This window comes from Perca flavescens, chromosome 5, assembly GCF_004354835.1.
Source record: "Perca flavescens isolate YP-PL-M2 chromosome 5, PFLA_1.0, whole genome shotgun sequence".
In the NCBI taxonomy this organism is placed as follows: domain Eukaryota; kingdom Metazoa; phylum Chordata; class Actinopteri; order Perciformes; family Percidae; genus Perca; species Perca flavescens.
The window spans coordinates 20277626-20343668 of record NC_041335.1 but is presented as its reverse complement, the minus strand read 5'-3'; the positions used below and the strand labels follow the sequence as shown (position 1 = coordinate 20343668).

The 66043-nt window shown below is 41.5% G+C and overlaps 2 protein-coding genes across 4 annotated transcripts in view; one reads left to right on the top strand and one right to left on the bottom strand.

Moving 5' to 3' along the window:
- The first annotated feature begins 10379 nt into the window (after positions 1-10379).
- LOC114555307 (transducin-like enhancer protein 1) lies at positions 10380-36681 on the top strand. Of its 3 annotated transcripts, none has more exons than XM_028577613.1 (20): positions 10380-11190; positions 11599-11699; positions 12701-12764; positions 13631-13675; positions 19878-19940; positions 21092-21133; positions 25593-25809; positions 26223-26239; positions 28347-28460; positions 28747-28800; positions 29054-29203; positions 29799-29937; positions 30269-30468; positions 32772-32848; positions 33047-33296; positions 33517-33764; positions 34124-34271; positions 34363-34513; positions 34862-34938; positions 35414-36681. In XM_028577613.1, the coding sequence occupies exons 1-20, from the start codon at positions 11167-11169 to the stop codon at positions 35519-35521; spliced, it is 2289 nt and encodes a 762-aa protein (XP_028433414.1). In that variant the 5' UTR covers positions 10380-11166; the 3' UTR covers positions 35522-36681. The 3 variants fall into 3 exon arrangements, with proteins under 3 accessions (XP_028433414.1, XP_028433413.1, XP_028433412.1); XM_028577612.1 differs by having other exon boundaries at positions 10381-11190; positions 11611-11699; positions 21092-21196; XM_028577611.1 differs by having other exon boundaries at positions 10381-11190; positions 21092-21196.
- A 28741-nt stretch (positions 36682-65422) lies between these two features.
- Positions 65423-66043, bottom strand: part of rasef (RAS and EF-hand domain containing) — an 18237-nt gene continuing 17616 nt past the window's right edge. The window contains exon 17 of the mRNA XM_028578637.1: positions 65423-66043. This exon is cut by the window's right edge and continues 692 nt beyond it. The gene's annotated coding sequence lies outside the window, so the exon portion shown is untranslated.

The window sequence follows — 66043 nt, the reverse complement described above, 5'->3', positions numbered from 1 at the left end:
AACTGGTAGCCCTTCGTATGACTCAATACCCATAAAGTAGCTCTCAGTTTCAAAAAGGTTGGTGACCCCTGGTCTAGAGTCTACTTCCTTTCTTTAGAATCAAGCACTATGAATGTGACCAGATGTGGTTTGTGCTTATCGCTACATGTTGGCTACATAGTTGCATGATGTCTTCATTTGAATTATTTTTTTTCAGCATTTAAAGTGATTTGTTATGTTTTATCCACTGTGATATATACCATAAGCCATGCTCTGCCCACACAGCTCTTTGAACTTGTGTATGTCTGTGTCTTGATTAGCCTGCCTTTAGCTCAACCATGTGCTGTAGATCATGGCTCTGACTGCCACTACACGTTAGAACACACAGATTAACCACCAAAACCTCCACACGACCCACACACACTTTTATTCTCTCCTGACAATATCTAGCTTGGCTTTTGTGATGATCAGAGATGCAGACGGACGTCCTGGTGGCTCTGAGCCAAGGTACACAACACACATTGTGGTTTGCAACCGGCGTATCCCTTTTGTTGCATGTCACCTCTGCTGTTCCTATTTGACATCACTAAAACAGGAAAGCTATAAGATAAAACAAAGGAACAGAGCAGAAGAGAAAAGATCAGTGGCTACGAAGCAGGGTGAAGCAGAGCAGAGCAGGTCTGTCTGACAGACTTTTACCCATCTGGACCTGATCTCTTCTGCAGCACCACAGCTCTGCTCCACATGTTGTCTTTGATACGATTCCACTCACAGCTGGACTTGATAAAACTGGAGGTTTTGTGGTACGCAGGTTTATGTGTGTGTGTGTGTGTGTGTGTGCATGCTTGTCTGTATGTGTGCGGTTATATGTGTTTGCAAGTTTTTAAGCTTTTATGTGTGCGTTTTCGCCTCACACTGTGTCACTTCCACATCGTCTAGTTGCAACACCCCCACACATACCCCCCAACACACACACACACACACACACACACACAGTCGCACATGTTTTCCATTTGGGTTTTAATTTCCCTCCTTCTCCCCTTTTCCTTTCGTCTGTTTAAACAGCCGGCAAGCTGCCTGTAAAAGCCCTGATCTGTTTACATGATGGGCTGCCTGGTGCTAGGCTGTTTAATGCACAGTCATAAATTATACAAGAACTTGGCAAACTGGGAATGAACACCATACTGCGGCTTCAACAAATACCAAAAACCTGTTTCACATAGCTTGGATCAAATTAGAACCTACAGTGCAAAGATAAAGTGGCTAATAATGAGGAAAAAACACTCACTTTGAATAAAGTAAAGCACAATATTTGTGCTTTACTTGAATTAATGTTTTGTTTTGACCTATATGACCTATATGAAGGTGAAAACGTAAAAGATGTCATTAAAATATCCCCCTGACCGTCAGCAGAAGCAGTTTCTATCTGCTTCAACCCAATTTGCATGAAAGACAAGTTACGCGTGAAAAGGTATAGTGTTCGCATGAATAAACTATTAACTGTGATGATTGAAATTCAGCCTTAGTGCACATATGTTATCGTCATCGTCTGTGATGCTTCGGTTTTGCTTAGTGATCACAGCATCACTCTCTAAAGGCGTGAAACCAGAGACTATGGGGATGATGTCAGACCAACACTGAGCATGTTGAGATGCTGTGGACATATGACAGCAGTGATTTACTAAAGGTATGTGGGAGATTTAGTGGAAAAGGCTCATACCTGTAGGTAGTGCAGTAAAATCCATCAAGGTTGCAGTGAGTTCACAGCCACTGAAGTTGCATTTCATGAACACTTTCATGAGGTGAACAATTTATTGTATGTCAAAACTCACAATGGCTACATAGATGTGACAATGTTAAAGGTAGACTAGAAAAATGTTGGCTGTGATGCACATCAGCTCATTGAACATTAGCCCCAAACTTTGAATGACGTGATTTGGTAAACCTGTGGCAAAAAAGAGTTAGCTTTATAGTCATGGGTACTGTCATATTCAAATAACTTATAAAGATCATGAGCTCACTAAATGATTCAATTTTAAAGATCCCCTCAAGACATGCTACAAAACATAGAAACATATTCTGCTTTGAATAATAATTTGTGTCTATGTTTTTTTTCCATAAAAAAAGTGTAATTATCTTATTAAAAAATCTTAAAATTACATACGTACTCCTTCTCACTCATTGAATTCCAGAATCTATGAATATGCAAATATTGTTCATTGCAAAAGTTTAATTTTCTGACACAAAAGGTCTCTAATTCAGCAACTGCTAAAAGTGAGTCAAGGTTTAGTCGAGTTGAGTCATTGGTTTGTTTGCATCATCGGCCCTCACCGGCAACAGTTGGTGTTGACATGGCAAATGAATGCCTTTATCCTCCTGCATGGGTTTGATCTATGGGTGATCCTGCTTTATACTGAAATGTGAAGTGCACTCCTTTATGAATAGTTAACAGATTCAGACTACATGTGCCCAAAGAAAGCACCTTCCTGCTTAAATATAAATGATATCCTTTGCTCCTCTTCTCCTCCTCTCATACAGAACCTCAGTCCAAATGGGGCACAATAAGACTGAATTTGGCACAAAGTGACTCAAATCCTTCCAAAGAGGAAACCAACCAGCCCCCAACTCCCTCAACCAAAATACAGTGAAAGTGGCAGACAGGCTGGGTTGATGGTATTCAAATGATGTCCTTGGTTGTCCATTAAAAGCACAAGAGTCAAAACAAAACAAAAGGGCTCCATGGGATGGCTTGGCCAGAACCCTCACGCAAATCATCTGCTGTTGACACACATACACACACACACACACACACACACACACACACACACACACACACACACACCACCTCATCACTATGAATACTCTTTAACACCCTCTCCTGACCCACACACACACACACACACACACACACACACACACACACACACATTGACACTAACCAAACTAACCAAATATGCATATATACACACACACACACACACACACACACACATTTCAAATAGCCCACAGCCCAACAAAACACGTTTGCATATAAGCTCACACACACACACACACGCACACACACACACACACACACACACACACACACACACACATATGCACACACACACACACCAAAACAACACACACACATCACACTAACGCTCTTCTTGTAGTAAGTGGTACGAGAGAGTGGGATCACTCCATTTGTCGTCCCACACAAAGCTGCTTGTTCAGTCATTATCTGGGAGAGCCTCTTCTCTCCTCTACAAGCAAGATGACCAGGTCACAGCTAAAATAGCCACTTCTCCCTCATGTCACTTCTCTCTCTCCCTCTCTTCGCCACTTTCTCTCCCTCCTCTTTTATAAACAAAGCTCAGCCATTTGTTTTAGCCACTAAAATCAGAAAGAAATGGGACATTTGCAAACCAAATGAGGCTTATATGGCAGGTTCTTGTACCCCATCCAAAGCAGAGGCTAATTGTGTGCTTCTCCACTCTAAACAAATGACTCAGGGAGAGGGAAAGACCTCCGAAGTGAATGAGGGGATGGACTATTTGTTAAGGAAATCAGGAGGCCATTGAGCTCATGTGCAATTTCCTATTTGACTGGTGACTGTTGCTGTCTGATCACTAAAGCAGAACACAAAGTATCACTCAGAACGTTTGGACGTTACAAGTTGCATCTCTCTGATCAGATTTGAGACGTGTGTGAGACATGAGACACTGTGTGGCAACACACACGGTAACAATGTGACTGTCAAACAGTTTGCAATGTCTTATTTCTATAAGCTTCAAAAGTAAGTCTTAAAACTCTATGAGCAGAGAGCATTTTGTAACTTCTGTGTAATGTCATTTCAATGGTCATGCAGATGTTTAGCAGGGATGCATTACAAATGGTTAAACAAAACTGTTAAATTTTTTGCCGATTGCTTACGCATCAACATTAAAAGTATATAAGATAAGTAAGATGACACAATTATCAAAACCTTACACTCAAGGAGCAAAACATTTTCCCAGATGTGCACCACTTTAAGCACAATGTCGGCCTCACACTTTTTGTAAAACAATACACAGTGATTTGCAAAACACTAAACACAGTTGCTCTTTATCGAGATGATCTGTAGATGAGGATTTGTTTGTATATGCAGTGTGTGTGTGTGTGTGTGTGTGTGTGTGTGTGTGTGTGGTGTGAAAAAGTGTTTTGCCCCTTCCTCATTTCCTGTTCCTTTGCATGTTTGTCACACTTAAGTGTTTGGAACATCAAACCAATTTAAACAATAGTCAAGGACAACACAAGTAAACACAAAATGCAATTTGTAAATGAAGGTGTTTATCATTAAAGGAGAAAAAAAAATCCAAACCATCATGGCCCTGTGTGAAAAAGTGATTGCCCCTAAACCTAATAACTGGTTGGGCCACCCTTAGCAGCAACAACTGCAACCAAGCGTTTGCGATAACGTGCAATGAGGCTTTTACAGCGTCCTGGAGGAATTTTGGCCCACTCATCTTTGCAGAATTGTCCTAATTCAGTTACATTAGAGGGTTTTCGAGCATGAACGGCCTTTTTAAGGTCATACCACAACATCTCAATAGGATTCAGGTCAGGACTTTGGCTAGGCCACTCCAAAGTCTTCATTTTGTTTTTTCTTCAGCCATTCGGTGGTGGACTTGCTGGTGTGTTTAGGATCATTGTCCTGCTGCAGAACCCAAGTTCGTTTCAGCTTGAGTACACGAACAGATGGTCGGACATTCTCCTTCAGGATCTCTTGGTAGACAGCAGAATTCATAGTTCCTTTTATCACGGCAAGTCTTCCAGGTCCTGAAGCAGCAAAACAGCCCAGACCATCACACTGCCACCACCATATTTTACAGTTGGTATAATGTTCTTTTTATGAAATGCAGTGTTCCTTCACGCCAGATATACTTGGACACACACCTTCCAAAGAGTTCCACTTTTGTCTCATCGGTCCACAGAATGTTGTCCCAAAAGTCTTGGGGATCATCAAGATGTGTTCTGGAGAAATTGAGACGAGCTTTGATGTTCTTTTTGCTCAGCAGTGGTTTTCTCCTTGGAACTCTGCCATGCAGGCCATTTTTGCCAGTCTTTTCCTGATGGTGGAGGCATGAACGCTGACCTTAACTGAGGCAAGTGAGGCCTGCAGTTCTTTGGACGTTGTTGTGGGGTCTTTTGTGACCTCTTGGATGAGTCGTCGCTGCGCTCTTGGGGTAATTTTGGGCGGCCGGCCACTCCTGGGAAGGTTCACCACTGTTCCATGTCTTCGCCATTTGTGGATAATGGCTCTCACTGTGGTTCGCTGGATTCCCAAAGCTTTGGAAATGGCTTTATAACCCTTTCCAGACTGATAGATCTCAATTACTTTCTTTCTCAATTGTTCCTGAATTTCTTTGGGTCTCGGCATGATGTGTAGCTTTTAAGGATCTTCTGGTGGACCTTACTGTGTCAAGCAGCTCCTATTTAAGTGATGCCTTGATTGTGAACAGGTGTGGCAATAATCAGGCCTGGGTGTGGCTAGAGAAATTGAACTCAGGTGTGGACAACCACAGTTATAGTATGTTTTAACAAGGGGGGCAATCACTTTTTCACACAGGGCCATGATGGTTTGGATTTTTTTTCTCCTTTAATGATAAACACCTTCATTTACAAATTGCATTTTGTGTTTACTTGTGTTGTCCTTGACTATTGTTTAAATTGGTTTGATGTTCCGAAACACTTAAGTGTGACAAACATGCAAAGGAACAGGAAATGAGGAAGGGGGCAAACACTTTTTCACACCACTGTAAATATGCGTATGTATACATGTGTATGTATATATTTGTATTCCTGTATTTCTCCGAATGATTTGTACATGCGACCGGAAGATGTTTGCTAAATAACTTTGTGGTATCTTGTAATCCCATGTGGGATGGGTCAAATGTTTGGCATGACAGAAATAAAATTTAATTGAACTAAACTGTATACATTAGACTCAGAAGTATATCATGATGTCCCTTCCTTGCAATTCCAAAGCAGTGACTGTCAAATGACCACACCTATGAGCCAATCTGTGAAACACAGCCGTCAGGTGCGTAAACACATGATTGCTTAATTGTACACACACCAATCAGGGACTATAAAAATGCAGCAGGTAAGTCTAGTATTTTCTGTACTGTATTTTCATTTTTTTTCAGATCTTTATTATTGTTTGTTGTTGTTTTTTTTTACTGTAATCGTAACCTGTACCGGATACAGTATTTTATGTTTGTCTGTTGTTTGCTGAGCTAACAGTGTTATCCACACTACTGTAGTACTGTAGCATGAAAACTGGGACATGTTGTTATGATTCTCCACGTTGACTGATTTGGGTATATGAAGAGAAATAAATTATATTTTCCTCAGTCTGCAGCATCGGTCTTGTGTAGTGTTTGGTGAATTGATTGTATATTTGCAGTTTCTCTGTGTACTTCATTTACAGTACTCTAATCACTGAGAAGTAAAATTGCTAAAAGTGTTTTAGCAACAGCAGTGTGTAACTGGTTCAAACAGAATTAAGTCATATGAAACGTGTGTTTCATATGGTAACAAAATATGTTTTTTTTTTATAAATTAGTGTATAGTTTTTGCAAGTGTTTTATTTTGCAAAGGGTCTGAGGTGTTCTGGTAATCGGGTGTGTGGTTGTGCTAATTGTGTGTAGTGTTCTGAAAAACCGATCCCTGTTTTCAAAATAGTGCTTAAGCACTCGAAAAAAAACTGTAATCATAAAAAACAAATGGTTAAACAAATCACTGAACAGGAAACCATAATCTTTTGCTTTGCTCATAAATGTAGTTTAAATAGCTTTCACTCTTTTATTTACATACCGTGCTGTTCTTTGGGATGAGGAACTGTGATGTTACACCATGTTGCATTCTTGGGCAGTGCCATTTCTAAAAGGATTACCTTTCAGTGCTGTGTGGTTGGTCCACAGCTAACTTACTGCACCTTCATGTGTGACAGACGGCTGTCTGGTGATGTGGTATCAGAAGATCTTTATCTTTATAGGAAGTTTTTAGGTGAGTTGAGTGACTGATGGTGAGGAACAGATGTTACCAGGTGCATGCAGATGATGTGTAGTAAATATGACTGAACACCTAATATCTAGATATGATACTGCCCAGCAGATGCTCTTCTGTGTGGGTGAGAGAGAACTGAGAAAGCATTGAACCAAAATTATTAATCATTACCTCTTTTTTATCGGAAGCCATTGTCTCAGGTTCTGCTTTTATTTCCATTTCCACACTCTCACAGAGAAGTTCATTGACTAAATTTGGCCCAAGCTCATGTTTAAGTTTCAGGTACATTCAGGTGGTGCTGTGCCAGCAGTGCACTGGATCCTGAGCAATAAAAACATAACTTTAAAACAATATTTTACTTCTGCATCTGTATTTGGAAACATGGGAGTTGAGGTAACTGGATATGGAATCAGCTGGGAGAGATGAATAGGTGCAACGGAGGATATTGCAGCTTTTTGCAGATAGCTTTTTGTTCAGTTTAGGCTGTCATTGTAGCAAATAGCTAAACATTCTGATTGCCTTAGGGATGCGCCAAATCCACATTTTTGGGGTTCGGCCGAATACCAAATCCACTAGTTATTCTGCTGAATCCCAAACCGAATACCGAATCCTACTCCCATCCTCAGTCCATTAACACAGTAAACACATTAAAGGTCCCATGGCATAAAAAATTTACTTTATGAGGTTTTTCAACATTAATATGAGTTCCCCCAGCCTGTCTATGGTCCCCCAGTGGCTAGAAATGGCGATAGGTATAAACCGAGCCCTGGGTATCCTGCTCTGCCTTTGAGAAAATGAAAGCTCAGATGGGCCGATCTGAAATCTGGCTCCTTATGAGGTCATAAGGAGCAATGTTACCTCCCCCTTTCTTTGATTTGCCCGCCCAGAGCATTTGGCCCCCATGAGAAAGAGAGAGACATCATGGCTTGCAAACAAGCGAAGCATGGCAGTTGGTCAAGGCCACACCCCCACCCTCCACCTTGCCCCCCCTCTCTCCTCCTCAATAGCATTTAAAGCTACAGACACAGAAATGGCATATCCTAAGGAAAGCTCATTGTGGGACTGGCTTTAGTGGCTGTAATTCTGCACCAAGGCTGAATTTTGGGAAAGAGACTTCAGATACAGTATTAGGGGACCACTAAGGCCTATATAAAAACATCCAAAGAGCAGCATGTCATGGGACCTTTAATGAAGTAAACAACGTTCACAGCCTCTAAACTAGTCAAATGTAACAACTTAATGTTGAATTCACACGCTCTTTTCACATCGTAGGAAAGCACATCACTATCGCCAGATGACTGACAATTTTGTTTGGCAAATTACACCTTCTCATAATCAACGGCCGCGTCATTACGTCGACCAGCGTAGCGCGTGTAGTGCAAGCGCAGGGTTCAGTTCGGTGGAAAAAAAATTCTAAGGTTCGACAGAAACCGAACCCTGTCAAAAAGCCCAAAATTCGGCCGAATCCAAAGCCGAATCCTGGATTCGGTGCATCCCTAGATTGCATTATATTTCAAGACAATCTGATTGGTTCAGATTATGTAGGAAGGATAACAGAGGGGGAGGTCAAGACAGTGTTAACAAACAGAGAAATAAAAAAAAGGATCAAACATGCACACACATGCATGCACACACAAGCACACGCACACACGTGTAGTTGTACTAAACCCACTAAAAAGCATATGTGTGTGTGTGTGTGTGTTCATGAGAGCTGGGATAAAGGTTACGGCTGGTCACAGTCCGGAGTCTCTCATAGGACTGGATCAGCCGCTGCAAAGGTCAAAGGTCAGGGGTCAGGGGTTGAGCTCTCTAAGCCAATCACAGGTCAGCGTGGAGCTGAGGGGCTTTCCATGTGAAATGAGTGGTGCTTAGACGTGATAAGAGGAGGAGTACAGTAAACCCTGAGCCTGTTTTACGACCCAGTTTCAACCATCTCACCAATCATGATGTCACTTTATCACATCTGTTATTAGTCAGTCCCTTAGTATTTCATCAGTTAATTAGCTGCTCAGGTTAGTCAGATCTTAATACTGCTGGTTATACATAAAACATGACAATGTCCAGGACGGGTGGTGCAAGTTACATATTTGTCATTATTCTGGCTGTAGCTGTGACTCGCACATGCTTGTTAGCTTAAGTTGTGGTGGTGACCAGTAAAGCTGTAGGTAAATCAAAGGAGATTAATAATCGGGAACATCTTTTATCTTGGTTTGGGTCTCCGGTTCAAGTCCCTGCATGGACCAAGTACGGAGTGTGGAGTGGTAGCTGGAGAGGTGCCAGTTTACCTCCTGGGTAGTGCTGAATTGGCCTTGAGCAAGGCACTGAACTTTGAATGTCTTCTTACATAATGTAGGTATATAGATCCTGTTGTGCATGTGTGTATTTGGGCCTGTGTATATGTGTGTGTGTGTGTGTGTGTGTGTGTGTGTGTGTGTGAATATATATAACAACAGATGGAAATAATCTAATTTACCCTTGTGGGATTAATAAAGTATAAATTCCTGCTTTAACTGACTCTACCCTACTAAAACATAAACAACGTTGAAACAGATTGTGTCAGTCATTGCTTGTATCAACAACCAATGTACCATCAAAATGTATAATATTCTCAGCACAAGGAAGACACTGGCACAGATAATAACATCACAGATAATAACATAACAGATAATAACATCAGTGCTGGGTGACATGTACTATATTATTATTACTACTCTATATGTATTATATTGTTATACAGTTCTGTGTACACAGTGTGTATTGTGTACTGCCACCTAGTTCATGGTGGACTTTTCTCCCTTGATATCTGATTAGCAGTTAACCATTAGTCCTCATAAATCGACAGGGGTTTAAAATTCCAACACTATTATTATTATTATTATTATTATTATTATTATTATTATTATTATTATTACATAGAGAGGGTGAAGAGGAAGAGAGAGAGAGGTTTGAGTTGATTTGCCATGACACTTGTTAGGAAGGTTCACAGCAGCTACTATATAATATTAACAGTCTATGGCAGCTACTAAGAAAGAAAGTATTTGTTTCTGTGTGTGGGCTGATTCGTTTGTCTATCAGCGTGCGTGCGTGTCCACGTGTATGTGCACGCGCGCATCTTCAACCCCACGCCTGCTGAGCCCACGTTACTTTGATTGACAGGTGAGATTTGCCTTCACACACTGCACTGCCCGCCCTGCGCGCCTCCGGAATAGCTCCTTACTACGCCCTGATTGCCCAGAATCCGCATAGCTCAACCAGGTCAACAGACTCGGGGCAGTTTACAGAGCGGCTATTGGTCAGCTGTGTGATCTACATCACCATCCCCACGTGGAGCAGCGGCCCTGATTGGTCCGGGGCCGTTTTGTGGGCCGACCTACAGTTTCGGTTAGCTTGGGAGCGTGAAACCGCGTGAGAAAGTTACCATTGAGGTAAAGCCGAGCTAGACAGTGGACTGTTACCGCCGCGGTGGAAGTTGTTGTTATTAAAACTAACATATTTCCTTTTTGTTTCTTGAAATCTGTTTTGGACGCATCCAAACTCAGCGGGGACGTAAATGTTTCTGTTTTGTTGACTTTTCAACCGCCAACGAGCGACCGCGGCGAGTCAAGTGGGAACTCTTCACTGCAATTAACTTGTATGGATTTGTTTCTGATGCTTTGACTGAGAGCCAGTGTGCGGCTGTCGTTTGATGGTCTACTGGCTTGACTTTTTCCTTGTTTGTATGTCTCTCTGTACTCGGAATACATCGGATCCTACACAAAACAAACGCTAGAGTGATTGAGGTGGCTCCAGCATTTTCATTTCTCACCTGGTTCATACCCTCCTCCCCCTTCTTTAGCTGCCTTCAGCTAATGAGCCGTTTCCCGTGTTTTTCCGGTTGATTAACAGCCGTGCTGCCGGTGGAGCGGAGGAGAGACAACGACCGAAACACAGCGAGAGACCGCGAGGAGCAGGGATTCACATTAAACGGTCCGTGAATTCGGACGGAGCGGCGGGGCGTTCGGTTTTGTTTGAAATTAACGACAGTCGGTCCTGCTTATAACGGCGGATGGATTCGTCTCCGTGATCTGGGGCACCCCGCATCCTCACTGTGCTCTAATTTGATCCATCGAAGCGTGTTTTTGAGAAAGAAACTGTTCCATCCTCCCGGAGACAACAATGTTTCCCCAGGGGCGACACCCGGTAAGACTCTTCCCTTCCTGCTTTAACAGTTGTTCAGAGATAACATTAGCTACCTCTTTGTCTGACCCGCGCTTCTTGTTGTTTTACTTTTAACAACAGCCTTCAAGCAAAGCACATGTTTAATCATTCAAGTTCTTCTTGTTAATTGGGCTCTGCATCTGCCCTAAGGATTCGTAGCGTAGGATTGATAACATTGTTTGTTTAATAACGGCTAATAATTTAAAGTTGTTGACATTACATGTGAGCCTGGAGAGGATCAGATGCAAATTGTAGGTCACATAATGAGGCATGATGTTATTAATCCCCTGACTGTGTCTGTGTGTGTCTCTGTGTGTGTGTGTGTGTGTGTGTGTGTGTGTGTGTGTCTGTGTGTGTGTGTGTGTGTGTGTGTGTGTGTGTGTGTGTCAGACGCCCCACCAGGCTCAAGGCCAGCCCTTCAAGTTCACCATCCCAGAGTCACTGGACCGCATCAAGGAGGAGTTCCAGTTTCTTCAGGCACAGTACCACAGGTGAATAACACAAACGCACGCATTCACGGGGAAGGCTGCTGTCTTTATGGGCGGCACAATGACCAATTTTTTCATTGTCATCTACCCTATAACACTAAACATCACCCTAACCACAGTCATCCCCCCCTGCCATAATGAACAAAACCCCAGCTCTGGCCTCATACTAACTCATAAACCTGGATTACACACATTTACACAAAACCCCACACACATGCAGAAGACCCAGTCATCAGTGTTAGCGCTTACACTGCGGTAGGTCTAAGTCTTGGTGATGGGTGAGAGCCAGAGGGTGGCGTGTGGGCTCAGGGTTTCATAAATCACTCCTTATTTTCGTGTGTGTGTGTAAGGAAAAGACCGCTGAGTATGTGTGCAGGTTTTCTTTGTTTTGTGTATACTTTTACTTAGTTGTTTTGTTGGGGAGGGTTGGCCGCAGCAGATGAACGCTACTGACCTACAAACAGGCTGTTTTGTTTTCTCACATCCTTATTCACACATACAAAGAGCAGGGTTAAACCAAACATCCCACAGCCAACAGAGCCTGGTTATCATAACTAGACAGGAAGAACCATCTTCTCCATTTCACTTTCTGCTCTGTGCCCTGCACTGTTTAGAGATCATAACCTGTCTACAAAGTTGTATGCTTTACCATTCTTATTTATCTTTCAGGAAAACGGTTTATTCTTAGTTTAAGTAGATGTTTTAGACAAAAGAGAGGCAGTCGTACATCTGTTTATGTGCCGATATTCATTTATCAGCTATAAAACTTGTTTGTATTGTAAAATCAAGGTTGAGAAAAACTAAATCTTCCACAAGGGCTGGCTTGTTTTGTTTTTTTCTTCTTCATATATAGGTATAATATATGTATATATACATTCTCAATCTGTGGAAAACTGAGGTGCTAGTTTACACCAACAGACTTGGATTGAATGAGATCAAAGTTGCTTAACTTGAGAAGTTTTCAGTTTCTATTTAAGTAAATGGTGTATTGTTTTATTTTTCAGTCTCAAGATGGAGTGTGAGAAGCTGGCCAGTGAAAAGACGGAGATGCAGAGACACTATGTCATGGTGAGATCCATGTGACACTCAATTAATTTACCCCACACAGCATCACACATGACATAGTGAGGCTGCTGACGTGTCCTTGAGGAGGATACTGTGTCCCAACAAACTCCACGTGTTCTGGAGGTGAACTTTCATCTTTCCAAAGGCTGATAAGTGAAAATTCTTAAGTAAATACTCACTGTATTATTATCTGAACGAACGGAAGAGGCATTATAAAAAAATATGCACAGCAACTTTTTCTTTTCCGTTTCCTTACTAATGAAGATGATTAGAGTGTTAGATTAGACTGTGCTACAATTTTGCAATCTATGAGTAGGCAGACTTTTCATTTTGATTACACTGAGCTCCAGCAGATTCTGTATTTATCTCTTCTTTCTATAATTTTACTTTGATAGCCATTTAACCTGAAACAAAGTGTGTGTGTGTGTGTGTGTGTGTGTGTGTGTGTGTGTGTGTGTGTGTGTGTGTGTGTGTGTGTGTGTGTGTGTGTGTGTGTGTGTGTGTGTGTGTGTGTGTGTGTGTGTGTGTGTGTGTGTGTGTGTGTGTGTGTGTGTGTGTGTGTGTGTGTGTGTGTGTGTGTGTGTGTGTGTGTGAAGCCTTTAGTCCGACACAGAAACAAAAGCAAACATATATCTCTACATAGCCTCTATGGTGACACTCTTACACAGGTAAAAGGCATTTCATTGGATGCTAGGTCTTTCAAAAGCAGTTTGAATGCTCTGTGAGAATTACCTGGTGCGACACACAAGATCTGCAAGCCTGGTTGTTCCAATAAAACACCTGTAAGGTCACGCATATTTTCTTAGTTTTTTTTCTCTCTCCAAAAGTTCAGAATACCTTTCACTAATCTGACTCTCTGTCTTCCTCAGTACTATGAGATGTCTTATGGCCTCAACATCGAAATGCACAAACAGGTATGGATGCTCATGTCTGCCTCGGTCTACCTTCTGCGTCTTCCTGTTTGTCTGTCTTCCCCTCTCTTTCCCTCTGTCTCATGGCAGGGTTTTGATGTATTTGGTGTGTGTGCCTGTTGACGTGTCCTTTTGTGTGCACAAATGCATTTGTGCGTTCATTCATTTGTGTGTGTTGTACTGTGTGTGTGTGTGTGTGTGTGTGTGTGGTTGTGTGTTTATTCGTGATCGATGGGGCTCTGTCTCATTTCCCCAGTTAGGGCCGGCCGGCTGAGCCCAGAGGCAGGATGAATGGCTCTGTAGATTGATTGGTGCTGTCTAGGGGAGCGGCCTGCTTTATTACATTAGAGGGGCAGGGCTGGGGAGGGCAGAGGAATCGATCACAGTGAGGCCAGCAGAGGAGAGACAGTGGAGCTCCCCCTTTTAGTAGGAGGGAGCAAACAAGAAATACAGAAAGGACATTTACCTGTTGTAATGCAAGGCAAGGACATGTATGTAATGTATGCAAACATGCGATGACAAGGAGCAATTGAAGACATACACTGTAAAATACACAGTCAAACGTGTAGGCATAAGTACAGACACATTAAAAGACAAACATCTCTCATTGTTAAGTACGTTTGTATGTAAACACATAGATGAGGAGGGAAAACTCTCACTCTCTTTCTTATGCACACAAGCACACAGTTCCCCACAGGAGTGGTGCAGGGCTCAGAGCGTTTACCAGTAATTACCACAGCTATCGACCAGACAGACCAGAGGAAATTGGAGGTGGATTGGCTTGGCTGCTTCACTGAGGATTGGGGATGCTTCTCTGACTTTCTCACACTCCCTCCCATTAGTTTTTTTTCCCCCCTTCTTCTCTTGTGTTATTTTCCCATTTTTATAACCCAAGTTCTCTCCCGTTCTTTCTGCCTTCCTCACTCTCCATTCAAAATTATGGGATCTCTTCTTCCTTGGGCTACACCCCCACCCTCGTTTTTTTTCCTGGCTCCTTTTTTGTTTTATGTCCATGCGAAGCTACTGTTCTTTCATTGTGAGGGAGATGCATCTCCTTCTATTGTCCACACACATAAACACACACACACTAAAGCTCCAGGGGAGGTCATTAGCTTGGGGCCGCAGTTGTCAGAGCAACAAGCTTGTGTGTGTGTGTGTGGTGCGGGTGTGGGGGGGTACAGAACAACTCTGTGGGTGTGTGTGGCTCCAATTATGTGTAATGGGAAGTCGGTTCTCTGTTAACACATGGTGTGTGTACATTTTCTCGCTGTATCCTCAACTTTTGTTTACCTACTCTCAATTATATGAATATTATAGTATGAATAATACACCATAGCAATTCTCCAATGTTGTTATTCAGGAGCTGATATGAAAAATGTGTTGGACACATGAATTGTAAGTTTTTGTTACCATAATTTCATTTTCCATGTGTCTCCAAAAGTCCCGATGTGTAAAGATGCCTCATTTGGGGATTGCAGCTTTGTGTATTTGTTACCTCGTTTGTTTGATTCTTGTTAGTTTTGCCAGTTAGCTTAGTTAGATTAGCTGAGCTGACCTGACCTGATAGTAGTTGGTCAGACTATTCTCAGACGAGCCGTTATACAAGGCTAATCCGTGAGCCATTATACAAGGCTAATTATAGGCTTACAACCCAGGATTCTGAGAATGGATGTGTAGGTATAGTCTGCCTGAAATAGCTCTTTAGTTAAGGCTTTCTATGCATGGAATAAGTTGGGACATTATGAGATTGAGTTACAGTGTGCGGAAGTCAGCAACTCATGAGCTGGCCAGTGTGCAGGGATCTACTGTGCTGGAAGTATGCTGTTAAGGTCACTTTCTAATTCATTGTAGAAAGGCTGTAGTAACGGGTACATTAAGTGCACACACACCGCCTAGACAGCACTGACATTTACACCGAGAACAATGGCAAGATGCATCACATAGATGTTGCACAGATTGGTAGGTCAAAACCGCTAAATGCAAAGATCAGACTTACCAACTGTCTTTCACCTACTGTACAGCCTGTTGTGTGGCTCAATATAGAAATGTAGCTCTTCGTAATGAGCACCGTAAAACAGATGTGCGATTGCCCATAGATAGCTAGCACACACACACACACACACACACACACACACACACACACTCACTACTGGTCAAAAGTTTTAGAACACCCCAATTTTTTTTTTTTTTATTTAAATTTTAGCTGTTCAAGTCCAATGAATAGCTTGAAATTGTACAAAGGTAAGTGGTGAACTGCCTGAGGTTAAAAAAAAAAAAAGTAAGGTTACCCAAAACTGAAAAATAATGTACATTTCAGAATTTTACAAAAAGGCCTTTTTCAGGGAACAAGAAATGGGTTAACAACGTAAAGCTGTTCTGCAGCAATGGAGGTTGATCAAGCTTTGAAAGTTGGTGCTACCAATTCCCACAGGTGTTCCAACTTGTCTGGATTACTTACAACCCCCTCTGTTTGTATAAAAGAATAGTTGGAACACACTGTGGTACCATACCCTCGTGAGCATTATTTGAACAGTATTGTACTGCAGAAAGTAGTGTGTTGCTATAAAAATGGCGGAAAAAAGGCAATTAACAATGGAAGAGAGACAGACCATCATAACACTTAAGAATGGTCGTCATAGCGACTGCCGTGGGCGTGGCTTAGTAGCTTGCTTTTCCCATTGACATATCCCCGACGCATTTCTTGGTTCTCCGTCTCCGTAAACAACATGATATCAAAGAGATAGTTAACGTTTACTGCTCCAGATTTCCCACCGTGGTCACATATACTGTATATGACTCTAGAGTCGCTACTCGCTGCGGAGATAATCGCCGTCACTCTCTCACTTCTCCCTCGCTCACTAGCTCCCCACACACACACATACGGCGACTCGACACACACACCTCACACATGCACACACCAGCGCACCAGTATAACCATCAGGCCACTTGTATGCTACGGAGAAAGCTCTGCGTGGAGCCTCCGGCAGCAAAAAAACACCGCTGGCTAAACTATTTAAAAATGCCGTCTCTCGCTAGCAATGCAGTGATCAGTGACGCTTCTTTCCGACCAATCAGCAGCCTGCAGGGTTTCACGTCACCTTCTCGGCTCGCCTCAGCTCGACTTGGAACCTCGACTGAGCAAAAAAAGTACCTGTTAGCAGGTACCAGGTACTTTTTTTCGTAATGGAAAACCAAAAAAGGCGAGTAGAGTCGAGGCGAATAGGTACCATGTAATGGAAAAGCGCCATTAGAAACTGGGGGAAACTCTGACAGGAAGAGGTCTGGCAGACCCAAAGCCACAACAGAATCAAAAGACAAGTTTCTGAGAGTCAACACCTTGCGTGATAGGCGGCTCACAGGAAATCAGATTCAAGCACAGCTTAATAGTGGTCGTAATAAGCAAGTCTCAGTTTCAACTGTAAAGAGAAGACTTTGAGTTGCAGGTTTGATAGGTCGAGTTGCAGCAAGAAAGACGTCAGAATAAGAAAAAAAGGCTTGCCTGGGTCAAGAAACATCGTCAATGGACTACTGAAGACTGGATATAGGTGTTATGGACTGATGAATCAAAATTTTAAATCTTCGTCACGCAGGATCTTTGTACGTCGTTGAGTAGGCGAAAGGATGGTTCCTCGGTGTGTGACATCAACTGTCAAACATGGAGGAGGAAGTGTGATGGTCTGGGGCTGTTTTGCTGGATCCAGTGTCGGTGATTTGTACAGAGTGAAAGGCACCCTGAACCAAAATGGCTACCACAGCATTTTGCAGTGCCATGCAGTACCCTCTGGTATGCGCCTAGTTGGTCAGGGGTTCATCCTACAGCAAGATAATGACCCAAAACATAAGTCCAAGCTATGCCAGAAATACCTTAGGAAAAAAGAACAAGATGGTAAGCTTAAAAACATGGAGTGGCCAGCACAGTCACCAGACTTAAACCCCATTGAGCTGGTTTGGGATGAACTGGTGAAAGCAAAGCAACCTACAAGTGCCACACATTTATGGGAACTTCTGCAATAGAGTTGGGAAGAACTTTCTGAAGAATATTTAATTTCCATTGTAGAAACAATGCCACGAGTGGGTTCAGCTGTTATATCTGCCAAAGGGGGCTATTTTGATGAGTCAAAAATTTAGACTACATTTTGGTTTATAAATTCATTCCATGATTTCTTTTTTAATTTAAATTGTTCATTTGTTCTATTCTTTCATTTCAGAGTACAATAAGCCATTGAACTGCATGAATTTCAATAAAAACCTGGAAAAATCCATATTCTCTTTGATTCTGGATAAAGTCAATTATTTATAGTGTTTAGTGTTCACAGGGTGAAGCATATTTACCTACGTCTATTTATTTCTCCTATCTTTACTTTTACTTAGCATATCTACATAACTACCTTATTTACATTCTTCTAGGCAGTGTCAATTGTAATTAACATTTTTTTTGTTTGTTTCTGTTATATTCCCTAGTTCTGTTATAGGTGAAGCAGTTACTTGTTTAGTTCAAGACTCATTCTGAATAGGCTAGTACTTTATTTAGCTTATCTAAGTACATAATTGGCTGAACTGTGGCAGGGTCAGTGTGAGACAGAGAGACCCAATGAGAGCAAGCATGCAATGGGCTTTCCCAGAATTCAGCTTTTCAGGAATTATGAAACTCATTATATAATATATTGTGCTCGCGGCATGGCTTTAGGGATTGCAATGTCCGTCGGTCCCTCGCTTTGTCTAGTTTGAAATATCTCAGCAACTATTGGATGGACCGAGATGACGTTTTGTACAGATATTCAACTGTTGGATGGCTTGCCATGAAATTTGTGCAGACAATTATGTCCCCTTCAAGATGAATTTAAAAAAAAAAAAAAAAAAAAAAAAAAAAAAAAAAGGTAAACTTTGATCCCCTGCCTTTTCACAGAGCCTCATCATCAGGTCAACAGTTTACTTTTATATTCCAAAATACCTATATTCCCATCACACTCGGCTGTAATTCATGTGTAATGATCATTAGCAAATGTTAGTATGCTAACATGTTAAACGAAAAGCACCGTTGTGCCTAAGTCCAGCCTCACATAGCTGCTAGTATGGCTGTTGACTCTTAATAACAAAGGGATTGCAGGAAGGATAGAAAATTGACATGATGTCCTTAAAATTTTCAATATTAAGACCAAGTTATGTAGGTAGGAAACTAGAGCAATGTATGCCTCGAAAGTCTCTTTGAAAGTGGAAGTACTGTATATTATTACTGTAAAGGGAGAAACTTGCTATAGTAACCAGTTATTAACCAGTTATTTCTACACCAGGTGAAGTAATTGTTGGGCCAGTTAAACCCCCAAAGATGGTTGCTTTACGCTGTGGGATACCAAATGTCTTTTTAGCTTGATGGCTGTATTTTCACTGAGTTTTGAAAAGTTTCCATAAACCCAAGTGTCTTAGTCGTTTTCGACAAAAATCATGCAACTTTTCGTAGGTTTTCACATAACAACAACACAGTCCTTGAAGCTTTTACATCCAGTGTGTGTATGTGCTTATGTATCTATTTATGTGGGATGTGTGTGTCCGATGAGCCATTACTACGTTTCATGGCTCCTCTAATTCCCTCTTCACCCTGGTCTCCTTGGTATCAATTTGATTGGATGATATGTAATATGAGTCACCTTATCTGATTTGATGCCACTGTGGGGGTATCTGGTTTCAGCCAATTGTTGCCACCTCCGGGGGTTTGGGGGGCAGGCGGATGTGTTGGCATGGATACTGGGGGAAAGCAAATGAAGTTAGTCGCTGATGAGATTATGTTGAAGTGCTGATGGGAAGAGGGACAAGAGCACAGAGGATAGAGCGAGAGCAAAAGAAATACAACAGGCAAGAGAGAAACTTGAGCTCATGCTGATGATTAGAAAGGAAATGTGTGTGTGTGTGTGTGTGTGTGTGTGTGTGTGTGTGTGTGTGTGTGTGTGTGTGTGTGTGTGTGTGTGTGTGTGTGTGTGTGTGTGTGTGTGTGTGTGTGTGTGTGTGTGTGTGTGTGTGTTGTATCACAGACTGGTAGGGGCTTCTGCGTGTGTGTTGACTTGCTGTGGAGGCGGCAGTCTCCAGTGTGTTTGTGTGTGTGCTTCTATTACTTTATTGATGTAACTGAACAGCTGTCTTTTGTAAATGAATGTAATTATTTTATTAACAATTAAGTTGCTTTCTGTCTCTGTATCTCTTCCTCAATCAGACCGAGATTGCCAAGAGACTAAACACCATCTGTGCACAAGTCATTCCCTTTCTCTCGCAGGAGGTAAGTATGTGTGACTTGGAGCTACAGACTAGGCTTGTGCCAATTGGCGATCAGATCATTTATCATGGATTGAAGCGATGATCTGTTTTTCTCACACCGTATTAGGGGGATTTAAGCTATTTAACCTACTATCAGAACTAAATAAAAATAATCGTTCTGCACCCTACTGTTCATTTACAGACGTTTCTGGCGGAGCGGCATGTCCGCCCGTTGAGCTCAGTTAATCAGCAGCAGTGACGAGTGCATTTTAAATCCTCAATTACAAACAAGTTTGCCTATTTTTCCCCATGAATCTGACACCTGATGGGCTATGTTTACTTTGGACAGTCATCCAGCCTCCCTGGCTTCCCGGCTGCTGCCAGGGGACTGCTAACAGGAAATACATTAGGTCAGCCCCACCGACTACTGGGGGCTAAGTTACAGCAGCCAACGTTAACGATTGAGTTTCCCTGGTATGGAGCTGTGCTTCCAATAATAAATAATAAACTATATGTATTACATGTTCAATTATAAGTAAGGCAGAGGAATAGCTAAACATTTGACACGCTGATCAACACATAGCAGGAGAGGGAGAAACCATTGCTAACGGCTAAGCTACAGTAAAGTAGCTAACAAATCTTAATAGTGTGTAAACTCTTGGCTAGTGGGAAAGCCGCTGAAAGAAGAAGAGCCCTAAGAGCGCTTGACTGTACTAATGTCAGTTTAAATGTGAAGCGGATAATAAGCTAAGAATATGACTAAATTAACTGGGTTGAGCTACCGACGCAAGACGCTATCAGCAACACAGAGCGTCGTCAACTGGTAATGAGACAATACGCTTACCACTGCGTGTCAGCTGAGCTGGATGCAGGACAGTCAAGCTGGTGTAGCCAGTTTCATTGATTATAGTGAAATTGTAGTGTCCATTGTAGCCTGCCTGTCAGACTGGTGATCATATTGCCTATCGGCACTGTCGAGTGACTACCATTGGACAATACCAAAATAGAAGGGATTGCCCAAGCCTACTATAGACTTTTTTTTTATACCATTTATACACTCTGATTGATTGATTGATTGATTGAAAAATATCATACATCTTTTGATGTCTAGTTGTTAATCAACCTTTTACTCTTGGTCTTTAGCAACATTGTGTTTATCTGTGTGTTTTGCAGCATCAACAGCAGGTGGTCCAAGCTGTAGAGCGAGCCAAACAGGTGACTATGGCAGAGCTAAATGCTGTCATCGGGGTACGTGGACTGCCAGGCCTTCCACCTACAGTGTGTATTTCTTTTACTTACTCTTTACCTAAATCAGCTGTCTCCACATTTCTGTGTGTACTCTTCTTCGGCCTTTTTAATAATCTAATTCTTTCCATAAGAAATACATTTCCATTTCCACACATTAAAGGCAGAGATGGAAAACCTTTCCTACTTTGATCTGTCAATAGTTTAATTTTAACCTCTCCAATGCTGCTTGCCTGCCACAAAAAAATCGCTCCCAGAGCTTGACTGTGGTACTGGTGTTACAACTTATAGACTTGCACATATAAGTTTACATTGTAGGCATATGACTGACTTTTAAAGAGATTATTGCAATTATTTAACCACTTAACTAAGCTCAATGTTGCAGGCTATAGGACATATGAAAGAGTTGACAAGACAAAGAAATAAAACTAAAACCCAGGATGCAGATAGTTTCGTTTTTCATGGACTGTGGGTCTAGAAATAAAACTGATTGATAGAACGGATCTTTTTCACGGTGGAGTAGAGAGCATATGAATCAGCGGGGAAGTGTGATGAGAGGTGTTTATTGAAAAGATGTCGTCAGCTATTCAGACCTGTGCTGTAAAGGGATTGGCACGGTGAGTGTGAAAAGAAGAAAAACTAACTTTTTGCTTTAAGTTTTGCTGTGGTGTCTAGGTAAAAAGAGAGACAGAGTTGAGCTGTTAGTGGTGACTGTTTGGGTGGGATGCGAGGTAGTTGAGAATACTCTACTGCTTTATAGCAGCCATGGGGGCTTGACTGGCGGGAGGTGAGGCCAGGGGGTTGAATTGAAGAGAAAAGGGATTTGGGGTGGGGGTCTTCATAGCTTTAGCGTGTGTGTGTGTGTGTGTGTGTGTGTGTGTGTGTGTGTGTGTGTGTGTGTGTGTGTGTGTGTGTGTGTGTGTGTGTGTGTGTGTGTGTGTGTGTGTGTGTGTGTGTGTGTGTGTGAGAGATGGGGGAGAGGTGGGTGTATTTGGCAGTTGCTGTTTGAGTCTTAATTGCAGGATTTCAGTGTTTGTAAAAGGGGGGGTCCGCGGTGGTGCCCTTACACTCCCCTCTTCACCCACTCCTCCCATCTCCCACGCCAGCCTGTCATTCACCCCGTTTGTGAGTTAAATGAGTGTAATGAAGCATGTTGCCCCTACCTCTACACATATACACATAAATGCTCACACACCAGCTCACACTAACATCCCATGACAAACCGGGCTCCCCTTGCCTCCACCAATACTTCCCCTCCATTTACTCCCATCGGGGGTCCTGTTTGTGTATCCATGTGTGTGTGTTTTTTTACATTTGTGTGTTCATTTGGGTGTACCAGAGCGTGCATTTCTGTTATCCCCAGGAAACAACAGGCAAGGGTAGGATGGTTGAGCTAGAGTGTTTGTGCCTGCCTTGTTTATCTAAACTCTGTGTATGCATGTTAGTGTGATCAAGTGCGACATGTGGGTGTGTTTCTGTTTGATTGTTTGGCAGGCAAGCCAACTCTGGAAAGTGTGTGTGTGTGTGTGGTTGTGTACAGGCAGGGGGTTGAGGCTAAAAGACTGTTAAGTTGTCTTGCTTTCATTCATTGGGGCAGGACGCAGAGAGTGAAGGATGGATGGAAAGGAAAAGAGAAGGCGGGGGCTCAGGAGAGGAGGAGTGGGTTAGTCAATTAGGTGAGATAAAAGTCGGTTTGACCTTCAGCACTCCTTCCACCCCTGCCGAGTCGCCTCCTGTGCCCCCCTTCTCCTCTCCTCTCCCTCCTTCCTCCTCCCCTCCCCGTGGCGAATCAGTGAGCTTGGATTCCCGCGGCTACTGTCTGAGGAGGCAATAATGATGTTTTGGAACACAAAGGCATTTCACGCTCAGACGAGCGCCTGATTTGGTGTGAAAGAGAGAGCAGGGCTGCCAGCCAAACTCTCTCTCTGACCCTCTTCTCTCCTTCTCTCCTCAGCCGCTTCACTCCCTCACAAGACCTGACAGTGCAGGCAGCAGCTGGGGCTCTCAGCTCTCTCCCCCCCCCCCTCCACTTCTCCGTCATTCCTCCTTTTCCTCCCTGTCTCCCTCCCCCCTGCTTCTCCCACCACATCCTCGGGCTCTGGGCTGTGATCCCAGCTGTCAGTATTGTTCAGTGTTTGACCCCAGAGGGAGGAGGGTGTGTTTGTGTGAGCCCTTGTGTAGTGGGAGAGGTGGTGTTCACCGCCTTGTAGACTGCAGCAGCTTGTTGAGGTGGTGTAAACCGAGACACTGAAGAAACCGTCCCATCTGTTGAAGACTCCAATAGGGCCAGAAATCTCTATTGATTAGGTCACCGAGTGCTATTGATTTTTACCTATTGATGGCTCAGTTTCATTCACTGACACTTGAGTTTTTGGTGTCAGGCATCAATGCTTTGACTAGGGCTGCTCGATCGCGATTATTTAACACGATTGCTCATTAACCTTTTGGGGGGGTGGGGGGGATTATTTGCAATAGTTTCTAAAAGCATCATGCATCTTACAATTACCAGGGCTCCACACTAACTTTTTGCCTTGGTTGCACTGGTGCGCCTAACTTTTTTTATTTAGGTGCACCAGCACAAAATTTAGGTGCACCCAAATTTTTCCTCGCATCGCCGTAACGCTGAATGGCGATACACGATATATAGCTCTGTATTTTTTTTTTACAAAGTGGGCTAAATGTTCAGTTTTAAGTCAAAGCTACTTTTCACAAGCTCTTTTATTAAAACAGATTGTGATTAAAATAAAATGCAAAGACAGGGTTTCCTTTACCAGTTTGAAAATATACAGCTGCAACACATAAAATAAATAGCCTAGGATATTTATATATATATATATATATATATATATATATTTATATTATTTATATATATATTTTCAACAACAATAACAGACTGATTAAAAGAGAAAGAGGACGCCCGGATAGCTCAGTTGGTAAATATAGAGGTTTGACTCCGACCTGCGGCCCTTTCCTACGTGTCATCCCCCTCTCTCTTTCATGTCTTCAGCTTTCCTATCAAAATAAAGGCCGAAATCTTTAGAAAACAAAAAAAAGAACGACCGAAAGTCCAGGGGAGTGCGATGGACTGAAGCATATGCTAGGCTACTCAGAGAGTGACGGCTGACTCATTAGCGGCGTTACACCCGTCTTGTGTAGGCTATGAAATGTCTGTATCGTCACTGCGTTGCATTTTTATGAACTATGATCCAGCAGGCTCCGTCTTACATGCTATTACTCAACGAACTGAAGTTAGTTGCATTTAATAACTTCTAATGTGTTTTTTCACCTGGCGGCCGCAGTAACAGAGAGTTACCGGTACCAACACAGGTTTCCCTCTCATACTTAACAATATACAGCTGTGTTAATAACAATTAAAACTGTAGACAAATGTTGGGAGTTTGGACGGGCAGCGCTGTGTCTCTCCATGTTGCCGTGTGTGAGTGAATGGGGGCGGGGCTGCGCGGAGGAGAGATCCAAACACAGGCACGGCTTTCCAGAAGGAACGGGTCATGTAACGCAACATTAAACCATATCGATAAACGACATTGCTTCGTTAGTGGAGAGGCAGTGGATGCAAGGACGTTAGGTGCACCGGTGCGGCCCAGGAAAAATCATCCTTACAAATTTTGGTCGCATTTGCGACCAAATAGGTCGCACTCTCGAGCCCTGATTACATTGCAGGATATGGTGTCCTTTTGGATCAGAATTTTTACTCCACTCAGCAAAGTGCATCTCGCATCATATTTTCACTCACTATAACCACTACTATTGCCATTACTAAACATTGTGCCAAAATATGAACAATAACGTTACGTGAAACAGGTGATTTAACATCACCGCTCATTTTACATACAGTTTAGCAACAAAACAAAATGCCGTAGGAACATTACTACGTTTTTGTTTTGTTTATTTGGTTGTCATGACTTAGAATTGCGAGTGATGACGTCCTGTCACTGTTCCAGTTGCTCGCGCTCAAAGGGGAGAGAGAGCGGATGACTGTCCTCACAGTTCAGTGGAGCAGACAGCTCTGCAGAGTTGTGTAACTACAACTTCACGACATGTTTTAAAATACGCGGTGGACCGAATGTATATAGCGGAAACACTGCGTAATGTGCAAAATAATTGTTTTCCTCGATTATTCTGTTTTTATGATCGTTAGGAACCAAAATCGTAATCATGATTATTAAAACAATGTATGAATTGCACAGCCCTATTTTTGACTACGTCAAGTTAGTTCAGCATCTCATCTTTTTAGTCCTAAATCAAAAATGCACTGCTCTGTTTTTGTATTTTTTTTGTCTGGGATATATTGCCAGCTTTAGGCCTACAACACCTCAAGAAGGCTAAACTGTGTGTTGTAGCATTACTGAAACATTTTTTTTCAACTAACCACCCCTTTCTTTCTTGTATTTTCTCCTTGTCTAAGCAGCAGCACCTATCCCATAACCATGGTGGTGCCCCTGTGCCCCTCACCCCTCACCCTGCCGGCCTCCCCCCCTCTCAGCTAGGTGGTTCAGCTGGTCTCCTGGCACTATCAGGAGCACTTGGTGCTATTCCTCCCCACATGTTGGGAAAAGATGGTGGAGATAAAAAGGCCCACATGTCCGGACCAGACTCACACCCTTCAGGACCTGAGCACATGAGAGGTGAACAAACACACTCGCCACAACAGAAATACCACTTGAAGTAGAAAGTGGTGGCTGGCCCAGAAGTTTGTGAATAACAAAATTATCAAATACAATTCACTTTAAAGCCAACATCCATGTCATTCAAATTGTAGTTTTAACATGATATTTCTGAAAGATACTGATATTTATTTTCACTATATTCATCATCATTATTTTTCCTTTTTCTAAATGGTGGGCTAATTGTTTGGCCTGCTTCCCGAGTCAGTTTTTCTGTGTGAACTTTAGGTTCTTATTTATCAATGTAATCAAATGTAGATATTTCTCATTTGTAACTCATTCGGCTTCCTTTCTTATTTTTCTGCTCTTTTCTGCTCTGCTGAACACCCAACCCTATGACCTCAACCACATGTACACATTTCCAATGGCAATAGAGCGAGAGCCCGGCACAGTAAGTACTTCCTCTTTCTACAGCAATGTTTACTGTTCTGAAAAACCACTCTGTTTATTTTTTTAAAGGGGTATTTTGGTTTTGGGAAGTTTTACTTTGTTCTTGGATGCAGTTTACATTGCTTGCTGTGAAATGTTGGGCCAACCATTGAATTATCTCACATGTAATAGTATTTTATTGAAAATACAGTATCCAAAGAGTCACAGCACATTTATCCACCTTAAAACTAAGACCTGCAACTTACTTATATATCAGGTATATATACCCTTGCTGTTATTTATTTTTTTTACCTCTGTTTCACACCCAAATAGCTTCCATCCATAAGGTGTGTGTGTGTGTGTGTGTGTGTGTGTGTGTGTGTGTGTGTGTGTGTGTGTGTGTGTGTGTGTGTGTGTGTGTGTGTGTGTGTGTGTGTGTGTGTGTGTGTGTGTGTGTGTGTGTGTGTGTGTGTGTGTGTGTGTGTGTGTGTGTGTGTCTCTCTCTCTCTGGCCTGCCTGTTTAGTTCTGCCCTATATCTGCTCTGGACTGTTAGGTTTCTTTTCTCCTCCAAATGAGCTTTTTAGCATGGACACACACACTCACACACTCCTCCAGCCTAGCCTGCATTGTTGTGCCTATTTAACACCTCAGTGAGCAGATTACCCCCTCCTCCCACTGCCCCTGATCCCGCGCTTAAAGACTCTCATTGTGTTTAATATCACCACCACTGAGAGGGGAGGGCTTGGGAAAAGGAGGGAAGAGAGGGGGGCAGCAGTCATATGACTGTGTGTGTGTGTGTGTGTGTGTGTGTGTGTGTGTGTGTGTGTGTGTGTGTGTGTGTGTGTGTGTGTGTGTGTGTGTGTGTGTGTGTGTGTGTGTGTGTGTGTGTGTGTGTGTGTGTGTGTGTGTGTGTGTGTGTGAGAGAAAGACCATGCTAAAAGCGAGCAGGGGAGAGACGGAGGGGGGAAATTGCTTATGTTTTGCGGGTCAGTGCTCCTGTGCTCAGCTCACTAAAACCTTTCAATAAAGGGGGGAGGAGGTGGGAGGGACGGAGGAAGAGGGGAGGGCGTGAAGGAAGGGGCCTTTGGCAGAATACAGATTTTCACCCCCGCATGTCTCTTGTCACCCTTTCTTATCCTCCACACTCTCCCTCCATCCTCTCTGTCCTCTAATCTCATCCCCTCCCGTTCCCCTTTTTTTTCTCACCATCCTCTCTTAGCTATTCCTCCTTCATTTACCCTTTCTCCCCTCAAAGCTCAAGCGCTTGCTCGCTAGATGTGTGCACGCGCATGTGTGTTTGTGTATGTTAGATGCACATTTCATTGACAGGCTGAGACTATAATGGACTCAACATGAAGCTTTAATCCATTAACAATAGGATCCGTTGGTCAGGAGGCCAGAGGGGGGCAGCTGTGTGTGTGTGTGTGTGTGTGTGTGTGTGTGTGTGTGTGTGTGTGTGTGTGTGTGTGTGTGTGTGTGTGTGTGTGTGTGTGTGTGTGTGTGTGTGTGTGTGTGTGTGTGTGTGTGTGTGTGTGTGTGTGTGTGTGTGTGTGTGTGTGTGTGTGTGTGTGTGTGTGTAGGTTTGGGACACAGAGGGACACAAGCAACACACACTCACACAGACAGCCGGTACAGTTTGTCAGAGCCAGGAGAGCGAGCACTGATAGATTTTAAGAGTCTCTTAATGTAATCATCAACTTCAGATGCGTGCGTTTGTGTGTGGCTGTGTGTCTCTTTGGTCAAGTGAAAAAAGAGGTTGCTGTTAAAGTGTTAGTGCTGCTTAATTCATGCTTCTGTGAACTTTTAACCTATTTGCAAGTAAGAGTCTGTTTTTCTAACCTGGTCTACACATAGCTGAAAAGCTGTTGTAATTAGTGGTAGATGGATCTGACGGTTTAGTGATCTCATGCAGAATGCACACATAACAAAGCACAATCTGAACTATGAATGGCAAAATTGTCTCACATCTGTAAATCCCTTTTTTCTTGGTTTTTTTTCTAATTTTTTTCTGTCTCTGTCCTCCAAACTGTCCTTTTTCTTTTCCTATTTTCTTCCTACACTACCTATCTGTTTCTTTCATCTCTCTTCCCTCTGCTCTCCTTTTACTCCTTTCTGCTTTCATCTGCAGAGTAACTCATTGCTGCCAGAAAGTCTAAGGAACTCAGATAAGCGACGCAACGGACCTGAGTTTTCAAATGACACCAAGAAACGCAAGGTGGATGACAAGGACTCTAGCCACTATGTAAGAAATGGTTCTGCTGACTGTTAGTTTGTTTGTGCAAATGCTTATGTGAGGAAAACTCATTTATAATTTGTCTGTTCATGTGCACATGCATTTTAGTGTTTGTACATCTACATGTATCATAGTCACACATTGAATGTTAAGAGTGATGTTGCAGTTTGGTATTCATTTCCACTTGAATATTTACATTTTTCAAAAAAAACAAAGTAAATGACATATGAGCCAATTTTATGTTGACCAGACGGAAGTGCAGTGCGGTGTGTTAACTAATTGTCTTGGTTTGCAGGAAAGCGACGGGGAGAAAAGCGATGATAATTTAGTGGTGGATGTCTCAAATGAGGTCAGTATGTTTTGATATTTTTTATTGTTTGTTAATAGTTGTGATGATTGTTGTTGTTTTCCTGTGGGATGAATTTATAAATTAACAGGTGTCACAGTAGTGTGTGTGGGGGATGGTTCCTTTTTAAATGAACCACATTATATTCATAGTTGTCCATGGGACTGCAATCCTCTATTCAGGAAAATACCAACATTATTATTTGTGCAGTGCTTTTGTTCTCAGGTAGTTAACTGAATCCTTGTCCCTCCACCAGGATCCAGCCTCCCCTCGTGGCACGCCTCTCCCCTCCCCTAGAGAAAATGGCCTGGATAAAGCCCGTCTTCTCAAGAAAGACCCCTGTAGTCCAGCTTCTACTGCATCATCAGCCAGCTCTTCTTCCCTCAAGTCCAAAGAGATGACAATGGTAGGGATGGATAACACACAATTGTTTCAGTTGTTTCAGCATATGGTTGGATAGAGCAGGTATACAGATTAGTGCTGTCAAACAATTAAAATATTTAATCGCATTAATGTCATAGTTAACTCACAATTAATCACACATTTTTATCTATTCTAAATGTCCCTTGATTTCTTTTTGTCCCATTATTTTTTAATTATTTAATTTTTTTAATGCTCTTATCAACATGGTAAAGTGGATCGGCTTGCTTTGTGCTTTTGTTGCCTGGCTTTGACGAGGGGGTGGAGAATTCGCATCAGCTGTGTGCTTGGCCGTCAAGTGGTATTTCAGACTGGACGTGCTGCGATGATAGCTCAGTTCACAACGACAAAACCCACAGATCACTTTGGTCTTGTCAGTTTGCTAGGCCAAAAAGAACGTTAATCTCGTGATAAAAAAATTTACGCTGTTAAAATGGGTTTGCGTTAATAATGCATTTAAATGGCCGCACTAATACAGATCAATTGATAGTAGGTCCAGTAGTTTCATCTCTTGTATATTTCTAAAGGGTATCTCTCTCTCTCTCTCTCTTTCTCTCACTCTCACTCTCTATCACTGGCAGCGAGACAAGGCAGGCACACCTGGACTAAAGTCAAGCACACCCACACCTAGAGGTGACTCCACCCCTGGTCCGAGCTCCACTCCTGGGATCCGGCCCAGCCTGTCAAAGCCCCCGTCCATGGAGATACCACATCCAGCCAGTATGTCCAGTAGAAACATTTGTAAATTAATTGTATGATAGGTTACGCTAATCTTTGCCACAGGACAATAAGTTGTGTTTCTGAAAAACCTCATGCATACATTGCCAGCAAACGCAGTTTTGGTTAGAAATCTGTTTAACTTTGTATCACAGAGAAAGACAGAATTCGAATCGAGGGTTACTAGAAATGTCAGATGATTGTGTGGTAATGATAAGTCTGTAGAGATCAAGGCTTGTAGTCTTAGATATTTAAGGGATTTTGAACTTGAAGGCTTTCTAAGTTGTTACCAGCTTTTTATGTGCTGTACTCTTTCCTTCCCTTTCTTCCTCAGCTGCAGGTTTGCGGACCCCCCTGGCTGTACCAGGCCCATACCCGGGTGCATTTGGTATGTTGCCCCACGCAGCAGGGATGAACGGGGAGCTGGCAGGTGCAGCTGGAGCTGCGGCCTATGCTGCTGGATTACACAACATGTCACCTCAGATGAGTGTTGCTGCCGCGGCTGCTGTGGCTGCGTACGGCCGTTCACCCATGGTGAGTGGAAAAGGGTGACCTGTGTTTTAGTAAAGTGACATTTAGGGATGGATTTGGATTCGGCCGAATATTGGGCTATTTGACGGGGTTCGGTTTCTGCCGAACCTTAGAATTGTTTTCCACCGAACCCTACGCTTGTGCTATGCTGGTCGACGTAATAACGCCGCCGTTGATAACGGGAAGGTGTTTACGTAGGTGGACCTTTCAATGCAGTCGGCTGTGAGAAAGTGAAAATTGAACTCGTGAGCAGAAAAAGTGTTGTTTGGCAGTACTTTCAGTCAAAAGAAGGCGATTCAAGTCGAGCTACATGTTCAATTTGCAATGCCGATTTGTCTCGTGGCGGCAAGGACCCTAAACAACACACAACATCGCTGCTGTTAAAACATTTGCGTATGAAAGATCCAAAAGAATACGATTTGTGCATGAAGGAATCTACAGACAGCAGCCAAAATGCAGCAACTTCAGGTACGGCAAAGGAAGGACAGTCACAGCTAAAAACTTAACCACTGTTAACCAGACAGTGCCTCTCCCGGGCTGTCAGCCACGCTGAGTCTCCCTACAGTGGGAGCGGAGCGACTGAACGGCCGGCTGTTGCTCGTTAGCTAACGTTAGCTTTCTAATTTCACCCACCCAACATGCCTTCATCATACACTGGTTAGCGAAAATTTGCCAAACAAAATGGTCACTCATCTGGCAATAGCGATGTGCTTTCCTAGGATGTGAAAAGAGCGTGTGAATTCAACATGAAGTTGTTACATTTGACGAGTTTAGAGGCTGTGGACGTTGTTTATTTCATTAATGTGTTTACTGTGTTAATGAACTGAGGATGGGAGTAGGATTCGTTATTCGATTTTGGCAGAATCTTAACCAGTGGATTCAATATTCGGCCGAGCCCCAAAAATCTGGATTTGGTGCATCCCTAGTGACATTTCATATATGTGTGTTTTCCATTTGTTGCGTCTCAAAAATAAAGAAAGCCTTTGCTAAATATCAAATCAACATAAACAGTTTTCTGTATGTAAGATGTTTGTTTTAGTTTTCTTTATATATATATATTACTAATTGTTGATACACATACACACTGCACATAAAACGTTTGACCACTCGTGTCTTTTTCCTATTTTATTATGTTAATATTAAATCACAGTCAATTTAATTAGGAATAGTTTACCTGGATCAACAGAAATATCGAAGTGAAAACACATGATACAAATGATCTAAATTAAGTACAAATATGAAACATAAAATTATTCAATTAAGTTTTCACCTCCTTTAAGACAGTATTTAGTAGAGCCTCTTGGCAGGAACTCCAGATACAAGGTTTAAACGTCTGGACACTCAATTTATTTTATTACATTCTTCTTTGTAAAACTTCTCAGGCTCTGTGCAGTTGCATGGTGAATGTAAGTAAAGAGAACAGAGTGAATATTCAGGTCATGCCTTCTGCTTCTGCTGCCTTCATAATAGTGGCTTCCTCTTTGCTGTTCTCCCTGAGGCACTTGGGCAACAGTTGTTGTATGCACAGTGCTCACAACTCAGCCATGAAATCCTGTAACCTGCCCCAGGCAGATTTACAGCTGTACAACAGCATATTCTTTCAATTGTTTTATGATTGACCTTACACTACTCTGAGGATCATATTCAGGGTGTTGTAGATTTTCTTGCATACTTCCCCTGATTCAAACTTTTTAGTAACTTTTCTGCTGGTTGATTGATCGTTTGTCTTCAATGTATCTTTTGCCAGGAAAGTGACGGTTGTACCAGTTCCAACGGTTGCACCTTACATATATTTAAATTAAAATTGCTGGTCACGCCTTGAATAAACACAGGTGATCGCCATCTCACTTATTTTTGCTGTTGATCAGTGTTGAAAACCGAATTGCCTCTACTGTAAATCAAGGTTTTAAAGGACTAAAGATCAGGAATAAAGTGGTGTGAATATTTTTCATAAGCACTGTAGATGTTATACCGCAAAGTGTCAATAGTTGCACAGCTGTATTTCTCACTTCTGTGTGATAGTATTATACAGTGGGTATGCTGGTGTGCATTACCTTCAATCACCTCATCACTCTTGGCTGTATTTGCACAGTGTTCATTACACTGTTTAAATAGGTTTAGTAGACTCACATCTGTGTCTGGGCAACACTTTCAGATTCAGAGGGTGTGTGTGCTGAAGAGTATGTTTGCTTTGTGCTTATGTGTGTGTGTTCTGTTCCATTGGTTATTTTTTACTTGTGTGCATTTTGCCAATGCCCATGCGTGTGTTTGCAGTGTGCTCATGAAATGTCTGTTTTCTTCTCAAGGTTGGTTTTGATCCTCATCCTCATATGCGAGTTCCTGGAATGCCTCCCAGTCTGACAGGAATCCCAGGTGGCAAACCGTAAGTGTGTTTTGCGGCTGCCTGTATGTTTTGAGGACTGATTGCCTGAATTGCCCCATGGAACAGCTGATATAAGAAATCATTTCAACAATTTCGCTTCTCAATTTTCCCATCTTTCTGCATCCTGTCCTCTTTATTTCATCTTTGCCGCCATGTTTAACCGTTTATCCTCCTTCTCCTCCTACTTTGTGTCATCAGTGCTTATTCTTTTCACGTGGCGGCCGACGGACAGATGCAGCCGGTACCGTTCCCCCCGGATGCTTTGGTGGGCCCAGGGATTCCTCGCCACGCTCGTCAGATCAACACACTAAACCATGGAGAGGTGGTGTGCGCTGTTACCATCAGTAACCCCACCCGACATGTTTACACAGGAGGGAAGGGTTGTGTCAAGGTCTGGGACATTAGTCACCCAGGAAACAAGAGCCCAGTGTCACAGCTGGACTGTCTGGTGAGTGAGGTGGTGGGGTGGGCATACAGTTCAAAGTGTCCTTTTTTGGGTGAGAGAGGTATGTGTTGTATTAATGGTTTATCAAAACTATTAAAAACCATAACTTTCCACATGCATGTCTGGAAAAAGAGATAAGAAAGATACGTTTTTGATATTGGTCACATAGAAGTAATGTATAATGCAAAACATTAAATATGTTTTTTTGTGTGTGCCACATCAGAACCGAGACAACTACATCCGCTCCTGTCGTCTCCTTCCTGATGGTCGGACGCTGATTGTGGGAGGTGAGGCGAGCACGCTGTCAATCTGGGATTTGGCTACGCCTACTCCCAGGATTAAGGCAGAGCTAACATCATCAGCACCAGCGTGTTACGCTCTGGCCATCAGCCCGGACTCCAAGGTCTGCTTCTCTTGCTGCAGCGATGGAAACATCGCAGTCTGGGATTTACACAACCAGACACTCGTTAGGTAAGAGAGACCTTGTGTACATAGACAGAAGGAACATCTGAGAGTTTGCTTATTTTCAGTCTCCGTGTCTTCTCTAACCACCTTTCCACTACAGTATTGACCTGCCTTATCAGCAGACTCTCAGCCCTGGCTGATTTAACCTTTTATGATTACAAGTTGTATCGCCAAGAGGCAGAATATTTAGCAGTAATATGTAACAAGAGTGGCTGGTGATGAGAAATATTGAAAGAACTTCACATTTTGGTAGTCTGTGATGCAAACCAACTGCCCGTGCAACCTCTGATGCTAGGATGATAGTGTGTCTTTGTTTAAACATTTCTCTCATTGTTTAACTCTGAATGTATGTATGTATCCTGCAGGCAGTTCCAGGGCCACACAGATGGAGCCAGCTGTATTGACATCTCCAATGATGGCACTAAGCTGTGGACCGGAGGCCTCGATAACACAGTCCGCTCCTGGGATCTTAGAGAAGGACGGCAGCTGCAGCAGCATGACTTTACATCACAGGTACACACTTTTATCAACAGTGATCATTGACTAACCTTGGAAAACTTTGTATTAAATCAAATGTCAAATGTAATATGTCTTTTCTGTCCAGATCTTCTCTCTTGGCTACTGTCCGACTGGAGAGTGGCTCGCTGTGGGAATGGAGAGCAGCAACGTTGAGGTCCTTCACGTCACCAAGCCTGACAAATACCAGCTTCATCTACATGAAAGCTGTGTACTCTCCCTGCAGTTTGCCTATTGTGGTAAGCAACTGGCTGTCTTGATCTCGGCCGATTTAGTCCTCCTTTCACTCATTTTCCAGTTTTGCCCATTCTATAGTCTACCAACCCCTTAAAAACGATTGGTTTAAATGGGTGCTAGGACTTAGTTCTACCTTAGTAGGATTGTTTTGTTTTGTTTTGTCATTTGATTCTTTATTAGATAGAACAGCATAGAAGTAGGCAGGAAATTGGTTTTGTCTATTCTGTTCTACAAAGGTTTTTTTTCTTTTTTCTTTTCACAGTGTAATCATATCTTGTCAATGATGTCATTATCTACCCTATTGTTTTACCCTGAGATTGCTTATTGTTTGTGTGTGTTTCTCTACCCAGGTAAATGGTTTGTGAGCACAGGAAAGGATAACTTACTGAATGCATGGAGAACACCCTATGGAGCCAGCATATTCCAGGTTGGGACAACCGATCACTACATTCATAATTCACATGGATAATAAGCATTTCCAAAAGCACAGCATTGCATCAATGCAATGACTGGAAACCATGACATTGTTATGGTGTTGTCCTCAAAAAGAGCATTCTCTGCTGTAGAATTAAAGTTTTAATGACATGCGAAAGTTGCAAACATGTCTGCTGTTGGAATATGCAGTGAACTATTGCTTTTAGTGTGGAAACACATCCTGTCTCATTTGCTGCATCAGCATATATCTCTGTGACAACATCATCAAACATGTTATAGCTACTGTATCTTATTAATCATTCAGTAATATTGATTGGAATGAGAGCACCAGACATAGTTATATTTTCTAAGAGCATAGTTTTAAAACTTTAAGTACTCTATTGCACACACAGAAGCAGTGACGTGTTCTTTGTCTTTCTTTGTGACTGACTTTTTCCCTTATTCTATATCTCTTTCTTTCTCTTCAGTCTAAAGAATCCTCCTCGGTGTTAAGCTGTGACATATCTGTGGATGACAAATACATTGTCACTGGTTCAGGGGACAAGAAGGCCACTGTTTACGAGGTCATCTACTAAATCTATGGAAAGAAGGCCGGGACATTTGCTCTTTCCCACACGCCAGATATGTTTCTAGACGTTTTCAAGTGGAGCGAGAAATCACAGACGAGTGACCTTGATGGCACATTCTTATTTCTGTTACATCTGCCGAGGAGACGCAGAAAGGAGACAAACATTTTACATGCACATATCTGTTGTGCATTTCAGCGGGGAATTAACTGGAGCATCTGGATGTTTAATAGGAGAGGACCTATTTGGATGTTGTCTCAACTGCTTATTGCTATGGACTGCACTGGGATCAGTTACAGGGACCAGACAATGACTGAACCAAATGGGGCACTGCATTGTTTTGACTGGGACCAGCTCTTCTGGAGAACACAGGGCTGAACATCAGATTTTAAAACATATTTGATTCAGTGTCAGGACCATGGGCAGAGACCCTAGAACAAACACTCAAACCAGATGGTTGATTACGTAAACAAATGGCAGGCGGAAAGAGCGGATTGTGGACAGAAACTGACAAAATAATAGAGAGACGGAGGACAGTGAATGCAAAACATGTTGGTTTGTTGCAGACAGACAATGCTCACAGCCTGTTGATCTCTCAGCTCTAACTCTTTGACCTTAGAACCTCAGCTTGCTGTTCTGATACGCCTACACTGTCTGAAAAGTACCTTTTCTGTTAACAGTGAGTCCTATCCTCACTAAACTGCACTGTAGTGGTAGCTGTCCACTTACATGCTTAGTACACACACACACAGAATAACGTTTAAAACACACTGAAGACCATGTTGACTTGTCTAGCATCATGCTGTTGTTGGTTTCTGTGATGGGTTAGTTTGATCATTATGAAGCAAAGTTGTTTTATAATTCCTACCCATTTCAGATGAAGCCAGAAAGTATTCTTGACTTTGGAGAATAATTAGCTCACCAAACCAAATATGTTTCCAGAGCAGAAGACTATACTCTAATTGTTGTTACAGAGGGCTTAACACTCAGACCTTTTTTCCCTCATTTTTTGTGATTCTGCTTGTAAGATCAATTAGTGAAAACCTGAAGGGTAAAAAAATTTCAGAGATTGAATTAATCCTCAAATTCCATTGATCCTCCTTTTCTAGTGTATCTGGTTCAACAGATTTATTCCCCACTTATATTTTTCACATGGATGTACTCCACAAGCAACATAAGCCAACATAAGCCATGCTGTAATTTCTTCGTCTAACTTTATAGCCCTTATGCTATATACTTGAGCCACAGTGTGTGTCATCAGCTGCACATGTTGATAGAGCCCCACCTTTACTCACACTATTAATAAATTGACCTTAACATTTCAGAAACTCAGTAGTGATAGTTAGTCAGCTAGATACAGCTTCAGTTTTACAAATAGCCTCTTTGATATGGTCTCTTTTACAATAAGTTGATTGGTTGAGGTCATACGGATTAAGGGGCAACCGCTTAATTTGAAATCAAAATAACCGTTTTTGATTACTGTCTTCAGCATTATAAATTCACCCAGCCCCTGCCTTCATCACTCTTTGAAACACATGATGTCTTACTGTATGGGTGGTTAATCACGCTTCATAAACAGGGACCAACTATACTTCTAAAAAGATCATGTTGACAAGTAAATTAACCTTGTGTTTAAACAAGTGAAAGTCCATTCTACCATATTCACTAAAGAAACCTCTTAAAAACAGAATTGCCTTTTTTTATTTTTAATAGTGATACTTGTTTCTGCTAATATTTTTAAAAGTGGGACATTTGTGAAATTGCCTTCAAAGTACAACTGTGTCATGTTGTCCTTTCACTTTACAGAAGATTTAAGACAAGCAAGATTCAATTATTTGTCAAGATAGTCTTACAGAGAAAGGTGCAGTGGTATTTCAGCTTCAGGAAGAGTCAGTCAGTTTCAGCCATTATAAACTCATTAATTTCATGTCCTTGTGCTTAGTTTTTTTTTTTTTTTAAATCTATTTTTGTCTGTTGCATGTTTGTAAAAATGTATATATGTTTTTTTTTTTTTTACATGACATGCTTTAGAAATAACAAACTGTTTTTGTACGTCTTTTATATGGAACACGTCTAATCAGGAGAAATACTTAATGGTCTTAATGCTTGCTAATCTAAAATGATCGAAATATCTAGACAATAAATGTGTTTTTTTTTTGTAACTAGAGTGGTTGTTGACTTTCTGGGTGGGTACAAGAACACTTTAGGACCTCACTGATAAAATCTTTTGGATCCATTATAGTTGCGATGGAGACTCAGAGTTTTCAGAATCAGCCTTGTAAACCGAAGGATGTTTGGATTCCAGACAAAAACTTAAGATGGTGAAAGTTACAAGTGCGTAGTCTACACTCACCTAAAGGATTATTAGGAACACCCTACTAATCCCGTGTTTGACCCCTTTTCGCCTTCAGAACTGCCTTATTTCTTTGTGGCATTGATTCAACAAGGTGCTGGAAGCATTCTTTAGAAATATTGGCCCATATTGATATGATAGCATCTTGCAGTTGATGGAGATTTGTAAGCTCCCGTTCCACCACATCCCAAAGATGTTCTATTGGGGTGAGATCTGGAGACTCTGGGGGCTATTTTAGTACAGTGAACTCATTGTCATGTTCAAGAAACCAATTTCAAATGATTTGAGCTTTGTGACATGGTGCATTATCCTGCTGGAAGTAGCCATCAGAGGATGGGTACATTGTGGTCATAAAGGGATGCACATGGTCAGAAACAATGCTCAGGTAGGCTGTGGCATTTAACCAATGCCCAATTGGTACTAAGGGGCCTAAAGTGTGCCAAGAAAACATCCCCCACACCATTACACCACCACCAGCAGCCTGCACAGTGGTAACACGGCATGACGGATCCATGTTCTTATTCTGTTTACGCCAAATTCTGACTCTACCAGGCAGCACTGTCTGGAAAGCACCGTTTGAAGGCACTGGTTATGGTTAGGGTTAGTTGCCTTGAAGGCAGCGGTCGCAGCGCAGCCTGGAAGGAGCAGTTGGGGGCAAAAAAACACCATTGAGCGTCTGGCACCAACAACCATGCCACACTCAAAGTTTCTTAGATCACCTTTCTTTCCCATTCTGACATTCAGTTTGGAGTTCAGGAGATTGTCTTGACCAGGACCACACCCATAAATGCATTGAAGCAGCTGCCGTGTGACTGGTTGATTAGATAATTGCATTAACGAGAAATCCTTCCTAATAATCCTTTAGGTGAGTGTATATCCTTGACTTTCCACTTCTGGGATTGCTTCCGTGCCGCAGGAAATTCTGCCGGATGCATGTATTTCCTTCTGCTTTCTATGTGTTGGAATTTTGAATTTGGTGGATTTATTAGGACTATGGTTAACTGCTCCTCAGATCGCTGCATGGTAAATTGAGACAGATAGACTATCTGTTGAATCTGAGTTTTCTCTCTCACAACTAATTTACAGCGGCTCTGTGTGGAGCTTAGTGACGATTGACGCAATTATCTTCTTAACGGGATCTTCATTGACTGACACAGCAGAGGGGTTTTTCTTCTGCTGTGGAGTCTGGGGTTCCCGCTCTGGGATTATGGTTAGGCCAATGGTAGCCGCTGTATATTTCAGCCCCTTTTGGGTTTCAGGTATGACCATGGGCTGGGGGGGGCAGTCGGGTACAACTGGAGTGCTGGCAGCAGATGTGCTGCTGGCAGATTGCCATGACGATTGTGATTGGTTTAAAGAAATGCCAATAACCAGAGCATGTTTTTCTCCCATCCCGGAATGCTATGTGGAGTAGCCAGACCCTCCTCTGCACCGCAGTGTGTGGATGGTCTGGAAAAGCGAGACTAACTAGTGGGCAACCCTTCTTCATGGTTCACTTGCGCAAAGTGTATATTACTAAACTCAAAACTGCTCAGTTGCCAGCAGAGGATAATGGCTGCCCTGACTTACACGTCTGTACCTCACTGTAAGTGTATTCTCAAAGTAAGAATTTCCTTTGGTTTTATTTCCAAAAATGCATCAACATGTCGCTGAACCCTTTTTGCTTTTTTCATCAACAGCCTCATTGTGAAGGTGAGTACGGCGTGCTAGCTCAAACTGAAGTGATTCAGACTTAAGATTTTCCCACAACATTATGTAAGTTATTTAGTCACAACATTAAAAGATGAAGCAAAAGGGAGTCCACCTTAGCTGGGTGGTCTTTTTGTTCATATTCATGTTTCACAACCACTTAGTATGAATTTAGGTTTATGAAATGACAAAACAGGATGCATATACTTGTGCACTTGACTGCGTATTGTATGTATGACTGGACTAACACCGAACGGGAGATGAACAATATCCCGTGAAGATGGTGATTCAGTAAGGACTGAAATGTACCTTGATGGGATCAAGTCCTTGTAAGTATTACTGAGTGTGACTCCATGTTACACAGCAAGCAACTTGACCTAATGAGTGTGGGCAGCTTGAGAGGCTCCAGCTGCAAGTATAGTGGTTTGCTGCTACTGTAACATTGTTTTAATGAATTAACTTAGCTAGACTGTGTGCTACATGCCTAATATTGTCTACATACAATCAACCTTTCTCCCCAAATCGTATTTGTTGGTCAAATGAAGACGAGATGGAAATCCTATGACCACAAAAAGTTCCACCCAGGTTAAGTATTCTTGGCATACAAGCTTGTTTACTTCCTACAAATCGGCTCTGACTTCTGCATTTTTACTCAACATGCATTTACATACATTATTGCTAGTGATGATGTACATATGCTGGCAAAGGTTATTAAATATATTGTGTACAGGTAGTCAGTGTTGTTTCACCTACAAATCACATTCTTAGCAACTATTGGTATTGCAGTTGATTAGGGAGACGATATAATGCATTCCTCCAACAACGTTATTTCTAATTGTGATATTGCTTTCCCTATTGTCTACATTGTTTTCCTGCTTTTAGGTTCAGCTTCATCCTTGTGTGGTCCTGAATGGTATAAAGTGGGTAAAGGTGAATAATGAAGAAGCTGGATGGCCCACTCAACCAACTGGGGATGTTTCAGTCTGCTGGAAAGAGAAGTTACTGGTGAGTTTTTGTGGATTTTATTTTAGCCTATGTTGTATTGATAAGGATGTATAGATAGTAGCAAAACAGAGCAGCTGTTCAAATCAACTCTGTGTTAAATAACCAAGTCCAATCCCCTGCTTAATACTAACACCCACAACAAACAGACTCTCTCTCCCCTGATAGAAACTGTAAATCTGATTAATTACTGTGAATATATAATTCTCGGTCTATCCCCGGCTCTTGCACAAACGCACCCATAATCACACACACACACACACACACACACACACACACACACACACACACACACACACACACACACACACACACACACACAGACACACACAGTGTTGTACAGTATGAGGTGATTATGTGGTAATTACAGGAGTCACAGTTACAAAATGAAAGCTGATCCGTGGAGAAAAAATTGAGAAAATGTCAATCCAAGTTTTCAGTCTATCCAGAGATTTCTGAGCTCTGAATCACCGCGTTCTCTTTTGATCATCACCGCTGCTGCCTCTCTCTGATACACAGATGGATTATTCCCCCTAAATCTCCCAAATCCATAATCCTATTTATCTCAACGCCACACAAAAAAGGTGCTCTCTTCCCACTGCTCAGCTTATGTGTACAGTACGGATGTGAGTATACCTGTATTTCTACATTTAAGAGGACCAGTTCAGGACATGAGGTAGTGACATATTAGGCTGTGTTCACTTTGAAAATGCTCTGTTTTAGGATTTAAGGCCTTTAGCTATAATGTAGAGATAGAATTTATTAGAGTTATTAGAGTTTAGAGTTATTCAATACTGGGGATCCAAACACATAACAGAAATACAAATGATTGTGTGATGGAAGTATGTGTATATGCATGTTATCGCTAACATGTTAGCAAACAGATGTCTATTTACACATCCAGCAGACACAGAGCAACAATTTCTGACCACCTGATGAATGCAAATCCAATATTTAGTCTTCTTTTAACTCTTTTTATTTTGGTCTCCACCAACTCTTGAGAAAAATGATCTGGCTCTTTAGCTGCTAAATGCTCCACTCTGTTGACCAGCTAGTCACTAACTTTGACTGTGTGCCGTCTGGTAGTGTACAGTGGTTATGAGAGCTTTTTGGCTGAAAAGCTGCCTGCTGCGGCAGAAAACAATGCTAATAAGGTGAGAGTGAACCAAAACAGAAAAATTGTGGGCTGTAAAAAAACCCAAACTCTGCTAAAAAACTAAAAAAGCTGAGAGGAACTGCAGAGTCGGAATCATCACTGCGATTGACCTCTTTTACATCATACATAGTCATTTCATCCATTGTTACCATACAAATAGTCTATATCAACAGCGATTCATTTAGGGGCTTGCTCCGGTGCCACTGGAAGATACACCAAATCTCCTTCATTTTTGGCCGGATGTCCCTCACCTTCCGTTTTCTTTGTGTTGGCATTCTAAACTCCGGTCGGTTTATGAGGAATATGGTTAACTGCTCCTGGTAAATCTGTCGAATCTGAGTTTTCTGTTGCACAACTAAAACAACTTTTGAACGAGCACATGTTCCACCATAACAAGTTCCTTCCCGGGGCTATTTTGCAGCGGCACTGTTATTGTGTCCGGCGCTTAGCGCGCGCGCCCAAGACAATTGTGATTGGTTTAACGAAATGCCAATAAACCAGAGCACGTTTTTTCTTCTATCTTGGAATGCTGTGTGGACGAGCTAGGCCTCCCCCCAGCTCTGTGGAGGAAGGTCTGGCAATGCGAGACTACCATATAAATATTAATTAGTGCAGCTTTAAGTTAATGAATGACAGTATACTATCTAAAAAATGTGATGTCACACTAGCACTCCAACCCATATTTCTGATTACTGTGGTATCCAATCTCTAATCTAATTGATTGATTTTTATTTTATTTATTTGAGATGTGTCATATATATTTTTTCATCAATCAAAATAAAAGTAAGGTTTAACCATTATTGTGATGCTGTTGGAATTTTCTTCACTGAGTTTGTACACATAGCACAGTAGAATGGTTGAAGGAAGACAAGCTAAAATGCACCCAGATTCAATTGAATTTAAACAAAAACGAGCAAGGGATAATGAGAGTGCAGCTGCTGTCATTGTGACTAAAACCAGGCCTTTAAAACCATTACATCCTGTTATGATGTCTTCAAGCCTCCTCCTCCTCTTTTCCTTTATCCTCCTTTCTCTAGTCCTCCTCTCAGCCTCATTTATGTTCCCCTCCTCCCTCCTACGTTCTTCCAAAGCCTTCATCTACCAAGATGTTTTTCCCTTTTCTAATTTATTTTCTCTTTTTGTCCCTCCAGGCCCCACCCTTCTTCCCTCATCTTTCTCATTGTACCTGGTTATCTTTTATTTTTCTCTCCCCTGGGCTTATTTGCTTTTTTCCTCACTTTTTTTTGCCCCAACCTCCCCAGGTAACCCACTGTGCTTTGCACCTGTGTGTGTGTGTGTGTGTCTGTGTGCGTGTTTGCGTGCGTGCGTGTGTGCGCTAATGAGCTTAGAGCTGTCTCCCTCCCAAGGTGAGGTGCCATGCTGAGGTGATCAGCTCTGCAGGTATCAACCACAAACATCTGCCTGGTTGAGCACGACCACACACACACACACACACACACACACACACACACACACACACACACACACAAATGCACGCACGCACACACACGCACTCACGCACATATGCACACACACATTAAGTACAGTATAGTCATATAGACACACACACACACATCTGACTGCTGCACAAGGGCGATAGCACAACTCTGTCCTGTCAACATGCAGGATAATCAGCTGCTGGGGATTGTGGGTAAGCTGTAATAATCCCTCGCATGGAATATGGAAAGCATTAGAGAGTTATTCAATAGGACAGAGATAATGGTGTGTGTGTGTGTGTGTGTGTGTGTGTGTGTGTGTGTGTGTGTGTGTGTGTGTGTGTGTGTCATTTCCGTCTTTAATATGCATCTCCACCTGAAGCTGACACACACACACACACACACACACACACACACACACACACACACACACACACACACACACACACACACACACACACACACACACACACACACACACATTAGTCTACACCAGCAGCTAAACATCAGCCTAGCCCCTTCCAGAGATGCTGCAGCTGCTAAAATGTTCCCTGCCAGAGCCACAAAGTCTTAATTAAGAACTACATCCAGAACAAGCCTCATTTAGTCAGAGAAACACCAGGGAATACTGCACCATATTTACCTGTCAAGACAGCAAACTTTTTTTTTAGAACAGAACATCCAACTGACATCTTCATCAGTGCAGTGTCACAGTGTTACAGTCAAATTAGGATTTAGTGTGTGAAGTCATAGTATAGTATGTCATAAAAAATGTCATAGTCAATCAAACAATTTATTTATTTGTCATGTAAAATCATGGAAGTTATCACTATATTGACAATTCAGTTAGCCTTTTTTTACAACGGAGTACAGAGGACTGATAGAGAGCTTTGTCACATGGTGCAACAACAATCACCTGAGGCTTAATAACAGCAAAACCAATAAACAGCCTGTCCTTTTGTTATCCAGGGAGAGGAAGTGAAGTGGATGGACTCATACAAGTACCTTGGGGTCAATAAAAAAACTCATACTCATACTGGACTCACAACACTGAAGCAGTTGTCCTGAGGAGACTCAGGTCCTTTAGTGTGTGCAACAGGCTCCTGCAGATCTTCTATCAGTCTGTAGCCAGTGCTGTGTTGTTCGTGGTGGTGTGCTGGGGTGGTGGCATCGAGGCTTGGAGGTCAGCAGTCTCAACAATCTGTTTGGAAGGCCAGCTAGGTGATCAGGTTGGAACTGGACAGTGGTGGAGAGGAGGACGAGGGACAAAATCAAAGCCATCTTGGATTACCCTTTTCACCTTCTCTACAACGAGCCGTGGCAGATTGGCAGCTCGTTGCAGAGAGAAGGATGAAGAACAAGATCAAAGCCTGGGAGTTTTTCCTCATCCTCATCGAGGGTCTAAGTATAGAGGATGTCATTTGCTGTAGAGATTGTGAAGCCCCTTGAGACAAATGTTTGATTTGTGATATAGGGATATATAAGTAATACAGACTTGACTTTGTTGTTCTTGTTCTGCTGTAATCTGTAAGTTTATTGAGAGAAATGTGTTCACATGCTTGGCCAATAAAGCTGATTCTGATAGAACACAGAGTTATAGCCATGATTGTAGACAATGCCTTAAATATGGATGTTGCTGCAAAGAAGCCACTAATTTGAATACGTGGATGCTACACACTCATCTTCAACCCGGCAGCACAGAAGATCTATACTATCACCACAGTTTGTATCACGAATTTGGTATTTGACCAAATGTGAAATATGGTCACAATCTCTTGTTACGAGAGGTCTTTTAAGTAGATAGTTGATAGGGTAAGTGCTGACACGTGACATGAGGAAGGGGGGGTGGGTGTGTGTGTGTGTGTGTGTGTGTGTGTGTGTGTGTGTGTGGGGGGGGGGTGATGCTGATTACCCCAGATTGCAGGTGTGTGAAAAAGAGATTCATTCAGGAGATTGCTTCAGCACGCTGTAGGCGGACAGCTATATAAAAGAAAAAGCACAAACACTCATCCACTCTCTCGCCTAGTTGTGGAATTGATAAAAGAATTGGCTTACTCATTTTCCCCAGAGGACTGAAAACTCATCATCTATTGATCACAATATAAACTATAGGGTCTGCTGTTCAGAAACATGAATAAGCTTTACCATGAATCATTCCAACTGATGCCACATGCACGCACGCACGCACGCACGCAAGCACGCAAGCACGCACGCACACACACACACACACACACACTCTCTTTAACTGGTCTCACTTTGACTGTCTCACTTTTAATCCCAAATGCTAGATTTATACTCCACAATAGATTGCAAAAAGGAAACTTTCTCATCCACCATCAGATAAAAAGGAAATTAAAACTCCTGTGTCACCCTCTAGGTCATGCTAATCCTCTATCTTTATTCTTTTAGTCTTGGCTCTGTGACTACACACACACATTCAGGAGGGCAACACACAAAATTTTCCATAATCATGCCAGAGGAAACCGCTAACAGCGGATACAGATCCTAAACGGTGTGGGTCCTCCCCAGAGTCCGGATTTCAAGGGTTTTAATCAGTTAAATATGTGCGTGGCTACTTGGCTAATCTGCTGGTTAATCTCACTAACACTTTTTATGGGATTGCTCGCTGCATCAAGGATTACCGCACCACAGATCACAACCTGATTTCCATAATCCTCCTCTTGTGATAAAACTCTGTTTGTCCCACATCCCGTCCTTTTGTCATACAGTGCAACATCACCCATTTTTTTTTTATAGATTTTTGGGTGTAGTTATTCTAAAGGCATTCTCACTCCCACAATCAAATGAAGAAAAAAAAACTGTCAAATGGCAATAATTACCATAATGTAAAACTGCTTTTTTTGACGGTTAGTCTTTACCTCACCATAATTGTAATCACAATGGAAGAGCAACGTCATATTTTAATTACTTTGTTATTTTTTGATTATTTTGCCATCACTGTAAATGAGTTGCATCAATGAAAAGGTTGCATCATGAGGTGAAGTTAATGTGTTTCAGGTTTTGTTTTACAAAATATAGTCTGAGTCTGATCTAGCAAGAAATCATATTTGATTGATTTAACCAATGTTGTTACATAACCATGAGCGAGAATGTGTTTGTGTGAACCAAAAGGTAGAATGAAGTTAAAAATGGGTGTGACACAAGTTTTGTCATTGTCAAGTACAGCCTTACAGAGACATTAGCATGGCTGTAGGCACTTTATCTTGCTTGGACATTACAGTATTTCTGAATTGCTAAAACACATTTTTTGAATGTTTCTCTCGCTTTCTCAAAACCTTAAAAACACAAATCACCAAACTTAAGCTACACTGTCAAAACCTTTGACTTGTCTTGCTATATCAAACAATTGCTTCAGAACTATGTTATCTTTACCCAAAACCAAACACTGTTTTCAGATAACACACACACACACACACATCCAGCTAATGCATAAACACTACACAGCAGTCATTACACACTACAGAGATAAATGCAAAACACTGCACTCAGGGCAGAGCAGGGGAAAAATTATATTTATTATGAAGTACTTGCACAATCCTGCACACATATAAATGTAGTCACAAACAAAATATGCAGCAGATCGATGTGCTGGAATCATTCTGCCTCACCATCATGCCTCTGGGCATGGTCAGGCCACAGGACCTCATCAACGTCACAGGCAATCCTGTCCCTTGCTAAACAACGGGGAAAGAATCCTTTAGCATGCCGAATCCAACCTTGAATCGCTTCCACTCAAATGTTGTCACATGCTGCATCCATTGACCGAATGAGATTTTCCTGTACAATGGCACATTGACCAATAATGTTGCGGCCTCTCCTTCTCCTCTTGGTGAGATTGAAGCCAGCTTCATCCAAGAAGATGCACTCATGAGGCCTCTCCATGGAATCCAGTTGAAACATTCTCTATAGAAATGAACAAAAATTTATTTTTGAAGTAACGTAAATGACATAGCATTCCAGGCTTCATGCCTCTGTATACATGTGTTGCATTACATTCAACACAGTAAAGATTTACAGTAACTCAATAGTGCTGTATAATCTCTGGACATGATTACTTACTTGTACATATTGATATCGTAGCTCTTTTACCCTTTCAGAATTTCTCTCAAATGGTACTCTGTTGGCTTATCAGGTTGCGTTTCAGGACAAGGTCAATTGTGGAGAGACTCACCATTTGGATTTGACATGGCTTTATATCCTGATTACTGATTAGGTGCAACACATTACTGATTTTGAAACAGTTGTGTTTCAATTTTCTTGTGTGTTACCGATGACAACAGTGTGTTGCTTGTGTTTTACTTTTGGGGGTTGTGTTGTGTCATTTTTAGTGCACCACAATGCTACATGTGTTTTGTGAATGACATTTTTGTTTACAGTTTTGCACAAAGAGTGATTCCGATTTGTTAGTTGTGTCTAACCACATGAGAAGTGTTTAAAGTTCTGCAAACTGTGTGATTCAATCAATAAAGTGGTTTGAACACTTGCAACTTTGGTTTTGCAAATGGATTTTAGTGTTTTAGCAATTCAGAAATACTGTAATATTCCCTACAGCCCACTGAGGCTTTGTGCAAAATATGGAGCAGATCTGCCACTAGGGTGCGTTGTTTTTCAAACTTTTGCAATACTTTCTCAGATTAACACGAAACTCAACTCAGTAGTTACCCGTGTTCCGCTGAGGCTTTGTGAAAAAATGGAGTTTCCAAATTACTGGTCCGACCCGCGTCGCCTCCACTGTCCTCAGTCGCGCCAGGGGGGCATGGACCCCGTTCATACCTGCTTGAACACATTAATCTAATCTTGCTTCACAGTTTTCCAAAATCACAACAATTTGGAAGTTGGAAGTGATATTCGAATGGAATGGCAGTACATAATGTTATGATATCAGTTTAGTGTCTTTAGAGAAGTGGGCATGATTAGCTGATTGACAGGAACAGACTGACATGTGACATGAGGGGGGCGTATTTGTGTGATGCTGATTTAGCCCAGGCCAAAGCGGCAGGTGTGGAGATGAGATTCAGGTGGACATTGTTTCCGCCGGAAGACAATCACGGAAGTGGCACGCTGACGGCTACAAACCACACAATTTCTACACGGAGAACACTATTGAAGAAAAAGACGCTGAAAGACTATTCTGGTTTTCCCACAACATGACTTTTGTAGGTATACCTTAACCTTTAGCAGCTGTGTGTCTTTGTTATACCCATACAGGTTGGCTTAGCATTGTAACAATACACAAAAATATAAATACGGCTAAAAACAAGGACAACAAAGCTGAACAAGGTAAACATAAACATTTTATATATAAAACTTCTGTTGAGCTGTATGTATTGAACAACAGTTTAGACCTGAAATAGTAGCTTTATATTGACTATATTTTGAGCGGTAGGTTGCAAACTGTGTGTAGTAGTTTCATCATCATCACAATACTGACTACAATGATGGTTATAATTGTCTCCTTGAAAACAACATTAAATATGTATGTATGTCTGTGTCTACATGTGTGTCTGCAACATATTTGCCAGAGTGATTTTTTTTCTTTATCTCTTGCTGTCTCTCTCCACTAGTCTCCATTTTCTGCTCCGAAGGTCCGGAGAATCCCCTCATGTGGAGAGAAGCTATGATAAAGTAAGCAATGCAGAAGTGGGGGAGGGAGAGAGGGAGGGAGAGCAGGAAGAGGAGACGAGGAGACAGACTGAGAATTAGGCTGGGAGTTGAATATGATCAGGGGAGGAGAGACAGAAGAAAGGCTATCAGGAGGGGGAGAACAAGGAGAGGAAATAGGGGAGGAGAGGACTGGAGTGCGGACGTTCATCGGTGATGACGGTGGAAATGGGTCTTTAACTGTATTACACTCTGGCCGTTCCATCTCCATCACTTTATGGGTGACTGTGTAAGCTCATGTGTTTACTTGAACACCCTGTGTGTGTGTGTGTGTGTGTGTGTGTGTGTGTGTGTGTGCGCGTGCGTGCGTGCGTGTATGTGCGTGCGTCCATGCGTGTGTTAGTATCACACCCATGGGTCCTTTACTCTGTCAGTGCTCAGCCATAATCAGCCTTTATCCCTCTCCTGATCCATCTCCACCTCTGTCTCCCCTACTACTTTCACCCACCTCTCTCTTTCCCTCCTCCCACCAACTCTCGCCTCTATTTTTCAAAGTCCCTCACACCTACTCCTTCCACTTCACATGCGTGCACGAATGCACACACACACAAACACACACACACACACACACACACACACACACACACACACACACACACAGACACAGATACAGAGTGCAGATGAGTGTGTGTGTGTGTGTGTGTGTGTTTGAATCGATTCAGCCTCTGCCCTTTCTAAGCATTCTACAAGCTCCATTGACCTCTCACTCTCCGCTAAGCAGCATCTGTTTCACACTACTGCTGTATGCCATATCTCTCCATCTCTCTCTCTCTGGATTCCCATGTCACTCTGTCCTCGGCTGTCCTCTCTCTTTTGTGTTTTAGTGTTTCCCTTATTCTCACACTGTTTCGCAAATAATTTTTTTCAAGCCTCTTATATTCTCTCTGTCTCTCTCTCTCTCTCTCTCTCCAACCCACACATGCTCCATTACCGTTTTTCTCAATAAGACATATTTCTTGAAACCCTCACCCATTTTCTCAAAACTGTAAACACAAAACCAAATTCTCAAACTATATCCACAAAACACCTGACTCTGCTGGCAAAATCAAACAATGCTTTCAGATCAGACACACAGCCAGTCAATAACTTTACACTACAGAGCATTCATTAGACATTACCTCAAAAATCCGAGAACACAGTGTTCAGGGCATGTTACAGAATTATTTTAATTTTTTTTTATTTCATACAGTAAACACTTTTTGCAATGAAAACAAAAAAGTATATCACAACTTACAGTGAATATCTTGTACACTGCAAATAGTGCAAGTAGTACAATATGAAATGTCTGTTTACAGTATTAGGCACTTGTAGAACAATACAGTAGTTCAACTGCAAAAGGCCAAAGAACAAAGAAAACAAAGTGAAAAGCACATGACAGTTACCCTAAAAGATATTGTGAAACTGCAAAATCAGACATCAACATCCAATGCTCCTGTGCCACCTGTGCACTCTGAACCGGCTTATATGCTCTACGATTGGTTTGATCACCTCAGTAGAAACATTTGTGTACAATTTTGAGTCGTTGTGTGTAGACGATGACTACTGTGTTGTAGTTGTGTTTAACTTTTGCTGCCTGTGTTAACCATTTTGCAACACATGTGCATCACAGTGTGAAATGTGTTTTGGCGAGTGAGAATGTGTTTAGAGTTTTGCAAGAAGAGTGATTGATTTGACAAATGGGTTTAGGCCACTGAGCATTTGGTTCAGAGAATGGGGTTTAGCGTTTTAGCAATTCAGAAAAACTGTAATGCTCAGTTAGACTGAGTGAAAAATCATAAGCGTTTACAGTTGGACTTAACTGTAGGTTTTGATGGCTTCCTGGTGACATCCTGGATTTAAAAAACCTAACTGGTCAATGGCTGCTCTTGACCACTTGCAAACTGTCTTGATTGTACTGACCTTTGAGGGGCCAAAATAGAGGAATCTTTCATATTACATGTGCAGTAGCTGTAGTGCAAACCTCGTCTTCATGAGAAGCAACACCGGTAAAGCGTTTCTCACTATCACCAACAGTAGCTTCTGCATTAAAACCCACCTTTTTTCCTTGGCATTTCCCAGCAGAGGCTGACATTTTTGTGCAAACATTTTTACTGTGATACTGTTTCATGTTTTAAATGTTAGATGTTGTAAATGTTTTAAATGATTTCAACTTTGTCCTGTACAGCACCATGTGCAACGTTGGTTGCTTTTTAAAGTGCTTTATAAATACATTTGATTGATTGATTGACTGCCTTCAAGTGTAGTTGCTACATCACCAAACTTTCAGCACCACTTCTTTTACACTAACGCATGAATACATTTCTATAATACATACCAGTTTTGGTATTACCTCTTCCCAAAAAAGTCATGCAATTGTAACCAGACTGAACACCCTTCCCTCATCAACTGCTAAGTGAAATTTAAATATCTACAGGTGCCTACAAACTGCCATGAGGAATAAATTAAAGATTTCTTTTGGCATTTTAGGCCTAATATTTGATAGGACAGCTTAGATATGGGGGGGAGGTGACATGCAGCAAAGGGCTGCAGGTCGGAACCGAATCCACAGCTGCTGCGGCGAGGACTGAGCCTCTGCATATAGGCGTGCGCTCTACCAGGTGAGCTACCCAGGCGCCCTATGAGGAATAAATTAGACCACTGGAAGCACTGGTAAATTAATGCAGAAGGTAGTGGCCGCAGTGTTTTTCTTTTTTGATAACATATATGTCATGAAACAAAACAGAAAGGCCTTTGTTTTGTCATCACGGTACTGTCAGGTAGCACTGACTCTGAATAAAGGAAGTTAGTGTGCATCTCTAATTTTCCCGGGAGAGACTGCAAGACGGGCTGTGACTCACAGCTCAGAGCGGAGATAATTACTCTTCACCTCTGTTCCTCTCATCCTCTCCACCCCCTACATCTCTCCATCCCTCCATCCTTCCCTCGACTTTCTCTTTTTTCCACCGCTGCTCTTCCTCTCCAGCTGAGTGATTACCCCTCATTAAAAATCAGAATAAAACATTGTTAGCACAGATCGTTAGGGCGCTCTCTCCCGCCTCTCTCTCACCCACTACTCTGTCGTTAGCACTCAGCGCCGGCGTTTAAAGAGCGGCCTTTGAGGAATGTTATTCTAATTCCAATTAGCTCTTCAGGCTTGGAGGGAAGCCAAATCCCTGAGAAAAGCACTAAAGCTACGGGCACGCGCGCACCAATGAGAAGCAAAGAAGGGCATACACACATAATCGCAGGCACACATGCTTGAAACAGAGCACACACACATACATGCATAAATACACTGAAGTGACTTGCACTCTCATTTTCAAGAGACCAAAGAAACACACACACACACACACACACACACACACACACACACACACACACACACACACACACACACACACACACACACACACACACACACACAACTGACACACACTGAATACTCTGAGAATAGCAGTGGCTAATGGCTTTGGCAGCACTCTCACAGGGACCTGAAGAGCAATTAGGCTCCAAACTACACATTGTAAATCCCCTCTGATTACTGTGTGTGTGTGTGTGTGTGTGTGTGTGTGTGTGTGTGTATATGCATGTGTGTGTTTGTGTGTGTGTTAAGCGCTGTTTATCTGCCACCAATTACCTTGCCCTGCCACAAGAGACACACACTGGATAAATGTAAGCTATAAACACACACATACACACACACGCATGCACGCATGCACGCACGCACGCACGCACGCACACACACACACACACACACACACACACACACACACACACACACAGACACACACAGATTTGTTCAGTGCATTCACTCAGGTAAATGTGCACAGTCATTCAGCGAGCAGGACGCACACACACACACACACACACACACACACACACACACACACACACACACACACACACACACACACACACACACACACACACACACACACACACACACACACACACACACACACACACACACACACACAGACACACACACAGTAGCTGTCTTATCAGTTTATGTTGGTGTGACTGGAGGATTTAGTCACATGACCTGCAAGACAGGAGCAGCCAGGCGCCAAAACTAATTTCCACCTTCAAAGACTCCCTTATCTCCTCAGACACTGCGTGTATATATATATCTATATATATATATATATGTGTGTGTGTGTGTGTGTGTGTGTGTGTGTGCCCTTGCATGGGTGTTTGCCTGTATATATGTGTATGAGAGTGTATGTGGTTGATGATCTGATGTCCTCTGACAGAAAGACTCGCAGCAAATCGTATATCACTGTCTCATCTGCATCAGCGAGGCGCACACACACACACACACACACACACACACACACACACACACACACACACACACACACACACACACACACACACACACACACACACACAGCAGTGCAGGGGGAGGTGGAGACAGGAAGAGCAGATAGTAAAAATGTGAAGCGTGGAAAAAGATGGAGGGTGAGATGGATTCAAAGAGGGAGGGAGACAAAGAAGTGCCGCATCTGATTCACTGTCATATTTCTTTCAAACAACAGAAAAAACCTTTGGTCTTGACAAAGCTTAAAGTTCAGGAGATACAGAGACAAAAAAGACAAGAATCTGTTTTCCAACAGCTCATGTTTCACAGGACGCAACTCTCATCCGACCTGTGAGGGAAAATATCAAAGGTGAGCATGAGCAGAAAACAACCAGCTGAGAAACACCACACCTGGAGGTATGAGGATTTCAAGCGACAGCAGCAGTAGGTGGTGGTGTGTTGTATATTTCATGGTGCTCTTTTGAAGTTGTCCCTACATTTTCCACTGGCGCTTCAAAGGTCGAGACTGCAACTGCATTTCATCATCCCACCCCCAGCCCTTCGCCCCCTATACACCATGACTTGCATCTCCTCTCATCCTAAGTATCCTCATACAACGGTTTGTATAATGTCTTACAAAATGTTATGCACAATTCTGTGTGCTTTATCCTATGAATGTCAAGCGACACGAGTGATCAGCGACCTGAGTAAGCCCCTGCAGTGCAGAATTTGTTAACGCAACAAAACTACTTGGTTAAGTTTAGAAAAAGATAGTGGTTTGGGTTAAAATGAGCACCATTGATACGTAACTTACGTATGTGGCGTTAGTTAAGTACATATGTTTTGTAACAAAAGTAGAATTGGAATAAGTCAATGTATATTTTTACTTACAAATGGGACACAACAGCAGTCTCCTGGGTGAAAGCATTGACATATATATATATATAATGGACCAATAGACCCCGTTGCTCTGGACGGAGACCAGTGAAGGCTATTAGAAGCACTTTTCCGGTGATCTCTTGCTTTACTGCGCAGCCTCCAACTGAGAGAGACAACGTAAACGTGACTCGAGCAACGTGTCTGAAAGTTGTAAGTCTTCTGGTAGCTGTGCCAAGAGAAATCTCAATCATTCCCAATCTTACAGAGACGGAGAGCGTAGGTATATGTAAGGAGATAACATAAGCACAGGCTAATTATTGCTAACTAACATGCTAGTTAACATTAGTAATTAAACCTAAACAGCTAATGTAAGTCGAAACTGCCTGTGAGCTTCTAAGTGTACTAGACGGTAATTCCTCTACTGTGCGACAATAAGGCACTTGGTTATGACACAATCGTTAGCCTATTTTTATAAAAATGTCTGCTACGGAACTATAACGTGAGGTACAAGGTAATGGAGCCTTTTATACATTGTCGTGTTTCTTTAGAAATAAACAACGGCCAAATAGAGTCTTTAAACGCTTCAGATGTACAGTTATTCACAGTCAAGTGACGTAAAAAAAAAATGGCGGTCAGTGGAATGCTAACAAGAGGTGATACCTTTGTAGCAACAAAATGGCGCCATCGGAGGTTCGAGTTCTGAAGCGAAGCTTACCCCGTTGGGTGAAAGTCCTGTTTGTTTGACCCATCTATCCACCCCCAACTCCTCTCTATTGGGACTTCAGGTACGTCACCTGACTCCCTTCTTAGAGGCAACCCTGCACGTCCTTGCAATGCATACAAATTAAATAGTGCATTACTTTTCGTAAGTCTAACGGTGAATGAGACCAGCCTGCTCCTCACCACTCTCACTGATTTTTCACTAATTTTGTATTCTCTCTTTTTCGGGCTCTTCTTCTGTCAGCAGTGATTTTGCTCGAATCAAATCAAAATGAAATGAAATCATGTTTAATGCTTACTGACTGATCTGTGGTGCTCAGAAGAGGCACAAAGAAAGCAGACAGTGAGAACCGAACATGCGCCTTCCTGACCTACATGATAAACCACAAATCAAAAGAGAGACCAAAAGAGGCTATAATGTCTGTTTGTATGGGGGTGTAAAGAGCGAGAAAAGTCATGCTGTGTGCTTGACATATGTTTTGTATCACATATACTGTATGTAAGTGCTCATGTTTAAATGAACTCTTAAGCTTCCTGAATTAATTACTTCCAGCATAACTGTCTACTAGACCATTTCCGTTTAAATAGCTGTTTAACGTAAAATAATTATATCAGGTGAGTGAGAGGGACGGCTCTATTATTAGCTGTAATTGCTCTGCTAATGATATTCTGGGGGTAATTGTGTGTTCATATACTGGAGTGTGTGCAGGATATTCTTCATATAGTGTGTGTGTGTGTGTGTGTGACCTATTTGTTCATTTGTGTGTTCATGTGTGTGTTCATGTGTGTGTGTGTGTGTGTGTGTGTGTGTCTGTCTGCGTTGCTTTGTGCGATTTGTTGTCCACATCATATCCATTAGCATCCTCCTGACTTGGAGATGATCCAGCCAATCAGATTTTAGTGTGGTGTCAACAGGTGTCGTCAACTTGCTGTGAGATTTATCAAAGTGATGGAGCGCACCGCACAGCACGGCAGCAACATTTATCTCTCGCTCTCTATTCTCTCTCACCGCACCCCCCCCCCACACACACACACACACACACACACACACACACACACACACACACACATGAGAATCACATCAACATCATTTTATTTACTGCAAAAGCAAAGGATGCTCATGCTTAAGAAGAGAAATACTGACAAGTCATGTACTAAAGGGACATTAGAACATACAGACTCACAATATGAGACCAACAAGATAATGATACTAAGAAGAAGAAGAAGAAGAAGAAGAAGAAAGACTGTATAAATAAATAATATTAGCAATAGCAGTAACATTTTAAACACAAAGACAATTAAACAAATACAAAATAACATCAGTAACCATAAATTATTACAGGACCAGGCACAGGAAAACTAAGGAAAGCTAAGTCATTTAAATAATACTAATTACAACTTGTATCTTTCATAGTTTGGCTCTTCATTCTGTATGCTGTGTCTGTATCTGTAACAACAGATAATAATAATCTGGTAACAGCATTTTTCATATGAATTAGTGACTATTATGAGTTGACTATCAGACCTGTTGTAGGTAAACCCCCAAGCTGGCTTTATTTGTAAAGGAAACTAAAGGCAAATGGTAAAATAAAGTTGTTCATTGTAAACATCCATAACCAATTTACTGATTCGGTGTGCTTAATCAGTGTTTTAGTGCTGACTTGTTTACTGCCTGTCTGATTGCCTCACTGCTTGTGTTTCTTGCCCCGCTGGACTTAAGTTTTCAGATCTCAGCATATACTAGTAAGCAATGGATACAATGTTATCATAAACAATAGGTATGATGTTCAAAAATACAAAAATAAGACCCACGTTGTGGTAAACTGAAATCCTCCTCTGGGTTATTAGTTATAAATGATAACTGGTATCTTGGGAATGGTTTTCCACATTTTGGAACCTAGTTGAGAAAAGCTGCAACTTGAAATTTCTTGTAACTGTGGTTTTGAACATCTAAAATGAAGACAAAGTGGTTATTCTAGTGCACTAATTACAGCCACAGCAGTAAGATGTTTACACTTATTTATACTTATATTCATACTTTTATTCTAGTACAAAAACATTATATCCATATCTGTGTTATGTTTACATTTAAAATAGGGCTATAAAAACTGTTACGATAGCACACATCACATTGTCTTTTATGTCAGCTGTGGATGTTTGTTTTCTTAAGTTGTTTTTGTCTTTGGGATGTTCTTCCTGTGTCTTTTATTGCACTGATCAGGTGTGGTGCTCCCAATTTCATTGTATTTAATATAATGACTATAAAGGATTTCTATTCTATCTTACTCAAATGGTCAACATTTCAGACCCGCGCTCTGATTAATGAAACTTCCTAATTCCAAGCTCACAATATACAGTAAATGCATAGATGCATGGATGCCGTAAATGCTTTCTACTAGTCTGCTCAATTAACAGTAATACATCACATTCTCTAAATACAACCTCTGACTGTATCTTAGACATGTAAATGGCTTCAAACTGCTTTTAGTTAGGTTGATTGCCCACAAAACGTTCTCACATTGTAAGATTATCCCCTCAGGACAGTCAGACACACAGACACACACCATGCCACCCATGACCTTTGACCTTTCACTGTGCCACGACCCCATCATGATGATGTACAGCAAGCTCATCGTTTCCATGGTAACATGAACTAGTTGCACAGAGCAGAGCCACAGGGGAGTGTGTGTGGGAGGGGGTAATCAGTGAAGGGGGAGGGGGAACACACACACACACACACACACACACACATACTCTAATGGGGCTATCCATCTGTCTATGTAAATCAATCCTGACCTTTGCTGAACTCTGGCTGTGCAGTTTGACAGTTAATCACTTGATAAGTGTGTTGTGAGTGTGTGTGTGTGTGTGTGTGTGTGTGTGTGTGTGTGTGTGTGTGTGTGTGTGTGTGTGTGTGTGTGTGTGTGTATGTGTATGTGTATAAGCTATTGTCTTTTGTTTAGTGTAATTAAGAACAGAAAAACAGCTGGCCACCAAACCATCAGGCACAGTGGATGGATAATGGAAGAAGCACAGTGTGTGTGTGTGTATGTGTACACATAACCGGAAGAAAACAAACATCCAACGGTGAAGAAGAAAGTTAACTTACATGAATACGGCAGCAAAACTGTATCTCCGGCATGGGCTATGCACCAGTAACCCAGTCAAGGAAAGGGTTAACAGAAACATAGTTTTGGCCAATTGGAGGTGGTTGTGCCAGACTCCCGCTTTTGGCTGAGTGTCTATCTAATAATCTGTCAGAGGGAGAGCAGGAGTGCGGTTGTGAAGTTTAATGTTGGTAGTCCCCAGAGAAGAAGTTGGTAATTTCATAGCACAGATTAGAACCCAAAATAAAATTTAAGCAACTAAATTTGCTGAATGTTAGAACATCGTGTCAAATTGGTCGTTATTACTGTGACTTATAAAGTGTCAGGTTTAGTTAAAAATGTTAGCTGATGTTATTGTTCAGTAGCTAGCTCAGTATCGGCTAATGAAATTATTGATTTAGCAGCACTTTTGCAAGGCACTGTATCCGTGTCCCATTCTCATTAGAGGCTGAGCCCCCCTAAAGTTCTAATCCTAGAAGCACCCCTGATCTCCGGCCAGATGGAAGTAATTTGAAGTGTTGTTTGAGGGGGTGATCAGTGTCATTTGCTATTATAAGTGCTAGATGTTGATGTTTTCTGATCTTGCTGAATCCGACAAACAAGTTAGCAGCACGTCCGTCTGTTTGTCTGTTTGTCTCAAAGACTGTTAATAATATACAGTCTATGGTCTGTCTGAAAAGCTGACAGAATGGACTCAGTAGTTTGTAGTGTTTGTTTGTAAATCATAAACATATACAGTACTGTGTTTACTATAAATACTTGGGCTACAGCAAACAGCTTATTTTTTTGAGTTTTTATCTGCATATCTATCTGCCTAATAGGAACCATGTTTTTGTTGTTTACTTTACTACTTGTATGGCATTAACCAAAGAGAGTATAACGTTGTGTTGTGAGTGTCATTCTAAAGAATGAACAAATGAGTGACTATCTTTATATGTCATGATTCACATATTTGTAAAGGCCCTGACACACCAAGGCGGTGTGGCAATTTGCTGTCGCCTGTCGGTCAAACAGCCAATCTGATCTGCTGTTCAGCTTTAAAACGAGAGTGAGTAAGTAAACAGTAAACAAACAACTGTCTGAGCACACACAAGGCTCGTTTCTTTTTCCATCTCATCTGATCAATCAAATACACATAAGAGCTTTCAAAACACAGGTTCCAAATGTTTGGAATATCTACTTTTGCACATAATGTCCATAAGATGGCAAATGTACAACGAGATATACCTACATGTGTTGGTATATTTATTTTAACAATGACTTTAAAAGATCTACATAGCTACACATTACAAAATAAACTAACGTTAATAAACTAATATCCTATATCCTGATATTTAACATAAAGAACATTTTTGACTGAGACAAAGGCGACATGGGCCGATGTGAGGCGATGCCACAGTCGGCCTTCGTCGCCACTATTCCTGGGCTTGGTGTGTCAGGGCCTTAAGACATCTGCAATTCTAGCAGCCAAATAAAATGCAAAAGTAGCCTATCTTGATCTCTGTAAAAATATGATTCTCATACGCTGGCATCAAATGTGTATTAATACACAAAATAGTCCCCAACAAATTAACCATATATTTACGTTTAGTAACGTTTGCTAAAAACTACGGTGCCCAGCTGTTTAAGGAAATGACAGCATATTAATAAAAAATTTAGCTATATGTTTATATAGTATAATACATATTTACTATATATACTATTTATGTTTTAAGTAGTGAATGGGCTTGTGTGTGAGTGCTAGAGACAGGGAAAAGAAGTCGAAAAGTAGCTTTGTTGGTTTGGGCCTTTTCATGGTATTTGTAAGCAATAAGAAAAAAACATATAATACAGCTACAGCATCACCTCTACTTATGTTTATCGCAGTAAAAGTATTTGTGATAAACTAGATCGTAGCTGCTCTAAACCAAATCTAGGTTACATTCCTGTGTAAACATGTCGATATTGGCTGCTCTCCGGCGTGACGAGTCTGGTCAATATGCCAATACAGTTTTAAGACGAGATCTCTATTGTTGTGTTGGCTTGGAGGGTCATTATGTCAGTGGGTCCCTGCTTTGTGTGCAGAGACACGCATACAGATGCCAATGGTCTGCCAGTGGATTTTTTAACCCTTCGACTCAGATAAACCACACTAAATCTGATTTTTAGTGGTTAAAATGTAATTTTCAAATTCCAGTGGGGATACTACCTGACAGGAATACTGATGTCTGGTCTCTGAAGGGGATTCAGTTTATAGAGAGGGATTCTGTGGACATTGACTGCAGCTGAAGTTTATTGACAAGCCATCAACAAAACACTGTTTAGACACTGTAAAGAATACAGCCTGGCATCCTGTCAAATACTGTCATATCAACTTTGAATGTTACCAGCAAAGACACTTAAATATCAGCTGTAACACAGAGAGATATACACAACTTTTCTCATAGTAACCTAATCACACTAATCTGTCAGATTACACTAACACACATTATAAAACGGCCTCTAATCCAGGCCTGACCTTCTACAGAGCGAACTGACTGAGCGGTCATTGAGATAAACCGAACTGCAGCGTCTTTCTTTGTCATTACACTGAATCACATGTCAGATGAACAAATATGTTTCCCATGATTGCTTTACTGTTTTATAACGGTTTTACAGGTGTGGCCTGTTGAGCACAGGGACAAGTGTGACCTATCTGTTTCTTAGGCTAGATTTCTACTGAAACATTTGTACTTGTACAGCAAATGTATACACCATATCACATGTTTTACTTTCTATGAAATCAGAAAATAAAATTGGAATACAACTGAAATGCGGTGCTGGTATTCTAACACAGAAAAGTGGTTCAAACCTAAAAACTAAAATGAACTATTTAGACAGATTTCAATATTAAGTATGGTATTAAGATGCCAGTCTCAATATAGTCCAGATGTGCTTCTGAATGAAATCCACAGACTCTTTGGCAAGTGCAACATTACAAAGTCAGGTCAAGACATCAAGACATTTCCCTTTAATGTATTGTTACAGTCATCATCTTTTTTTGGGTGTGATAAAGCCTCAACATATGATATAATAAACTAATAGTGTGTATTATTTGGACTTATCTTCCAGGTAATTTCAAGTGTTTAAAATGCTGAATTTATTTAACTTTAACTTGTCAGGCACAATGAACATCTTTTACATAAGTTAGATATAAATTCTTATAATGAGAGCTATTTAATGTATTTGTGTGACATACAGTAACAACATTAACATTTTAATTCTTTTAAATTTAGCTTCCACTCGGCCAAATTATCCAGTGGCATAATGTTCTCTTTTATTGCTATGCTGACGACACACAGATATATCTCCCGCTGAGCCCCAACAATCCAAGAAGCTTGGCTGCTGTCTCAGACTGCTTCAAAGATGTGAACCGCTGGATGGCCCATAACTTTCTCCAACTAAATAACGCTGAAATAATGTTCAACCCGCCCAACACCGTTCCCCAGTCCCATCAGTCTTGGTCCACTATCCAGTAACATCAAGCCCACTGCCAGAAACGTAGGTGTCATTTTTTATTCAGACCTCACGTTCATCCCACATATCAATAAAGTTGTTCAGTTCTGTTTCCTCCATAATAGAACTCTAAAATTAAAAACATATTGTCACAGCCCGACCTTGAAAAAGTAGTACATGCCCTCATATTCTCCCATCTAGACTATTGCAACTCCCTTTTAACCGGCATCATCTCGCCTCCAGCTGGTCCAGAACTCAGCAGACAAGCTTCTCACCGTTTTTAACAGACGGCATCACATCTCTCCAATCCTAGCTTCGCTTCACTGGCTCCCTGTCCGTTTAAAAATTGATTTTAAGATTTTACTAATGACTTTTAAAGCTCGTCAAGGTCCAGCCCCAGACTATATATCAGAGATGCTGACCCCTTATGAGCCTGTTAGCAGCCTTAGCTCCTCGGACGGGGCCCTTTTAACCGTTCCAAAGTTGAGGCTTAAAACCAGAGGTGATCGTGCCTTCTCCATCAGGGCGCCTCGGCTTTGGAACGACCTTCCCGAGGAGATAAGGCTCCCAGAATCAGTGACTTCTTTTAAATCAATTCTTAAAACAAAGACTTATAGACTTGCTTTTATGTGATGCCATCTCTTTTTATCATCTTTCTCATTGTCTGCCTGTTAACTCCATTTTATTATTAAATTGTGATTTTTTCTGGCCATTAGTGCTGCCCCATCTATCTTTTTTCACTTTCACTATGTTGTGCATTTATGGGTATGTGTATTATATTGATGTGTATATTTATGTATTGATTTGTATGTGCTTTTTTTTCCACTGTCAAAGCACTTTGTATTGTTTTTAAAGGTGCTATACAAATAAAGTTATAATAATAATAATAATAATAATAATTATTATTATTATTACTATTATTATTATTATTATTATTAAATACTATTTGCAATGCTACAGGAATAAAATGCAAGAAGTTAGTGTTCTATTATAGGAGGGTGCTGCCCTCTTGCCTGCTGAAATGGTATAGCACACGTTGTCGTTAACCACCAGCTGCATTTACATGCACACACACACACACACACACACACACACCATGTACCAGACATTTCTGAAATGGTCTGTGTCTTTGATGACTTTGTCAAAAGCAGACATGACAAACAATATGACAGATATCCATCCGATGCACTAGACTCTGTGTGTGTGTGTGTGTGTGTGTGTGTGTGTGTGTGTGTGTGTGTGTGTGTGTGTGTGTGTGTGTGTGTGTGTGAGGGGTGGCTGTGTGTGTCTGACATAGAGGTCGATTTGGACAGACAGTCTGCCGTCCCAGATGTCATCAGAGTGACCAGTGGTCCTGTTTTCTGACCTCTGATCTTTCCAGATGGTGACACCCGCTCCCTCCATCAGTCTGTGTGTGTGTGTCTGTGTGTGTAGAACTTTGACAGACTGACTGATGAGGTTTGAAGGATGTGCCACAAGGGTTTAAATTAATTTAAGCTCTAATTTTATTTCAAATATTTAATTTATAGCAAAGGTTTGCGAAAATCTTGAAACGTGAAATACAAGATAACATTTTTGTCATAACTCCACTGGACACAGGATACAACTCCTTTTCACTCCAATAATCTTTATTATTTGAGCATAAAATATAAATGATGATTATAATAAGTTAATATGGAGCCACTTAATTTTCAAATCAAAATATTTTACGGCAAAGGAATTTTATACATTCACTGCATCAATCAGACAGCTGCAATTAAACTTGCATTTTACAGTAAATAAAGCTAAAATTTGCTGTGAGGCACAATTAATTAGAAATATATTTTATATACCAAAACAAATGTTTCATTTTGAACTCAAACTTGAATCAGAAAAGAAAATTGACTTGAGAAAACATTATTGATGAATTCAGCTTATTCAGTTTATAATTCGTCCTCTGTGGAGCATCTTCAGATATGAAACTTAATTGGCTTTTTTTTGTCTTTTGGAAAGAATAGTTACTTCACAGAACGGCACATAATATATAGACATTTTTAGGTTTTATGGTGTTCTACCTTTCCTGAACCTGCAGATGCAGAACAGCAAATAGAACCTGCTCTCTCTAATATATTCATTACTGTCATTAACCTTTCTGCTACACAGTCCCCTTATCTAATTATCCCCCTGTTACTACTAAACACACACACACACACACACACACACACACACACACACACACACACACACACACACATGCACGCACACGCACACGCGCGCACACGCACACGCGCGCACACACACACACACACACACACACACACACACACACACACACACACACACACACACATTCTCTCAGCTGCTACTCCAAACACACCCCATCCCCACCTCCGTTACCCCACATGTTGTTTGACAAATGAGTGGTCTCGCCTCATCAAGCACATGACAATGTAAACAGATGGGAGGTGGAGACAGGGACCCGTGCCAGCTCTAAACCCAAAAACACACACACGCACGCACACTAACACCTAGTGCAAAATCCCTAACATATGTTGCATTTATTCAAACAGCCATGCTGGAGACACTTGCAGACGCTTGGGGACTATGGCTAACAGGAGGGTCTTTTAGAGCAGCAACCAAGAAGAAATGATCTGATTTAGTGATTTGTCTCCTCCTTTGTGCCTTTGTAACTGGGGGTGCAGACTGCTTGAGATGAGTGACAGACAGACAGATAGATAGAGACAGATCTAAAGTTGGGAAGATTGCATTCATAATATCACATCAAAATATCACCAGTTGTAAATAACCAAGTACATTTACTCAGGCTACTGTAGGCTACTGTACTCCACATCCAAGTCTGTTTACTGTAAAAGTGTTGGGGAGTATCCTGCATATGTGAAATAAAAGGTTGTACAAAGCATTTGTGGCTCTAGAGGGAGCTGTGTGAAGTGAAGTCTGATAAATGGCGTGTGGGTCTCAAGACTGGAGGTTTGAAAATGAAAAAAATAGGTTTGTGTGGAGGTGTGGAGTTAGAAAGAAGTGAGCTTACCAGACGTCTGTAGCCCGCTCCGCCTTTCTGCTTGAGGTTGCTAATAGCATACATACACACACACACACACACACACACACACACACACACACACACACACACACACACACACACACACACACTAGAATCTCCGACCGAATTGTTGAGTTGCATTGTGGGCTTTGACAATGAAGATTACATGGAATAAAAAAGATGATACATCCGGTGTTGCGGACCGTTTTTCTATTGACAATTTAATGATCTCTCAGCGACATTCACACAGATTTTATATAATGCTGAATGGTGAAAGGTGGTGATGATGACAGACAACAATTACCTACATTGCATACAGAGGATCCATCTTAGTTCGAAATCAGTATATTGCTGAGGGATCAGGATAAATGCAGCACAGCCTGTGCCAAGTTTGAGGTCAATACAGCACAAATAACTTATGATAGCCTATAACGTTATCATTTCCTTGCGGCCCTTTAGCAAATGTTCTGAGATCTACTGGCTCCTAAAGTGGATAGATGACACTATGTACATTATACAAATTAGGTTAGATTTTCGTTATCCTAACAAGTTTCAACATTAAAATGCTGCATGTGTTAATGCATCAGTGATAATAATCCTACAATAAACATTTTACTTTTGATACTTTGAGTACATTTTCATGATGATAAGAAATGTAGTTAAAGTATCAAGAAGTACTGCACTAATGTTTGCCATCTTTAACTGTAAGACAACCTATTTGAGCTTTCTAAGTGGCTTTAGAAGCATTTATTTCACTTAGTTTTAGGTCAAACTATCCTCGCTCATGGACTGTGACAACTGTTTGTATTAAATATCCTGAATAAACCTCCAAATAAAGATCTAATGTTTTATCTGGGCGATACCAGTCTTGTGATGTTATGGCATTCACACTATATTTTTTTTTATTGAAAAAACAGACACAGACCCAGAGAGAGTTGCAAAGGCAGTGACTTCACAGTTGCATTTCTTATGACATTTATTCAAAAAGAAGTTTAATCTGTGTGGAAATAAATAGCTGAGCAACATGTTCTACTACATGCACGTTTAGATATCCATTGGTTCTTGAGCTTGAGTTTCAGGGGTTGTTTGATAATCCAACAAGCATTTCATTTAAAGTTTATTGACATCTTTACACACTGCCCTTCAGTAAGCTGATAATATGATTATTAACAAATAATAATAAGACATACTCTATTGCTAAAATTAAATGTACATATTTAAACAGAATTACAGTCATGCATCTGAGGAATAAAAATAAGGACTCTGGTTCCTGCCACCTCTCTTTTTTTCATAACTCATACCAGAAAATAGAATTACAGTAGTTATTTAATGCATTCATGATGTGCTATACGTTCAGCTCCAAACATATAACTTCTATAACAGACAGTCCTCCCCAGTGGGAAGTCAAATTATAAGGAATGTAACACTGCGGGGTAATATTGTATAGACAGTGGGTTGTGACATTAACGTGAAGTCTCATACAGTACAACCACACATTTCACCAGGGTTCATTGTTTATGAATGACGACAAAGCTCTTGCTTTAAGTTCTCCCATAATTCTTATTGTCTCCATGTCGGCCATCATTGCAGTTCAAAGTTTGACATCCGCAAACAACATACTTGTGTTTCCTTTCAGGACCTGATACAGAGGATTGAGGCTGGTTTGATTAGATTAGATAGGTGCCACAGTAAATATCATAACCAGATAACAATC

What these genes read in the sequence shown, in the direction of transcription:
- LOC114555307 (XM_028577611.1), top strand. Translation starts at nt 11,167, where the DNA reads ATGTTTCCCCAGGGGCGACACCCG. An exon ending in CTTCAGGCACAGTACCACAG is followed by an intron (nt 11,700 to 12,700) that starts GTGAATAACACA and finishes TTTATTTTTCAG; the next exon opens with TCTCAAGATGGAGTGTGAGA. An exon ending in AGCATGACTTTACATCACAG is followed by an intron (nt 34,272 to 34,362) that starts GTACACACTTTT and finishes TTTTCTGTCCAG; the next exon opens with ATCTTCTCTCTTGGCTACTG.